This window comes from Zeus faber (assembly GCF_960531495.2).
Source record: "Zeus faber genome assembly, chromosome: 8".
Lineage (NCBI taxonomy): Eukaryota > Metazoa > Chordata > Actinopteri > Zeiformes > Zeidae > Zeus > Zeus faber.
The window spans coordinates 4,826,706-4,889,205 of record NC_137195.1 but is presented as its reverse complement, the minus strand read 5'-3'; the positions used below and the strand labels follow the sequence as shown (position 1 = coordinate 4,889,205).

General features: G+C 46.6%; 5 protein-coding genes across 7 annotated transcripts in view; 3 read left to right on the top strand and 2 right to left on the bottom strand.

Annotated features, from left to right (window-relative positions):
- Nucleotides 1-4,021, bottom strand: part of foxo6a (forkhead box O6 a) — a gene marked incomplete at both ends in the record, with an annotated part of 39,700 nt that extends 35,679 nt beyond the window's left edge. The window contains one exon of the mRNA XM_080004991.1: nucleotides 3,569-4,021. Coding sequence (XP_079861117.1) covers nucleotides 3,569-4,021 — 453 coding nt within the window. The remainder of the gene's footprint in view (nucleotides 1-3,568) is intronic.
- A 7,983-nt stretch (nucleotides 4,022-12,004) lies between these two features.
- med18 (mediator of RNA polymerase II transcription, subunit 18 homolog (yeast)) lies at nucleotides 12,005-14,475 on the bottom strand. 2 transcript variants are annotated; one of them, XM_080005021.1, is made up of 4 exons: nucleotides 14,455-14,475; nucleotides 14,228-14,272; nucleotides 12,827-12,924; nucleotides 12,005-12,732 (listed from the first exon to the last, which is right to left on the bottom strand). In XM_080005021.1, the coding sequence occupies exons 3-4, from the start codon at nucleotides 12,901-12,903 to the stop codon at nucleotides 12,180-12,182; spliced, it is 630 nt and encodes a 209-aa protein (XP_079861147.1). In that variant the 5' UTR covers nucleotides 12,904-12,924; nucleotides 14,228-14,272; nucleotides 14,455-14,475; the 3' UTR covers nucleotides 12,005-12,179. The 2 variants fall into 2 exon arrangements, with proteins under 2 accessions (XP_079861147.1, XP_079861146.1); XM_080005020.1 differs by having other exon boundaries at nucleotides 12,005-12,736; nucleotides 12,831-12,924.
- A 775-nt stretch (nucleotides 14,476-15,250) lies between these two features.
- LOC307234179 (uncharacterized protein) lies at nucleotides 15,251-18,801 on the top strand (the record flags this gene model as incomplete). The annotated part of the gene is made up of 4 exons (XM_080005783.1): nucleotides 15,251-15,427; nucleotides 16,470-16,629; nucleotides 16,726-16,841; nucleotides 17,185-18,801. The coding sequence occupies 4 exons, from the start codon at nucleotides 15,251-15,253 to the stop codon at nucleotides 17,965-17,967; spliced, it is 1,236 nt and encodes a 411-aa protein (XP_079861909.1). The 3' UTR covers nucleotides 17,968-18,801.
- A 5,010-nt stretch (nucleotides 18,802-23,811) lies between these two features.
- On the top strand, nucleotides 23,812-52,807 carry usf2l (upstream transcription factor 2, c-fos interacting-like). 2 transcript variants are annotated; one of them, XM_080006041.1, is made up of 10 exons: nucleotides 23,812-23,941; nucleotides 24,249-24,316; nucleotides 25,401-25,487; nucleotides 26,968-27,081; nucleotides 27,757-27,910; nucleotides 29,179-29,266; nucleotides 44,050-44,108; nucleotides 46,251-46,345; nucleotides 49,919-50,047; nucleotides 51,595-52,807. In XM_080006041.1, exons 5-10 carry the CDS (start codon nucleotides 27,808-27,810, stop codon nucleotides 51,691-51,693), a joined length of 573 nt encoding a protein of 190 aa, XP_079862167.1. In that variant the 5' UTR covers nucleotides 23,812-23,941; nucleotides 24,249-24,316; nucleotides 25,401-25,487; nucleotides 26,968-27,081; nucleotides 27,757-27,807; the 3' UTR covers nucleotides 51,694-52,807. The 2 variants fall into 2 exon arrangements, with proteins under 2 accessions (XP_079862167.1, XP_079862168.1); XM_080006042.1 differs by lacking the exon at nucleotides 23,812-23,941 and having other exon boundaries at nucleotides 24,293-24,323.
- Nucleotides 52,808-59,645: 6,838 nt separating this feature from the next.
- hamp (hepcidin antimicrobial peptide) lies at nucleotides 59,646-61,358 on the top strand. Its single transcript, XM_080006172.1, has 3 exons — nucleotides 59,646-60,272; nucleotides 60,376-60,447; nucleotides 60,951-61,358. The coding sequence occupies exons 1-3, from the start codon at nucleotides 60,186-60,188 to the stop codon at nucleotides 61,056-61,058; spliced, it is 267 nt and encodes an 88-aa protein (XP_079862298.1). The 5' UTR covers nucleotides 59,646-60,185; the 3' UTR covers nucleotides 61,059-61,358.
- The last annotated feature ends 1,142 nt before the right edge of the window (nucleotides 61,359-62,500 follow it).

Sequence of the window (62,500 nt, the reverse complement as noted above, 5' to 3'; positions counted from 1 at the left end):
CACTTTGTTGTATTCATTTTCACCACCCGCTTCCTGATAATATTGTTTAAAGGAACAGGGATTTTTAAGTTTCTCCCTTTTCCAAGTAGGTTTTATTCCTGCAGCAGTCCTGTCTTTCCTCCGTACCGAACGAGCTTCCTCAGAGTTGGTGACGGGGGGACAAATCCACGATCTGCGGTCAGCGCAAAAACTCACTCAGCATTTCCGGGAACGCTAACGGCAGTCCGACTTTGCAGACTCCAGAAGTTATTTTTCTTATATGCGATTCAGTTTTATCGCTGGAAAAAAAAACTTTTTTCAGAGATTAACTACATTTCTCTCACTTTTGAAAAAAAAAACAAAAAAAGAAATAAAAAGGTATTTGTGTTGAGAGACATGCAAGGTTATTTAAAAGAAACTAGCACATAACCATTTTCAGCAAGTCCTAAAAATATATTTTCGGCCTTTTAAATGAAGTCAAGGGTGTCAGTAACGTGTTCATTTTCTCACCATTCCCCAGGTCACCCATTTGGTTGTAACACGGGTGAAAACGCTGCAGGCCCGGCAATGAAAATTGCACCAGCAAACAGTGGATTCGGCAATAAAACCAAACTATTTTTTTTTTTAATAACTCCTCGGATTTGCAAAGTCAGACCGCTGCGGTGTCACGTCGCTTTGCAGGAAACGTTGGGAGGGAGGTTTTCCGCTGAACTCCCCCCCATTACCTGCACTGGATTTGTCCCCCATGACTTTGCATTGAACTCCTGGTGGGGGGATGCAGCGTCTAGTTTGGAGAAAAGGCGGAAACCGACCCCCCCGTTCCGCGCGGGGCGCAGGAAGATACGCTCGAAGGATCCAAACCATTCCTCTCGGGGACACGTCTTTTTCCCCTCGTCCTTTCGCCGATTCGCTGCGTTGTTGAAACGGGCTCGGATCGAGCGCCGCGCCGCGCCGTCGCCCAGTTCCAAAAATAAAACACAAAGCATGAACTCGGAGGGAACACAGCGCGTCGCGTCACGTTACGTCGGTGTATCTGCGCGTTTTGGTTTTTTTTTTTCCACGCTGTGGGAACATTTTAGGAAGCGCACGAGCGCCGGACCCGACGCCCTGAACGCCGCCTGCGAGGCGTCGGCCTCCTGCTCCCCCGGTGGCAAGAAGAGAGACGGGGGCAGCTTTGCCGTGGAAAAAACAAAACAAAAAACAAAACTCCCGTTGCGTGGTAATATTGATTGAGATGAAATTGCAGCAGATGACGTGAGCAACGTTCTGTTCACCTGACGAATTAAGAGCGGGGGGGGGGGGGGCTTTGGAAAATGTGATTGTGAAATTGTGTGTGTGACGGCACATCTGTCTTCCACGCATATCAGGAGAGAGATAAATCTGCCCATAATTCAAGCCTTCAAAACATGCACTGCCTGGCTATCCATTTTTTCCAACAGATAATATTGCAATGCCTTCTTCTAAATGTCTGTCTGTCTGTAAAAAAAAAAAAAAAAAAAGCAGCCTCTGAGTTGAACCAAACGGGGTTTTGAGGATCCCCCTTCCGCGGACGTCGCCGAAATTCTCGCCGGGTTTTAAATCGGAGGACTTTCGTCACAAGGAGGGCTTGTTCCGAGCGGCCCTTGGTATGCGCACCCGCGCCGACGCCTCTCCCCGGGCCCCGTGGCGTCGACATGGCTGCGCATGTGACTCCTAAGTGTATGTTTACGTTTCGGCTGTGTCTCCGACCTGAAAACCGGGTCAACTGCGCTGCTCCCTCGCTGTAAGCGTCTCACCTAATCCCCGGTCGCTACCTGGAAGGGGCCCCGCGTCACCGCCCGTGGCCGTAAATATCCCGGGACCTGAGACTTCCACTGTCAGAACTCCCGAATTTGCAGTCGTGTAAATAGCAGCCGGGGAGATTAGCTCTGAAGATAATTTGCGCCGGGGGCTAAAGTTAGGTCTGGCGTTACAGCCCCAGGTGCTACGGGTGCGAGCCCGGGGGATCCTGGGCGCCGGGGTCGACCCGCAGACGCACCTCGGCCAGGGCCGGTTTAAAGGTAGCCGGCTTACGCGGCTAATCAGGGGGCCGGCCGCGATTAAGGCTGACGGCTTGTTGTTTGGCGTGGACCGGACCTTGTGACGGAGCCCGAAGCCGACAACATAAACAACAACAACAACAACAACAACAACAAGGACAACGACATGGCATGTCGGGAAAGAACCAGACTGTTGCATAAACGGACACAAGCGGCGTTGTAGGCCCCGGGAGGGAATGCCCTTCCCGTACGTTCTCGTGCCACGTGAGGTTGCGGTTTGGTGATTACGAAACGCTTTGTGACGATGGTGAGATTGGTGACGGTCGGCTCCCGTGCGCTGGAGTCCGGGTGGAGTTATGTCATATTGTAGTCGGGCCATTCTGCTATGACCTCCATATTTAAACAATAATGTAGGTAAAATCTTGAAGAGCAGATTTCACTGCCGCCCGTGTTTATTTACAGGGGTTGGACATTTGATGAGAAATTTGGCCCATTTTAAATGCTATTTTCCGCTGTTCAGGAATTACGAATGCCCGTCTCTTGCGGGACTGACTTCCAGGAGCGGTTTCCAAACACCAAAACACTGGCCGTCCGGAACAGGACCCAGGGGCAAGCGGCCATTCCGGTTCCAGAGCCAACATTGTCTGACTCCTCCGCGAGCGTCTCCTCTCTGAGAGGTTATCTGGAGGAGCAGCGCCGCTCCCCCTCCAGAGATGCTTATAATGAGGAGGAATGAGACGAGGGGAGGAGAGCCTGATAACCTGGGCAGGTGTCCAGGAATCGCTCCGGGCCGCCAGCCAGCCAGCCGGCCTGGTGGTGCTGCTGTTGGACCGTGGTCAGCGGAGAAAAGCCCTTCTGAATATTTACATTGTGGACCGCTGACCTGTGACCGGCTACAAGTGTCCCTCTGCGGGTCCAGAGGACCTCTTGTGTGGGGGAGATAACTGGAACACAATCTGCATTGACAAGCCCGTTTGCATGAAAAGGGACTCAACGCCTTTCTGATTATGTGCAGCAACAGAGCAGATACGGACCGGCCGTGGGGACCACCGTCTCACTGTCTTCAAGACCACCGCCTTCACGGTTTTCACTGTCTTTAGAGCCACTGTGCAACCGCCTTTACTGTCTCCAGAACCACGGTCTTCATGTCTTTGCACATAAGGGGAGTGCTCGTCTGTGTAAACTGCCGTTTTAGGACCTCACTGTCTTACTGCCTTTACACACAAGGGGGGTGCTTGCCTATTGTAAGCCTGCATCCCTCCACGGTGCACGGCGCACGGCGCACTACGAGTGAGGCCGTATCACGCACACGCCGATCGCCACACTTCACGTCCACCCACCCACATAATCTACAGAGGCGATGGACCGAGACCGGGTGACGCTTGGCGCCGTCTATCCATGCGCGTCCACCACAGACAGGATTCCTGGTGTGCACACGGGGGGGGGGGGGGGGGGGGGCACACGGGGTTAAAGTCTGGAGGAGAGATGAGTCCGACCTCAGTCTGACCATAAGACACTATGAGGGTGACGGCGACCACCGTGCGCGGTGGTCCGTGCGCCTGCGCCCTTACCTTCCAGCCGGCCGAGCTGTTGCTGTCCCCTTTATCCTTGAAGTAGGGGACGTAGCGCACCATCCAGTCGTAGATCTGGGACAGGGTCAGCCTCTTGTCCGGGGTGCTCTCTATGGCCCGGGTGATAAGATCCGCGTACGACTGGTTCCCCCACGCGTTCCTCCGGGAGGACTTGGCTTTGCGCAGCCCGGTGGCGTCCAGCGGCGCGCCGGCCAGGCAGGGGTGCGCCGCGCCGGGACACGGCGCCGGGGCGCCGGCCGGGCGCGTCAGCTCGCCCCGGCACGCCGGGATGTCCTCCGGCTCCAGCTTGATGCTGACCACACCGTGCGCACCGGGGAAATCCTCCGGACACGGCGCCGGCCAGGTGCACGAACGAGGCCGGCTCTGCGGCTCGAAATCCGAATCGATATCAACCTGATGAGCCTCCAGTTCCTCGTCCTCCATGTTCAGCATGTGCCCTCGGCCGCAGGTGGAAGAATTCGATTGATTAAGAGGAAAGAAAACAATAGATCTGTGTCCGTATCGATATATCTCCACGGTTCCGGAGGTGTGTGGAATCTCAGTCCCGGAGGGGAGGGGAGGGAGGGGGGTCTGCTTCACAGCCAGGCGTGGAGAGAGAGGAGCAGCAGCAGAAGCAGCAGCAGCGGCTCTTCCATCTCTCGGACCCCAAAGTCAAACGGTCCGTCGGCGAATTCGGCCGCTGATCGATCCGATCAGTCCGATCGACCCGATCGATCCGATCGCATCACCTGGAAGCGGCCGCGCCACGCAGCCCGGCGTCCGTCATGGAGGCTACTCGCTCCGGCGGCAGCAACAGATGACGGCTCAGACAGGAGGCATCTTATGGTGGTGATTATTATGACGATTATGATTATTGTTATGATTAGTAGTAGTAGTAGTAGTAGTAGTAGTAGTAGTAGTAGTAGTAGTAAGAGCAGCAGGAACCGTCCGGTGCGTAGTCACCGTGTAATATTAAATCTCCAGTCTCTTGCAGAGTCCGTGCGCGGTGCCCCACGAGGACGCGCGGCGCGTGCGACGAATCGACGAGAATCACGGCGAAAACACAAACAAATCCCGTGAGACGTGAAGTCAAAGTGAGACGCGTGGGACCCTGGACACGCTCCCGCGAAGCGCCCGGCGGCCACGTCCGTTACGACTGAGTTTTAACACCACGCACTCTCACTCCGGCAGCACATGTCCTCCCTCTCTCTCAGATCACACACACTCCTCTCTCTCTCCCTCCCTCCCTCCCTCTCTCTCTTTACCCACCTCCCTCTCTCCCCTCCCTCTCTCTCTCTCTCTCTCTCTCTCCCCTCCCTCTCTCTCTCTCTCTCTCCCCACTCTCCCCTCTCCCCCTCCTCTCTCTCTCCCCACACTCTCACACCTCCTCTCTCTTTCCCTCTCCCTCTCTCTCTCTCCCCCTCCCCTCTCCCCCTCCTCTCTCTCTCCCCACACTCTCACACCTCCTCTCTCTCGCCCTCTCCCTCTCTCTCGCTCGCCCTCCCTCTACCTCTCTCTTTACCGACCTCTCTCTCTCCCCCCCACCTATCTCTCTCTCTCCCCTGTCTCCCCACACTCTCCCCCCTCCTCTCTCTCTCCCTCCCCCTTCCCTCCTTTCTTTCTCTCTCTCTCTCTCTCTCTCTCTCTCTCTCTCTCTCTCTCTCTCTCTCTCTCCCCCCCTCTCCCCCTCCGCGGTGAACCCCCCCACCCCACGACGCGCCTGTAGGTGCGGTGGAGCGGCTGGAAAGCGGCTGGAAAGCGGCTGGAAAGCGATCAGCAGACGATCAACACCGCACCGACACGATCACGGCGCATTAAACACCCGCGGGGCGGACGGGGGAGGGGCCGGTGCGCGACCCACCTCCAGGTGATGACCCGTCCGTGGGTCAGAGGAGAGATCCGGAACCGGTGACGGGAAGCAAAGGGCGTGGGGTGATGGGAACCAGTGGGTCCAGTCCTTAAAAAAACAGGCAGACACGTCCCTCCGCCTGTTTTTAGCACCGTCCAGTCATCCCCGGGGAAGGGGCCGGTGCTGCTCGGGGTCAAGTGCCGCTCCAGGAGCTCAGGTGCCCAGGTGGACCACACCGGATCACCCCCGGTGTCACGGTGTGGGCACGGTCTCCCCACGCCGCGCCACAGGGGGGGGGGGGGACTGTGACGCGGTGCGTGCTTCCCCACGTTGCGCCACTGACCCGGGGATTCCACGGGCGGTGCTGCAAGAACACCACCCGGAGAAAAATCTCTGCCATGACAGAACATCACACACACTATTTTAACCTTAACAACAAACATTCATATGCTGTGGTGGAATGTCTATCTGTCTGTCTGTCTATCTATCTATCCATCTATCTATCTATCCATCTATCTATCCATCTATCTATCCGTCTGTCTATCTATCTATCTATCTATCCATCTGTCTATCCATCTATCTATCTATCTATCCATCTGTCTATCCATCTATCTATCTGTCTATCCATCTATCTATCCGTCTGTCTATCTATCTATCTATCCATCTGTCTATCCATCTATCTATCTGTCTATCCATCTATCTATCCGTCTGTCTATCTATCTATCTATCCATCTATCCATCTGTCTATCCATCTATCTATCTGTCTATCCATCTATCTATCCATCTGTCTATCCGTCTATCCGTCTATCCGTCTATCCATCTATCTATCTATCTATCTATCTGTCTGTCTGTCTATCTGTCTGTCTGTCTGTCTGTCTATCTATCTATCTATCTGTCTATCTGTCTGTCTGTCTGTCTATCTATCTATCTGTCTATCTATCTATCTGTCTGTCTGTCTATCTTTCTGTCCGTCTGTCTATCTATCTATCTGTCTGTCTATCTATCATTCTGTCTGTCTATCTGTCTGTCTATCTTTCTATCTGTCCATCTGTCTGTTTGTCTATCTATCGATCTGTCTATCCATCTATCTATCATTCTGTCTGTCTATCTATCTGTCGGTCTATCTGTCTGTCTATCTGTCTATCTATCTATCTATCTATGTCTATCTATCTATCTATCTGTCTGTCTGTCTGTCTATCTATCTGTCTATCTATCTATCTATCTGTCTGTCTGTCTATCTATCTGTCTATCTGTCTATCTATCTATCTATCTATCTATCTATCATTCTGTTTGTCTATCTATCTGTCTATCTATCTGTCTGTCTGTCTATCTATCTGTCTATCTATCATTCTGTTTGTCTATCTATCTGTCTATCTATCTGTCTGTCTGTCTGTCTGTCTGTATGAAACCTTCTCTGGGACCGTGGGACTGAATGCTGACAATCTTGTTTTATCGACAGACAGACAGGCAGGCAGGCAGGCAGACAGACAAATCATGCACTTAAATATAAGTTGAGGCTGTGACTGAACAGTGCAGACTGATAGCTAGTTTGGGATCATTAGAACATAGTGATTGATTTAATAGAACATAATGATTGATTTATTATCCGCGTTCTCCACTGCAGTCATCCAACATGCCGCTGTGTGTCACCAGCAGAAGAACCAGGGCAATAAGCATCTTAAAAATCTGACATTTCTATTGGAGATATTTGCATAGAGACCCGACTCCCTCCCGACCCGGTGAGGATTTTAGCAGCTTGTATTCAGACGCCGGTGTGGTTTTAAGTACCGCCTCAGAGTGACTGTGTACTTTTTCCAGTTTTAATAACACACCCTCATATCTTTTGAGTGACACAGACGTGGCTCATAACCAGACACACACTCACCAAAACAACCTCCCGTGCGTCTGATTGGGGCCTGCGGCCGGCCCCGCCCACCTCACACGGCGCACGCAAACACTGCAAACTTAAGAAGTTGCGCAACCAACCGCCGGCCGCCCTCACACAAGAGCCACGCTCAATGACGTCGGGAAATACGGTGTGAAAAATAGCGTGTGTCGCTGAAACGCAGGGCTGTGAGTCAGGGTGCGTTCGCGATTGACTCACTCCCACGACGTGTGTAATCACCGCTCAAAATGCCGTGTGGCCGCACGGTCACTTGGTTCTGGCAAACGTTGACCTCTGCTTTTCTCAAAAAAGCCGCTGGAAAACAAATCCCATGGGCTGAGCGCGGATTTTGAGGCAGGCTTTTTGCCCCACTTTCGGGGCCGGGGAGATAAGGGGCAGCGTCCAAACGCACAGAGCAAAATTCCGCCACGCGACCCACCCGTCCTGACCATCGAAACCTGTTTGTCTCCTAAATAAAACATCCCAGCAGCTTCTTGGACTTTAATGGGGCGATGCTTTCTGAGTGCCGGATCTGGCAAAATCTGACATTACATAATGTGTCTGGTGCACACACACACACACACACACACACACCGAGGCAGAGGACAGCTGAGGCCATGCAGTCGCTCAGCGAGGCCTTACCTTTGGAGCAAACGGAGATGGAGTGTGATGGAGGGAAAGATATGTGTGCGTGTGTGTGTGCGTGCGCGCTGGAAGCCCCGCAGGCTTCTCGGCCGTCCCCATACCAGACATTCCAGGGGCAGAGCGCCAGGCTTCAGGCTCCGTGCGGCTGATCCCGGAACAGCTTGCTCTGCACAGCAGCGGTGGCTCCAGCCCGCCACGAGCGAGGTGGGCCACCGCAGCAACAGGGCCGGGCTTTGTGCCTGTCAATTTGCACCCCTGGAGGAGAGCACGGAGGAATCTCATTCAAATCTCAAAGGAATGCCGCATTTTCCGCCCAGTTGTGCGCGGACGGGACGAGGCAACCGCCCCGACTTCCCCCTGCAATCTTGCAGCGTTACGCAACCCAGCCCTGCACCCTCTGCTCCCTGGTGGAGCAGAGGGTGTGGGGAGCCTCAAGCACGCCCGCGGGAGCTACGTCCCGTCCTGGGGAGACGCCTCCTTGCCACATCTCCTCCCCTCCGGCCTCCAGCCCACACTCCTTTAACAAGCATATGGTCTCCCAATGACACAGGAAGGAGAGGGCACAATTCCAAGAGTTGGGAATGTGTAGGCGAGGCCGGATTTCGCCTCCCCATGGCACCGGCCCAATTTAGGCCGACTTAAAGACTTCCTGCCCGGGGCAAGATGCGGCTTATTGTGGCACGGAACTTGGCGCCGGCCCCGCCAAGTATGAACATGACGTTCAGAGGCTGGAGACACGGTTGTCGCCAAGAGCTTTAATTAAGACGCTGCTGTGAGGTGGTTCAGGTGACGGCCTTTCCAAAACCTCCACCGCGCGGACAACAGGTTGAACATTATCGTCGTCTGCCATTAATTTTTTATTTTTTTCCCCCTGAGGCCATCGCAGGCACCTCCGGAACACGGCTGTGCGTGCAGAAACCTCATTGTGGTCAGATTAATGAACCACATATCATTATATTTCATGCTATTTTTCTATAGTTATAAGAACAGAGGCAGAAAAAAAATAAAAAATATAATAAAAATGAATAGTAGTAGCAGAAACAGCAGCAGAAGGGCAATTATCAACACCAGTTATACAGAGAGCAGTCATACGCTCCAAGGTAAGAGCATTTCAGGATAAACTGAGTGACAAAAGGAGGCAAATTAGGGTGGTGCTGCTCCAACAGAGCAACAAACAGATCGGCCTGGTGTTTGATTTGCTCCTGAGTGAAAGAGAATCGTTGGAGAGTAAAAACACATCCGCTGCCATCAAACTGTTGACCAGCTCCATCACATGTGGATTAAATCAATTACGACATTCCGGTGAAGCCACCTCCCCAGCGTGTGTCTGTCCACGTACAGGTCCCTGCCTTCCAACCATCTGGCATCCAGGGCCTGCATCTTTTTTTTTTTTTTTTTAGGTTCCGTGTCAAAAGAATTTCTCTCGAATTGTAAACATTCCGGACGCCCGTCGCTCAATGCCAACAGGGAAAAAGCATTTTGCAGATTGTCTTTCAACGGCATCCATTTAATAACACCGTTTCCAAGCGCTGGGCGAGCCGACGAGGCCAACGTTTCGACGAGGAACGGCAGAGCTTCATGGAGCCTCCTCCTCCTCCTCCTCCTCCTCCTCCTCCTCCCAGACGGCTGCATTCACAGACGTATCAGCTTCTTGGGGGTGGGGGTGGGGGGGCGCTCTAGATTTCCTGTTCTTGAAAGGGGAACGGAGAGCGTCAGAACATCGCCTGCGCTCCCAGCAAACTCTCTCGCTCGGGCGCAGAACCCCGTCGCAACAGCGGAGCGGAGCAGGCTCGGTGCCAGGACCCTGATTAGCCCGGAGAGTCCTGCGCTCTCCCGCCTGCGCAGAGAGGGGGGCGCGGTGGGAGCGCCGAGCAGAACCTTCAACTGTGCTGAAGACCGGCTCTAAGTGGAAGGCCGCCAGCAGACTGGAGTGGATCCATGCTGGACGCATTAAGCCTTCAGCGGGGAGACATCTGCCTTTTTTACAACGCAGTTCAGCTCTCGGCGGAACCGTCAGGGCTTCGGTGCCAAACTGCCAGAAGACTCCTGCTCCGACCGTTGGAACTGAACGAGCGCCGGTTCCACGTCTTCACCGGCGACGCGGCGTCCCAAGAGTCACATTCACATCCATTACTGTTAGCTTGGCCTCATTAGAACATAATCATTGACTTACATTACACTTTCTCCATTACAGACATTAGAGACCACGCTGCTTAAAAAAAAAAAAAAAAAAAAAAAAGCTGAACATCACATGACTTTTCCGTAATATATTGAATATGGATCACCATTTATCAATAGTTTTGGATTGAATCGGACACCGTATTTCAAACTAATATAAGACTGATACGGGCGTCGGCCTTATATTTTATATCAGTCAGTTTTGCTTCATCCTGGGAAGTACATTTTACATCTGTCTCTGTTCTATCTTGTTGTTTCTTTTGTTGTTCTTAAAGATTGTGTCAGGAAAATACAACAATGCATAGTTTGATTCTGGGATTTTCCCTAACAGCAATGCTAGCAAATAACTCCCAATGCATCAGAGGACGGAGAAGGTGTCTGCTGGTATCAGAGTTTAATCTTTTTCGGGCAAATTCTCTCAAAATGTAAGACAAATCATGCCAGTCTTATTCAATAGAGTATTGTTGATAAAGGTACTACATATTTGGTACAACGCAGAGAGGGTAGGTTATGAACTAGATGATCCCCAAGTAATTCGAAACCGGAATAAATCGAATCTTTACTTATTTCCGCAGAACTTTAGACCGACTTTTAAGGCCTAATATTTGCTCAAATTCAATTCAAGACATGTTTAGGACTTTCAAAGGACCTGCAGACGCCCTGCGGAGTGGGCAGATCGTGGTGCTGCAGGGCGGGAGCCACACCTTCACCTCAATGGTGACGAGCCCTGATGTGCAGGTAGATCTATATGCGGCGACAGCCAGCCGCCCCCCGCCCCGCCCGGCCTTGAGATGTGCAGGTGGTCACTCCACACCGCTATCCCTGCAAATGCACCTCGGACCACAGCGGTATTATTAGAAGCACTCACAACTTACTGCCTTGCATAATTAGAACAACTCGCAGGATGTGCATTACAGGAGGACGTTCAATACCCAACCCAGACTGGATGCTGTTAGGAAGCGGCTGAGGATGAGGATGGAAACCGTAGAGCACGGAGAGGGTTTAGTGCTAAAATGTGCGCGCGCCTCAGCTCAGCCTGCTGTGAAAAGGAAACTAATGGGTTAATGGTGGGAAAAAAATAAATAAAGAGAGGGGGTGTAAGAGTGAGGAGGGGAAAAAAAAAATCAATGCTTTTGTGCGGAGAAGAAAGGAAGCTTTCACAGGTCTGCGTATCATTAAGCAATTGAGAAAGCTAATTAGAGCGGGAGGAAAAGATGTGCAGATCTCTTGGCTAATTATTTCCATGGCAACCACAGCACACTGTGGATGATCCGAGGCTGCAGCCCAAGCGGCTCTGACAGCCGGGTTTACGGACGGAGCCAGGGCGCCCCCTGGTGGAGAGCATCGGGCCTGGCAAATAGAACTTTCAAACGAGAACAGATATTTTAAAGAAGTTTGGAAAACGCTTTCAAATTAAGCGGGGAAAAAAAAAAGGAAATCATTTTATAAAATTACCTGTATTAAATTTGTCAAACATCAGCCATTAGCTGAAACTGTGGTGTCTGGTTCATTAAGATCAGTGAGAGCTGCTACCACGCCAGTTGTCTTTTACACTATGTTGTCTGGAATTCAAACCGTTTCAGGCAAATGACTGATTCTAGCGCCTAGTGTTGGTAATAATCGGCTAACCACACCCCAGTTTTACATTTGGAGGGAGATCAGGGGGGTACAGCAGGAAGCGAAATGGCACCGGTTCATTTAATAATTTGTTCTGGCAAAAAAATAAAAAAATAGGTAACTTTTTTTTTAATTATTATTATTATTTCCAAGCACTTGGTTTGGTGGAAATTGATGCACGGCTGTGAGGTTTTAAAGTACAAAAAAAAAAAAAAAAAAAAAAAAAAGCAGCACTGACATTTAAAAAAATTCTAACAAGTGCCTTTAAAGTCATAACTCAGCTGTTCTAACTTTCCTCTTAGAATGTATTAGAATCAGTCTGATGAACAAAAAAATTATAAAAATATAATCCACAGTCTGATCTGTCCATAAGATCCAGGAAAGGCTCTGTACTACGCTGTCTCCTCATGTCCCCGCTTCCTGCGTCTACAGCGTCTCTAATGTCTCTGTTTGCTGGGGTCTATCTTCTCCAGGTGGACCAGAGGCTTCAGCTGCTCTGCGAAGCTCCTCATGTCCTCGGACACGGTGTCCTGGCCGGCGGGCGCCAGCACGCTCAGCTCCACCAGGTAGGACAGTGAGAGGCGCTCCGTGTTCTCCGTGTTGCCCGGCACCAGGATGCGCGACAGCTTGCTGACCACCACCTTCATGGCCCCCTTGCGGAAGATGTGCCCGTTGGCCACGAACTCGTGGTCCATGCGGAAGCCCATCTCGTTCAGGAACTCCGGCAGGCTGTGCGACGCCGCCACGTCCACGCAGTTCCGCACCAGCGCGTGGCGGCTTTTGTCGCCGACCTCGGGCTGGCCCAGGTAGCGCAGGTGCCACGGCGCCGTGAGGTGGGACAGCGAGCGTCGCGCCCGCAGGATGAAAGGGTTTCCCTGCTGGCCCTTCAGGAGGTAGACCAGCTCGTGGTCCATGAAGGTTTCTGGGTCCATGTTGTCGCAGAGACCTCGGAGCCGGTGCAGCAGGCTCTCGAGGGCCTGGTCCAACACGCTGCCTGGACGGACAGGGAACGGGGAGACTCAAACAATGTATCCACTCAACACGCTCAAACCCCACACAGACAATTAATCAGACCTTTTCACACTCACCTTGCAGGAGATACTCCATCATGTTTAATGTTCCCCCGGTGACGGGCATGACGGTGACGGGAGGCGCCTCCATCTCCCCTCAGGACCGAACACACTGCAGAGAGAAGTGCACTGAATTTACCAGCTTAATACAAATCAGTGGTGGAAAGTAACCGCGTATAAGTACTTTGTTACCGTAATTAAGCGCATTTAAATAATCAGAAGTGGGCCAAAGACAAACAACATCAGGGACTGGATAAATCAAACTGCTCATCATTGTTTCATTAGGTCCATATCCTTGTGAATTACTAAGACACCAATACAATTTTATTGTAAATTATAATCAGGATCTGCAAGAGCAAAGGTACAGTACCACTTTATATCTGTTATATCAGGGCAGTGGATATAAAAGGCCAGGGGCATTTCGATATAATTTTAATATTTTAAGTGCATTCAAGAAAAAAGTGACTTATATACGGGAATGTCAATGTGGTACTTTCATCTTTACTGGTCATTTTATATCTGCTTATTTGCACTTCAACTTCAGTAAAAGGCCTGAGAACGTCTTCCACCACCAATACAAACCGAACTGCTGAAGCATCAGCAGCAGCCCACAGACAGACAGACAAACAGACAGACAGACAGATAGATAGACAGATAAAAGCATAAAAGGATAGATAGCAGGAAAAATAGGATGGATATATAGAAGCATAGATAGACAGACAGAAAGGTAGACAGACAGGTAGAAGGATGATAGATACAAGGATAGATAGATAGATACAAGGATAGATAGATAGATAGATAGATAGATAGATAGATAGATACAAGGATAGATAGATAGATAGATAGATAGATAGATAGACAGATAGACAGATAGATAGATAGATAGATACAAGGATAGATAGATAGATAGATAGATAGATAGATAGATAGATAGATAGATAGATACAAGGATAGATAGATAGATAGATAGATAGATACAAGGATAGATAGATAGATAGATAGATAGATAGATAGATAGATAGATACAAGGATAGATAGATAGATAGATAGATAGATACAAGGATAGATAGATAGATAGATAGATAGATACAAGGATAGATAGATAGATAGATAGATAGATAGATAGATACAAGGATAGATAGATAGATAGACAGGTATAAGTGTAGATATATAGAAGGGTAGAAGGATAGATACGTATATAGAAGGGTAGATAGCTAGATAGATGGATAAAAGCATAAAAGGATAGATGGCAGGATAAATAGGATAGATATATAGAAGCGTAGAAGGATAGCTAGATAGATAGATAGATAGATAGATAGATAGATAGATAGATAGATAGATAGATAGATAGATAGATAGAAGGGAGATGGGGAGATAGAAGGGTAGATAGACAGATAGACAGAATAAAGTGTTACCTTAGTGGTGAAATGTGGAAGAATATCGTTGTTGCGGGAATCCAGCTGTAAAATAACTCAGGATGAGCGAAATATTCAGCGAACCATTGAACCGTGATTTGAACAAAATGTTTTCAGTCTATCGACCGCCATACACAGTGAGTTAAGTCGTCCATCCTCACACACATCGAACACTGAAATTACACTTTTAATCACTTTTCATTCGAACATTTGACCGTTGTACAAACCGGAAGAGGAGCCGCTCGTCGTCGTCGTCGTCCTGAGCTTCTTTGCTTTTGGACGGACCCCAGAGCTGCCCACAGCACCGCCTGCCGCCTGCACGGGTGTACGGTCATGGACGGGATGGTTCATGGAGGAACGATATTTTAAATTTAGGGAAATGTAGCGTTACGGCCACGTGTGTGGGTTTTATTAAAAATACCTCCCTGAATGTTATTTGTTTTGGTTACAATTGTCAGTTCAAGGAGAAGGATGAATGAATCTTCTTCTTTTTCTTTCGGCGGCGCCCGTTAGTGGTCGCCACGTCGGATCATCTGCCTCCGTAAAGGATGAACGAACAACCCAACCAAATGAAGGAATAAAGAAATGCATACATACAATTTTAAATTTACTGCTTGTATTTTCAGGACAAATGAAAAAAAAACAAAAAAAACAACAGCAGATAAAAGCCTAAAACGATGACAAATAATATATAAATGCATAAATTCATAGTTTTTAACCAATAACTTATATTTCAAATTTAAACTAATGTATTATATAAATAAATCACTTTTGGTGGTGTAGGTGGGGGTTAAACCGCATTCGGTTTCGCGGCAGTGTGTAAATAAATCTAAACAAATCATAGCAAATCATTGATAAAACATGAATTATTGAATGCAGAAATTCTCAAATCCACCAGTTTTTACCAGTTTTGGTAATAAGTTAAATAAATAAATACAGTTTGGCGGACACCCGACCACTTCCGGCCGTAGTTTCACAACATCCGGTATCGCTGCGGCGTGTCGAAACAAAACAAAAACAATCATGGACGACGAGCAGCTTATTGCCGCCGCGCTGCTCAACAGCGTCGCCTGCTTCGCCGCTGCCGTGCACGTCAGGAACAAGAGGAGGAAGAAGCGCCGCGTCTGGGTGAAGCCATGGTTCCAGAGAAGGGGACTTGCGGGGAAATCAGGGATATCCTGGCTCCCGAAAGCAGGAGAGGTGGGCCGGGCATCGGAACTCTATGAAGCTTGGTATCATCAGCGTATATTGGCAGATCTTGTAATTTGTGTGAAGTTAACTGTTGGGTTTATTGTATAGTTTCCATCTATTCCAGATATCGCATTTTTCTTTTTCATATTTTTATTGTATTCCCTCATTATTTTGTCTTATTGTGAGCTGCTGAGACGTTGAAATTTTCCCTCGGAGATGAATAAAGTATCTATCTAAAAGGTAAAGGTGCCAACGGACTACACAACTTTCGAACAATACCTAATATTCCTTCATTTCAACATGCAGCACATGCACTCCATTTACACTTCTATATCACTTTTTTTTTGTTTTTTGAACTACGCTGCTGGGGTCTTCATTTAAAATAAAAAGATATTGATAATAATTTACCTAACCCTAACCCTAACCCACTCCTCCTCCAAATTTACGGAAGGCCACATGGGAAAATACCCAAGTATCTTGGTGGATGTAATGTCTTGTGTATGAAAAGTACTATACAAATAAACTTGCTTTGCCTTGGTATCCCGGTTCCTGAGCATATTAAGATTAAACTGGACAAGCTTTAACTTTAGCTCATCTTTATTGTCACACACGCACCACAACTCGTGCATTATGTGCAGCTCCGGCCGACACCCACTCACGCATGCAGATGGAGGCCGTGAAATGTATTTTCCGCATTTTTCCCATTGAGGCTTGTCCTTCCTCTGGGGGGCAGGCCAGGAGCAGTGGGCACCTTACAGTACAGCGCCCAGGGACCAACTCCAATGTCCATCGCTGGTCAGACGATTTTTCTTGTGCATGTTTTTAGTGGGGGTTATTGCGGTGTTATATGGAGGAAACCCCATGTGAGCACGGGGAGAACATGCAAACTCCATTGTAAATAAATATCGGAATTTAGCTTTGTTGTGTAGGACCCTTGATCCAGTTCGCACAGACCGTACTTGAGGACTGAATCAGCGTTGTTTCACATTCAGTATTTCATTTTGAAATTAGTACAGGTATTTTGACATAATATTTATTCCTTGTTTGATAGGCAGAGGCAGAACGTGAATTCCTTGGTTTCCTGACATCAGCACAGTTTGAAATGTTGCTGGAGAGAGTCAGACCATCGATCACAAGAAAGGACACCAAAATGCGACTGGCTGTCTCTGCCAGGGAGAGGCTGTCTGTGACCCTGCGGTACCTCACCACAGGTTGGTATCGTTTGCATCGTAAACATTTTCCCTTTGGTGTTGAGGTGTATGGATTTAGATCCCCTCCAACAGCTAATGACGTCAACTCTCTTTCAGGGGAAACTTTTGGCGCAGTGGGTTTACAGTACCGCATCGCCTGCGCCACCGTCTCACAGATTGTGCTGGAGACGTGTGAAGCTTTGTACCGAGTCTTGAAGGCAGAGCTTGTGGAGGTGAGCCTCGTGGTCTTGCCTGTGATGTAAAACTGTATTATGGATGCCTACTCTGCCATTGTCTGAGATAATATTTTGTCTCTGTCAATAATAATGTTTTTGTTGGTATAACTCAGACACACTCTGTGCATCTAAATGAGACACATCTGTTCAAGTTATCAGGCTTGAATGACTGCCTACATCACAACTCTTTTCTTTAAGTGGTGTTTATTATTGATCATAAGTATAAAAAACGTTCAATGCTTTAAAGGTGATGAGGAGGGTTCTAAATTGGATCCTGTCTTTGATTGGTTTCCAAAGACAGGATTAATGACCAAACTCTCTGTAATGTTCTTAAATTCAGACGCCCACGACAGCTGCAGAGTGGCGCTCTGTTGCTGAGGAGTTCCAGCTGAGGTGGCAGTTCCCTCACTGTGTGGGAGCGCTGGGTGGAAAACTCCTCCACTGCTCTGCAAAAGCGCAGAGCTCCATGCTGATGATGGCCATAGCAGACGCCAAGTACAAATTTCTGTACGTTAATGTAAGTTCTGAGGAAACAGACTTGGATGCGGGCGTCTTCTGGAAGTCTGAGGTCAAAGCTGCCCTGGATGGAGGTCGTTTGAACCTTCCACTACCGGGGCCCCTCCCAAACACAGGCACGGAGGCCCCCTACGTGTTTGTGGGTGACACGGCGTATCCGCTTCGCACGGACCTCATGACGCCCTACCCGTCCAGGGAAATTGAACATCACGAGGGGATCTTCAATTACCGCCTGTACCGTGCTCACAGAGTGGTGGAGAACGCCTTCGGCATCCTGGCTACACGGTGGAGAATCTTCCAGACCTCCGTGTCTCTGCAGCCCAGCAAATTGGCTAAGATCGCCCTGGCAGCCGTCTGCCTCCACAACTTTTTGTGTGAGCAGCGCTCTGAAGCTTACATCAACCGTGACCTGGTGGATAGGGAGGAGGGCGCTGAGCATTGCCTGGTGGAGGGAACATGGCGGGCGGATGGCCTCGGTGTGTTCCGCCCTGTTCCAAGAAAAGAGGAAGCCAAGAATTCCACTGCAAAGGCTGTGCAGCAGAGGGATGCCCTGACGGAGTATTTCAACTCCCCTGCGGGCATGTTACCGTGGCACGAACCGACCTGAAAGTTAGTCTGGAAAAATAAGAGGCATTTATTGGACAAGTGCATTGTACATATACTTATGATTTGCCTTCTTATATCAAAATGCACAAAGGAAACCCATCTGAAAAATCACGTGGTGACCCCTTACCTAATTGACCATAATGAAAGCATCGAGAAACAATAATATATCATGACTGTGTTATTGTTGTAAAATATTTGAGTTTATAGGCTTGTGTTGAGCATATGAGGCCTGTATTAGAAAACATTAATCACTTTACAGTATGTGACATTCCAACAAAGGGAATCTGCTGTAATGCATTTTTAGTGAAACATTTATTTGAAAAATCCACATATCTCCCTGTTTGTGAATGTCGTGGTCAGTCAGTCAGTCAGTCAGTCAACTTAACTTATCTTTTCTTCAGATCTGCGCATGCGTCATCTAACCCTGGTCTAAAACTGCGGTTGATCTTGTTCTGCAGCAGCTCGGTGCCTCTTGCCACATTCCATGAACCTCGTAAATCTGTAATTCAGAGTTTCCATCGCTTCTCTTTGGGAAAACATGGACGCCAGCAGCAGCATGTGTTTTTTTGACAAACTTGTGAATCCTGTGAGAATCTAGCATCAGTTAGATGTGTTTGATAAAAACAAATAAATAAATAAAACACATGAAAGGCAACTGTGTTCGCTGTTAAGGGTGTGTGCCGCCGTGCCTCTGTGTGTTTCAGGTCCGAGTTCAATGGAACGCAGCATCTGACTCACATGGACAGCAGTGAGAGCCACGGGAGACAAACGCAGTGTCTTGCGCAAACACACACGAGATTTGTATTTGTGTGTTTTTCCACATGACTTTGCCAAAAGTGAATAAAAATAACTAATGGAGTTTCATAATGAACAAAGGTTTGCTGTTGTAGTGTGTCTGGTCATTTATTTTGTTCTGATAAAAGAAAAAAGGACATGTAACTGCAGATGAATTATTAATTATTAGTATTATTATTATTATTATTATTTTTTTTTAACCCGTGCTGTCAGCAGGCTTGGCATACAACACAGGGTATTTCTACGCCATTGCATCCAGGACAAAGTTTATCTGAACGTGGGGTCCAACTTCTCAACCTGCAATGCAGCTCTTCATTCATTCAATAACTCTTTATTCATTCAATAACTCTTTATTCATTCAATAACTCTTTATTCATTCTTTCATCATCAACAACTGCTGCAACAACTCTGTCCTGTTGACGACCTGTGGGATGAGAAGAGCACAGCTTTTTGTCACACACAATTTCCACCAATCCTCCTCTTTGGAGAAACATCCTACCGTGTTTTGGTCTTTAAACAACGAATCATTATTACTATTCCAAGGAGGGGCGGGAGTCACCACGGGTGAGACAAATAACAATATGTACCTGACAAAACATAGACATAAACATCAGACGACAACTTGTGTTTGACAAAACATGATTAATTAAGTTGACGAAAATTGGAACAGCAATTACGGCACATGGCCTCTTCCTGTGATAGCTATGACATTAAAGCAGAGAAAGGGAGAAGGATGAAATCAGGAGGGTGTTCGGGGTGTGTTTGAGGCAGATTCTGGTTGTGTGTGTGTGTGTGTGTGTGTGGGATGTGTCCACCGGTGAGTGCACGGGACTTGTCCCAATTAGCTCTGGTGTACGTGGTCAACTGTAGTGCCTCCAAGGCCTCGCAGCCACCCACGAGTCCCACAGCCAACAGACAATAGAACCCAACCCAACAGAGAAGCCAGGAGCTGGAGGATGAAGTGACCCTGCACCCATGAGGCGCACACATACAGCCCACCCCCACGTGGTGGCATGGGACGCGCCTGCAAGCGCAGAACCCGGGCCGCGGGCGCCGGGCACGGACCAAAGCCAGGACGGTCCGCGAGATGCCCCACCTGGCCACAAGCTCCCAGCACTCACCCACGTAGCCGAGTGCGCGTGGCACGGGGCACCCCAAAACTGCAGATTCATTCTGCTGGTGGAGTCAAATTAGTGTCGCGTCCCGGGATGTTGCAACGGGGGAATAACCATTAGTTCAGTTTTTGCTGTGTTTTATGGTGGTTCGTTGCTTATTTGTTAAGTTATTTATCCATCTTTGACTGTTTGATTGATTGTTATAGTTACGCATATTAGTTTTATTAGGTAGATTAGTCTTCTTTTGTTGCTGTACCATTACCGTGACAGCTAGTTCCAGAAGAGACTTTGCATTTTCCTCTCGTAAAATAGATTGCTGCTGCCGCAGAGCTCCCAAAGCAGTTTTATTTTATTTGTTTATTATACTTTATAAATCCCTCTGGTGGAAGTGTAGCGTTTGGATTTGACCCATCCTATGCCTAGGAGCAGTGGGCAGCTGGAGTGCAGCGCAGCGCCCGGGGACCAACTCCAGCTCTTTCCCCAGGGCCTTGGTCAGGGGCACCGGGGGTATTAACAGAATGTCTTTTGACAGTGGGAGGAAACCGGCACACCACGCAAACTCCCCAGAGAAAGGACCTGGGACGGCCCGGGATTAGAAGGCAGGACCTTCTTGCTGCGAGGAAACAGTGCTAACCACCGTGCCGCCGCGCTATTTCCAGCTACAGCTAATTTTTTGTCCGCAAGTTCCAGAGGGCGGACAGCGCATAATCCTGTGTTCAGACTACATTATTTTTGCCCCTGGATCCGGCTGTCCCAGACAAATCAGGGAGAAGATTCTTTGTGTCGGCATTGCCGTCATTGTATAGTTGGGAAGGGTCCACAGTGACTGGCCACAAGATGTCAGTCTGCTTTATATTCTCATAGCACGGTAAAACATTGTATAATGGACTTTGAACATCAGATAAATAATAAAGGGAATTGATAGTAGATATTGATGCAGTAGGTCTCAGGATGTGCCTCTTGCCGTTTGACAAATGGGGACACTTGAATAATTTGTACTGTTAAGATTGAGAAAAGCCTGATGGTCAAACTGTTGCTGCAATTGCAAAGGCATGATTAATGCTGCGTTGGAAAAAAGAAAAGAAAAAAAAAGATTCTATTAAGAGGAAATTTACTAAAGGCCTGATTTCTTTCTTTTGAGATAAATTGACTGGTTCGGAGTTGTGTCTTTGCATTATTATAGTTTTTGAAAAATATGGCTGGCTAGCAACAGCTTCATTTTACAGATTTCTGAAATCGAATTATTAGGAATTAATATAAAATTAGTAACTTTTTAAAGAGAACATCAGACCTTGTGCTCTACACTCTGAAACAACCAATTTTAATTTGTGATTCCTAACTGTGGAATAGGAATTTCTAAAAAATACATTCCTATAACCTCTACATTCTCTGTCATCTTTCTTTTCTGGTTTTCACAAACCTGATGAAGTAAAATGCTTTTCTCATCCCGCTGGGAGGACATCTGCTTGACGGAAGTATTTCATCCTCTGTATTTTGTTTGTTTTCTGTTCATAAAGCAAAGAAAGGGGGGAAACTATTCCTTCAGTTCAAAAACAAGAGGTGAAGGTGTTTCAAACAACAAGCCTTTGACCTTAAAGGAACTCATAGAATCCCAAGGAAATGAGGAGCAAGCACAGTCAAAAGACACCGACGCAAAACCCTGCAAATTGAAAGGCAAAAGGACGTAAAAAGAAAAGGTTGGAAGTGGGATTTAGGGAGGACGGGAAAGGATTTAAGGATTTATCTAGCATTTCATCAAAGGAGAATGATCCTGCAGACACCCTCAATACCTTTTATAGTGGATTTGACAAATACTCCTTCAGAACACGGGTGATTCTATTGTTCACTGAAGATAACTGTGACATATTGCTAAGAGTGCAGGGTGTTGGGAAGGTGCTGAAAAGAAAGTATATAAGGCTGAAAAAGATTAAGGCTGCTGGTCCTTTCAACCTGAGTGAAGTTCCCCAGTGTGGGATTAATATAGTTTATCTCATCTGATCTTATCTAAACCCACCCGCTCCCATTAGACTCAGCTGAGCCTTTAATAAGAGAAAGAAAGAATAGAAAAGAACCAGAAAACAAAATCTGTCTATCTGCTCAGTGACTTTATGGTGGTTTGTAATCTATCTATCTATCTATCTATCTATCTATCTATCTATCTATCTATCTATCTATCTATCTATCTATTTTTTTTAACCTGTGCTGTCATCACGCTGGACATACAACACAAACAGTATTTGTTCCATTGCATCTAGGACAGAGTTCAACTTCTCAACCTGCAATGCAACTCTTTATTCATTCATTAACTCTTTATTCATTCTTTCATTATCAACAACTGCTGCAACAACTCTGTCCTGTGGGCGACCGGTGGGATGAGAAGAGCACACAACCACCACCAACCCCCCTCTTTGGAGAAACATCTGGCCATGTTTTCGTCTTTAAACAACTAATCATCATTGCCATTCCAAGAGAGAGAATCACCACGTGTGAGACAAATAAACAGAAACAAACAACAACATGTACCAGGAAAAACATAAACATGGAAACAAACAACAACATGTACCTGGAAAAACATAAACATAGAACATCAGACGACAAGATGTATAGACAAAACAGTTATTTAAGTCCAGGAAAACTGGTACATTGATTGGGGACGTGGCCTCTTCCTGTCATAGTTATGGCAGAAAATGAGGGAGAAAAGTAGAAGGATGTAACCAGGTGGGTGTTGGGGTTAGAAGTTTTAGAAGCAGGTGCTGGTGGTGTGTGTGTGCCTGTGATGAGTCCAACTGTATGTGTGTGTGTGTGTGTGTGGTTCTGGTGTATACGGTCAGTATTATATCGTAGCGCCTCCGAGCAGCGGAAAAGGCCCCAAAGCCACCCCTGAGTCCCACGGCCGTGTAGACACCCCACGGTCGCAGGAAAGCCCAGAGCAGCCTGCCCTGCAGCCACAGAAGACCACCCAGCCCCCAGGGAAGCTGGGGGAGCCCGCGGAGTAACACCCACGCACGGCCCCGAGGAGCATAAAGTGGTCCCAGAGAGTGAGAGGGGACCCTACAGCCCTGAAGCCCACACATATAACCCAGCCCCATGTGGAGGCACAAGACACACCCGCACCGACAGGTCCCGCCACCTCCCGCACCCCAAGCCACACCTACGACAGCGAGCAGCCTCCAAGGGGCCCCGGAAAGCACCCGGAGGATGCAGCAAGCCAGAAACCACCCAGCACCAGGGGCACGCCGCCAGGGCCCCAACCCTGCCAGCAGGGGGCCCATCTGGTCGCCCCCCGGCCAACCACACCCCCACACCAACCTGTCAGCCCCCACCCCATATCTATCTATCTATCTGTCTGTCTGTCTGTCTGTCCATCCGTCTTGTCTGTCTTGTCTGTCTGTCTTGTATGTCTGTCTGTCTTTTTCTGTCCGTCCGTCTTGTCTGTCTATCTATCTATCTATCTATCTATCTATCTATCTATCTATCTAACTATCTATCTATCTATCTATCTATCTATCTGTCTATCTGTCTGTCTGTCTGTCTGTCTGTCTGTCTATCTGATGTTTAGTCCTTTTAGCTGAGCGTCACTTTTGCGCATGCGTCCTCTAACCCTGGTCTAAAACTGCGGTTGATCTTGTTCTGCAGCAGCTCGGGGCCCCCTGCCGCATTCCGCGGACCTCGGAAATCTGTATTTTAGAGTTCCCATCGTCTATCTACAGGAAAACATGGACGCCAGCAGCAGCATGCGTTTGGCATCTAGAACCAGTTCATACGTGGTGAAATAAAACATCACGAGGGGCAACTGCGCTCGCCGTTGGCGGTGTGAGCCGCCGCGCAGCTGCGTGTGTCAGTTCCGAGCGCGACGGAACGCAGCGTCCCTGTCTCACGTGGGCCGCAGTGTTTGTCCACGTGACCGGGCGGACTTCCTCCTCTCTCCGGTTGAACAACAGACCCGAGCGACCGCCCGCGACCGCCCGCGTCCGCCCTCTGTTCCGCCCGCCGTGCGGGAAGAGCGCCTTTCTGTCCCCACCCCGGGGGGCCCCCGACGCTGGGACGCACTGTGTTCGCCGACAGGTAAAGCGACTGAACCGGTCCGGCCCTGAACTAGCACGCGTGCCAAGCGCACGCTAGCTAGCACGCTAGCTGCCGCCCCCCCCCCGCCCCGTGCCGCGACGTGTAATTTCCTTCGTGGTTTGGGAAACTGTCTTTCATTTTGCCAACTATCTGCCCGGAGGCTCTCTTGTTGGTAGTCAGGGGACTGTGGTGAAGGGTTTTTATGTGTTAAATGGTGTTTTGCACAGCCCCGCCACTTGGGTCGAAACGACGTCTACAACAGAGTCACATCGTTTAACCCTTGGTGCAACTTTTCTTTTTTCAACAGTCAGTGAAAGAACCAAATCTGAATTCCGGCCGAAAGTCGAGAAGAGGAACTTGAACACACCAGCGAAGGTAAATGGTAATTTAACCATTTTTGCGCATATGGCAGTGAGTTTCATAGTTGGTGTTTTTACTATATTTATTATATTTATTATATTTTTTGTAAATCATTTGCTTACAATCATCATAATAACATAATTTTCGAAACCAAATAACTAAGTGGTTCACAAAGAACATAAACAAAAAATAAAAATGCATGTAGATGAATTAAATAAACAAGCAGAAAAGTACAGCAGTAAGTCATAACATTAAATAGCATTAAATAGAACATAACATATTATAGAAAATATACGCAATAAAAAAGATCATTATAAGATAAAATGATCATTACAACAACCAAGTGTGATGTTGTGTGAGACAACAACCAGTAACTAACACAACCGAGATTAATTGATGCAAATTGAATAAATAAGCCAGGATTGTACATTATGAGGTTCTCACACAATTTAGGAAATAATAGTGTCCCAATTGGTAATTTGTATACAAAGGTAAAACAGTGGGTGGCGCTATGCACCAGCATTTGTTTTCAGATCCTCTTCCAATAATCACGCAATGCATACTGGGTAAAATATCTCTGAAGTGACACATTTGTTCCCCTTTGCGGTCCACTTTGAAGCGGACTTTGTCGCCCCCTCCAGTTTGGAAGCCCACTTTGACATGGCTCAACCCCACTGAACTGCCCTTCGAACACAGGGACAATGGGAATGAACCCGCTGCCCCCCATGCGCCTGGTTCAGTACGCCAAGTTAGGATGTGTTCATTAAATAGTGTGTGAAAAGAACCAGGATGATGTAATACAGCCAGTTAAATATCCTAGAATGCAAACACTGCACAGCGAGCGTATCCCACGACGCATTGCGAGGGCAAGACGTCGGTTAAAGTTTCCTTGCATTGTTGTCATCAACCCCCAACGTGCTGTAAGGTAGAAGGCTGGACAGCAGTATGTAGTCCACAATTTGGGGTGCAGTGTCAGTTTTAAGCCCAGACACTGGTTCAAGCAAGGCGCCCGTCTGATTTGTTTTAATGGTTTTCTTTCTTCTTTTGGTAAACGTCCATTTTACCTCACTTGGTTTGATTCCACCTTCTTGTGACACAGAGCGGCGTTTCGATCGGCAGCGTTCATCAGTCCTCGGCGCTTGGAGGCGATAACATCCAGTATCAGTTCCGCACCGAGGGAGGGCAGGTATGTGCAGCTGTACAACGGAATAATTTGAACCACTCTGCTGCCAAGTGGTTTGCTCTATCGTCTGTTATGGTCCATTTCAGAAAGAAGTTAAGTGTCCCTGCAATTAGGAATTTATCTTGGGTATCGATAAAGATCTTCTATCCAACACCATCACACGGAATTTATGTCGAATTCGTTGCACACTAAATTTAGTCTAGACAGGATTGGCTAAGAGACTGCTCAGCTTTGAATACTTATTTCTCATTTCTTGTCTCTATACTCTCGACTTGATTCCCAAACAGGCTTCTGATTTGATTGTTAAGTCTGCTGGGAATGTCTACACATGAACATGGTGGTGTTCGTCTTTTGTCTTTTTTTCTTATCCAAATTCATTCTTCAGTGACAAATGTCCATGTTTTTGGACCCAGCAGGAAGGTGTCAGCGTGACGCACCTCCTACTTAATATTACATTTTTTATAGAAGTTACAGCAGTGCCAAACCTCACTGACAATAAAACATCTCAGTACATTTGTTGACATAATAGGCTAATGATTAATACCATAGTAACAAAGCTCGTTCAAAGTGATTAATGATGGTATAAAAAATGTGCTCCTCTAACTGTGAAGATCATTTGGCTGGGGGAGATCCTCCTTTCTTTTTCCCAACATAATGAGATATTTGTTATTTTTTTTTTTTTGTTTTACTGCGAGTACCGATTTCCTACTCTGGATCAATAAGGTACCATCTTATCTTTTTTTTTTTTTTTTCCTTTATCTTGTCTGCAATTGGATAGGCCGGTGTGTTAATACGACGGCCCAACTTCACAGATTCCTCATAAGACCATTGTAGACAAGTTGGAGTTATAAGGTTCTTTTGGGTGACGCACACTCGAGTGAATTAATCGGATTCCAGAGATGTGCGTGTCTTATTTGGCGTAAACAGCGCTGGTGCGACTGGTCATGTGATTCCAATGTTGTCCAGGATTGGCATGCGGCTGGTGTCACATGTCAGTCATGAGGTGAGTCACATGATTCGGGGCTACAAATACTGATTCTTTGGAACAAACAAGAGGGTTTTCTGGGGCCTGTTCCTTTTTTCCATTTTTTAAAATTTTATTTTTTGGTTAAATTGGGCATATTCTGAAGCGTTTGCATATGTCCAAGCATGGCGAGGTCAATGGACCTCTTAAACCGGGGCCGAAACCACCACATCTGCAAGTGAGGTAAAGTAGCGCTGCGCGATATCTATCAATGTATCCATTGTGTGAAATGGGATTTTGGTTTTCGTAATATAGTGATAGTTAAGTGATGTCTCAAAGGCTGTATGACAGTATAGTGGAGCAATTTTTCTTTTACTTAATAGGGGTATTTGTCAAGAAATTGCAATTGCCTTTTTGTCAATATCTCTCAGCCCGAAGATTACGTCTGGATTGCGTCCACATCTTCCTGCCATAAAGGTTTCTGGAGAACACGCAATGACCACCCCTCTCTCTCCACAGGTGGCCTACCGCGTTGTCCAGGTAACGGACCAGCCGTCGGAAGGGAGGGATAACTTGGGAGCATTGAGCGTGGCCCCCACTGCAAGTTTCGCGGGCGCTCAGGCAGGGGCTCAGGTACCAGACACGCCCTCGTTACGCTTAAAATCAAACTGTATCTTTCATATGTGTCAGTTGGCACGGTGGCGCAGTGCATTGCACTGCTGCCTCACAGCAACAAGGTCCTGGGTTTGATTCCCGCCTGGGGCGCTGTTGGCACCGTGCTCCGGTGGGTTATCTCCCAAACAGGAGCCTTTCTGTGTGGAGTTTGCATGTTCTCCCCGTGCTCACATGGGGTTTCCTCCACCTCACGTCAGTAAGGACCCCCCCCCAAAAAAAAAAAAAAAAACATGCACTCATCATTGTCTGACCAGCGATGGACATTTATCACCTGGTCCCCGGGCGCGTCCACGTACGCTGCCCACTGCTCCTGGCTGTGCCCCCGGAGGAAGGACAAGCCAGGATGGGTCAAAAGCAGAGGAGCCATTTCACCGGTGTGGTGTGTTGTGTGATAAATAAAGACTGTTTCTTCTTCTTCTTCTTTCTTCTTACTGCAGATTAATGTTTAAAAAAAAAAAAAGGTTCTTAGATCTTCTGATACCTCGGCATGCCTGGTTTTCTATCGGAACGACGGCGGAAAAAGCGCCGACAGTTGGGATGGTTCAGCGCAAGAGGAGGAAGTCTGTGCATCTGTAAAAATGCACTTGGCACCTTGGTGATTATGGTGGTTCTTACTCTGCTGTGTCCTCGCAGGCTGTGATCCACAACACCCTCAGTATTTAGGGAAGCCCAGCAAGGTGGTCTATGGGAGCCGAGACGCGCTTCGCCTACTTCCCCGCCACAGCAGTGAGCGATGGGGCGGTGTCGGTTCAGACCATCGCTGAGCCCACGTTCACCCAGGCAGGAGGTGAGTAGAGGGGAGCGCTGTGAAGGAGTGTTCCAGCACTTTCTGGTGGATGTGACGCGGGGGAGAAAACACTTCACAGATACAGCGTAGTGTTCGGGCATTTTTCATCCAACGCTGCTCAGAGGCCCATTGTTCACTTTGAACGAAATAGAATCTGAGCAAATCACACTTCCTACAAGCATATCATCATCTTATATAATATAAAATTTGTTTTATTTGATTACTTTTGAACAATTACTGTATTGCCCGCAGACTTGAGTGTCAGGTGCATTGGTTTTGAATTGAATTATAGTCAATTTACAATCACAAGTTTTCTGCTCAAATTCTGCCTCCCCTAATTTGAATATTCATTCTGACTTAAATAATTTACTTACGATTGTATTTTTCTAATCGTGCCGACAGTCATTGATTGATTTCATTGTTTTGATGTTAATAAGCAATTTCTTTGCTTAGTGTTGAAGTTAAACTGTGCTCCATAAACATCTTGTGTTCCACAATATAGAAAGTAGCTGTACTGTATGTTAATGATTGAGGCTGGAATTGCACTAAAGATTTTCCTGCTCACTGAATGTGATTAATAGCCTGTGAATTCTGCACAACATCAGAAAGCTGTTTAGTAATTTGTCTGAATCAGTTTTCCCTCCAAGGGGACAAATGCTGCCTCTTCTTGTGTTTTCAAATTACCAGCCTGAAACCACGGCGGAACCCGAAGGTTTCATGTCGTTCCAGTTTCAGCTGTTTCATATCGTTCCACAGAGTCTGCTAAACATGTTAACAGTTATTTCCTCAAAGACAAATTGCCATCGTCTGTTTCTGAAGTCTCTCTTTCGTGAGGCGGTCTAATTTTATTCTATTCTAAATATATTATATTGTTTCAATTCATTAATTTATTAGAAAATTGTAGTACTACTTTACTAATACTTTGTTTGGAAGCTATGCAACCATTTTCCGCTTAAATCCCGCCATAGTCACAAATAAATGTAAGTATTTAATTTCTCTATTAGACAGAATTAGTTCTGTGAAATATTTCATATGGTCAGATCTGATGGTTAACTGGGAAATTGGTAGCAATTCTCCTCATGTATAACTCTAAAGTCAAATTATTAGCCTGTCTATGGAAATTGACTTGAATGGTGAGATTCTGCCCTGGCACGCAACCCTTATGGGAACCATGGTAACCTTTTTGTTGAAACATTTTCTTTTTCTGAATTTCCTCTTGCTCTCCTGCTCTGAACCTCTGTTTCGCTCCATCTCCCGTTCCTCATCAGGTCAGTTTTACGTCATGATGACCGCTCCAGACGTCCTTCAGACAGGATCTCAGCAAACCATCGCTCCGCGCACAGAAACCTGCACAGCGTGAGTACCAGCCTGTGTTTATCCCCCCCATACAGCACAAACCAACCATTTGAATGAGGCCCTCTGGTCATTTTTGTTTCCAAGCAGCAAGCCATCAATTGTGATATTGACTTTTTTTTGTGTGAAAATTATTAATTTTCTGCTCAAAAGTTGGGGAAATGTATCCATAATTGTTCGCTGCTGGAAAAAGATTCCACCAGCCCAAAGTCGATTGTAATTTATTACTACAACATGGATTGTTTGTTTAGCTATCTAATTTGACCCGCACTCTGGGCTTTCAACCTTATGTTTTCAGTTCAGCTGTTTTATCTGTCGTGCTGCATTTTTTTCAAATGTTTATTTCTTTTTACTGATAAAAGTAAAAAAGTGTGACCATGGTGGTGTTATGAAGGTTAAGTTTGCTACTTTTCAACCCGGGCCTTGTTAAAGTGTTGGTTACCATCCTTGGGGTGGCCATTGCACAACTATCCTGAAGGCTTTACTATTGAGAAACCTACCGCTCTGCTGCAGCTTCTCACTGTGGTAAAGTACTTAAAAAAAACAACAAAAAAAACCCCAATAATTAAGAAACCCGCCAACTCAACTATTATTTTTTCAGTTAACCATAGCCTTCATGGAATATAGTGACCAATTGAAAGAGGTTTAATTATGTCATTACCATCACCAGTCTGGCAATGGCAGACGTAGTTACGGAGCAATTTACGGATGGTTTCACTGTCGTACTTATTAATGGACGTGATTCGATCAAGATTGATTGTTAATTAAGTGCACTTGCCGACTCGGCCCAGGCTGTGGTGTTGCACGTGGAGTCTTGACTTCTCTGACAAGCCATCACGCTTGTCTCAGGGATCTCTGCACGTCTCCTTCAACCAGTAATATTCTGTTTTATGTCCAATCACAAGTTGACAATAATGACCATGTACGTTCATGAAATCCCCGCGGCTGTTTGTCAAATGCTTGTAATAATGGCAGACGACAAGTTAACGAAGCAGCCAAGGAGAAGAGGTAAATCCAGTCATTATTTTTACTGCGTGTCACAAGCCTAGCCGAGGATAAATATGTGTGGAGCAGAATTGGGATCTTAAGACCCAGGTCCTGTATATTCTTTCCATTGTTTTTCAGGGTAAAATGGAGTGACTTTGCCAACACATGACATGTTCTGTAATTTAATCAGCGCTGAGCCAAAAGCACATTGCTGCTATTTTTACCCCAAACCTAAACATTTAGAGGCGTTCTTAAGAGTTGGTATATTGAGGTTTGTCTTCATCGATGGCATATTTTCTATATATGTAACACACATGCACTGACCGGATGTGGAGGGGAAAACATTAAGGGGATCAAACCTGCAGCGGTTCAAATCCAGGACGGGAACCACTTGAAGCCGTATTTCAAGCTCTGCTTCTTTAAACAGAACGCCTGCTTCATTCAACTTTTTAGCTTTTCTCAGGTACACTGCTGCCTGTTCCCAATTCTCCCAGTGCGAAAAGTTAAATTAGCTTAACAACGACGCAAGCGTTCAAACTTGCCAGCACTAACAACAACTGCTTAATGTTTAAGAACTTGTCAGTTTGAATATATGGGTAAAGATTGAGGTTGTTCACAGCCTGTCCAAGTAGGATTTTAGCAGAAAAGCTCCTCTGGTCTTGTATCTGCAGTTTGCTTTGTTGTGGGTCGGCGGTACTGAGTTCAGGCACTTTGCTCCTAGTTTTTAGCAAATCGGCCGTTTCTTATTTCCTTCTTGATGGTGCTTGATGTTTCAGTACGCTGTACAGTCTGGAACAAGCTTTTCTGATGGGAAGATGAGCGTCGCTGCCTGTTAGAAGCACAACGCTTTCTTCCCACCCGCCATTGTACCTATTTCCAGTATGTTTGTTACTATTTGTTTACTCTTTTATGAACTATTTATAAGTTATTTCTGACATAACCCCAAGGCCTTCCTTTCAAGTGACATTATGATTGGTGTATGTGTTAGTAATATGAATAAAGCCCCCCCCCGTGAGGACAGCATCCTTTTTACCCCAAACTCTGCACCAAGTGGAGCAATCAAAGGGACGCAGAATTGGCAAACAGCCGCTCATCCCCTTCCCTCCTCTCCCAAACCACAATCCCCTGCTGATTTCCCCCGGGTCCCGATGCGTTGACACGCAGATGTAGCATTTCGTCGTTGTTGACCCAGTCCTATTGTTCTTAAATGTGCTCGTGGCAAAGTTGTTCCAGTAGGATTTTAAAATTGGGTCATAGTTGTTCATCTGGAAAGGGATTGCTCCCTCTGCACCATTTTAGTGTCAGTTTCAAAGTCAGCCCTGTCCCTATTTGTTTCACTCTAGGTCTGGTGGGGTTATTTATTCGTTTTTGTTTTTATCCTGCATCCTTTCATAGTTTAGAATGTACAGCCAACACAAAAGTATCTAGAGATCTAAAATATGAGAGACCACAATCCATAACGTTTTTATCTCTTTACCAGAATATGTGACCAAACAAGTAATGACCTGGGAGTATTTCAGTTTTTTTAAATTTGATTTCTTTTCCATTGGCAGCTGGGTAAAAAAAGAGGCAGATCTATGCCATAGCTTTTTGATAAGCCTCTTAAATGTCTGCTTCCTTTTTTGAATTTGTAAACATGACATTTTAGTGAAAATATTAACTATCTCTGCAGTCATGGCCACATTTTCCACAGTTGATGTTGCATGACCCTGTGTATTATTTAAACATATTTACATTTCAGCTGCAATTCTACAAAATCTTCAAATTGATATAATCACAGTGTGCAACGTATGACAAACTGCTTAGGACAAAACGTCACAAACAGCACATGTCTCTTGGGAAAGCGATGCAAAACATTAGGAATCTTCACATTTGAATCTTTGTTCGAGTACAAAATAAAGTATTGATTCTTCAAAGAGATGAACCTCCACTGTGAGGTCACCTGTCAAACCTCCTCCTGCATAAGACTACTGTTAGCTCTAAAGGTGTATTTAGCCATCATCATTATGGCTCTCTAATGATCCTTGTCGGTATGCACCAGTGTGACTGCCAAGCCGAGACATTGTGCCTCACCAAACCCAGATGGTTCTGCACCATGCGGGGAGCCGTTACTGACTCAGTGTCCAATCTGTCAAATGCCATTAAGGCCCAGAGACTCTGCTTTTTTAATTTTTTACTTTTTTTAAATGTTTTAATGGCAAAAAATTGTTTGAGTGGGTCATGGATGAAATGGCAAATTGTAACTTGTTAAGCAAGGGGAACAAAATATTTCTCAAGGCCTGGGCATTTTCTTATTGAAATAGCCTACCATCTTTTTTTAATATAGGAAAAATGTGTTTAGGTCTGTGTTCGCGAAGAGCCTTTTTAGGAGCGCCAGTGTCTTTTTTTTTTTTTTTTTTTTTTTTTTTTTTTTTTTTAAGTTTTAATGTATTTTTCACTCGTTACCAATTAGGACAGAGCGTATGCAGCTGCCATAAGCAGTGCCGCACCCAGCATCTATTTCCAGAGCACTCAGAGAACATCTAGGCTCTGCTGTTGTCGTTTTGTTTCTCCAGCCAACCAATCAAAGTTTAGATGGGGCAGGACATAGCAGATCAACCGCAGAACATGAATCTAAAGCTGCTTTCACACATGCACTCAATGACAATGTCCGGATAATCTCCGGACGTGATTATCTGGATATTGTCCGGAGTTGCCCTTTCACACATGTAGCACAACCTGGGATTGTCCATGTCAGACGAGTTTACACTATCTAGAAATAATCTGTTTGGTTTAGATGAAGGGCGCAGATCCAGATGGTAGCAGAGAGAAGAGATGATGATGATGGGGATGAGTTGCATGCTTCAGAATTCTGCTCGCTCTGTGATGGCAGCATTATCTGAAGGTGTCTTCCAGTTAGGGCAGGGGAAGTCTTGTGCGCTGTGTTTATGACTATTGAGCACTGGTAGAAGGAAACAAGCAGCTTCACAGACCGGTAGTTTTCCCAAGTGTCCTTAGAAAGTAGAGCCGCTGTTGAGCCTTTTTGGCTCGAGCAGCGGAGTTGATTTTCCATGTGAGGTCCTCTGTGATCTGGGTTCCTAGAAACTTGAAGCTGAAGAAACCTTTCCACTTCTTCTCCTTTGGTTTTTAAAGGAGAGAGGTCCTCACAGTGTCTCCTAAGAAGAGTTTCATTTTTTATTTATTTTTTTGATGCTCAGTGATTATTTTCTGTACACCATCCTGCCAGTTTGCAGACTTCATCTCTGCAGGCTCATTCCTGTCTGAGATCAGTCCCACGACTCATGTGTCATCTTTAAATTTCATGATAGTGTTTTAAGGGTGAGTGGGAATGCAGTTGTATATATAAATGCAATAGAGGAGGGACTCAGCATGCAGCTTTGTGGTGCGCTGGTGCTGAGGGTCGAGCTTGGGGAGTGGTGGGGAACGAGTCTGACTATCTGTGGGCGGTTGGATAGGAAGTCGTTGATCCAGATGCACAGCGAGTTACTGAGACCCAGGTCAAGTTTAGTGACCAATAGGGTTGGGCCGGTGTAAAAACTTTCAAACCGGTTTGATATAAAGCCAAAAACTGGGCGGTTATACCTCACTAGGTATCGCGATTTACTCAGCAGCCGCTCCCAAGTGGGTGGCGGTAATGCACCTATACACTGAAGCCCTTTCCCCCTTTCGCTGAAAGCCTTAAAACCCTTGCTAATGTTCCGTATTGGCGTCATGTGGGAACAGGAGCCGGTGTCAATGTTCCGTAAAAGTCGTTCCGTAAATTTCCCCAATGTCATAGTAGTATAATTTACGGGAAATTGCCGGTACGGCTGTGAATGGAAGTATGTGGGAATGGAAGCATCAGATTTCCATAAAGTAGGGGTGGAGCCGAATTCAAATAAAACACAAACAGTGGGTTTTATACAAATATTTATTTAATTATATAATCACAAATATTTCAAAAGCTATTTGTTTTCCGAAAGGAAAAAAAAGAACAGAGCCAGGAACAAAACCAAACCGATTCAGATTGTAGGTCCGTTGACGACAGATTGTCCAAACAATCGCATCTACACTGGACATAACGTACTAACCCTAAGCCATTACATAATGTATCCGTACAGACTACATACAGAACTTCTCCATAAAGGAGGCCAATGTGGGAATGACTACCCACTGCCTTTTCTGGGTATTATTTGTCCAGGATTCCATGTGGGAAAGGGGCTACATAATGACTAATGCCGGTTCAGTTGGGTTGCATAAAATCAAACCGGTTTAGGCTTGTAGACCGGCAAAACCATAAATCGACCCAACTCTAGTGACCAAGCTGCAGCACTGTTGAATGCAGAGCTGTAGTCTATGAAAAGCATCCTCACATAGGTCCCCTTCAGTTTAAGGTGGGTCAGTGCAGTGTGGAGAGCTGTGGTGATGGCATCCTCCGTGGATCTATTTTTTCTGTAGGCGTACTTGTCTCTGAGCTCCCCAAAACATGTTTGTAATGCTTTTTGGAAAATACCACTCAGATTATGCAGTCGAGTAGGCAACCAATCCACCCTGTCTGAAAACCGGCTGTTTCAGTATGAGGAGCCATCCTCCCTGGGTCCCCAAATCTGTGACCCAATGGGGTTTAAGCACAGGTTCCGGGTTCTGTGAGCCAGCGGCATTTGAGCATGGCTTCTGGGCTCCCTTGTATTTACTCTGTAATTTCACCGTATCAGTCAACCAGAATCTGTTTCTGAACACATTTGAGGCAGTGAAAAAAATAATTCCAGTTTCTGAATCTTCACTCATATTAGATCAACAATGTCTCATTTTGTTTGTTTGTTCCCGCTTTCATCACGGTGTCCGGATCAGTGCAAAGCTTGGACCACCAAACGTGTTGCATCCCTATTGGTGAAGTGGTCCTCAATGTTTTTCTTGTATGCGGCCTTAGCACATTTGATGCCTTTCTTCAGCTTGTCTGGCAACGCGGTACTGCTGCTTTGCGGTACTTCAAAAGGATGAGGACCTCCTTTGTCATCCATGGTTTCCTGTTCTGGAAAACACGGATGCGTTTGTTGATAGGGCTATTTTCTACACATGTTCTGATGTAGAAGATCACTGTTGAGGTGTATTCCTCTACATCTTGATCAGAGATCAGGTCCCAGTTTGATACAATAACCGGATAAAACAGATAGACGCTTACAAAAATGCACAGGGATAACAATTCAATGAGGAATTATAAATAAGCGGAATCATAAATATATTTTTATGTGTAAATCGCCCACGTCTGGACACGGCTGTGAATATGGCTCCCCGTGCGCCCTGATTGCCATGCCATGCGTTCCTCCAAATGAAACAACTAAAATGGTACTCTTATTGGTTTTTTGTTTTTTTTTCATTTTTAACTTGGGAAAAACTAAAACAAATTTAGAGCAGAATTAACAGTGCATTATTTTCTCCGCATTACGCATGGAGAGGGGGCGATCGGGGTGCAATTCGCGCTCACTGTGCCATTGTCACTCACAGCAGGGTCTCCTCGTGCATGTGTGCGAGCCAGGCAGAGGAAGCTGGCCACGCCCCCCTCGTGCGTATCCCCATATCTCCGGTGATGGAAAGGGTGGTGCGAGAGCAGAGGGATGTCTCTTCTGATAATAGCGAAAATGCTTCAAATATCACAAACAAATATCTTGATCTTATTGCAAGTGAGAAACAGGTTATTTTGCCGAAATAAAAACTAATCTATTTTCTGAATTTCTCTGATACCGTTAACAGTCCCGGTAACATCGGAGCTTATTGATACTATAGTCTTTAATAATAAAGCCCCGGGGCCCGTTTAATACTAGGTCGGTAACAAACCCTAGCCACAAGTGATCGCTCGTGCCTGGTTCCTCCGTGCCTCCTTTAATGCCAGACACACCAGATCAGTTGACCAATGCTTGTCGATGATGTCAGTGTTTGTGCACCAGTTGTTGTTTACATAAATACACAGGCCACCTCCGCAGCTCTTACCACAGCCCTTGTTTCTGTCGCTACGGTGGGTTGTGGGGCCTGCTAACTCGATAGCTGCGTCCGGGACTTTTCGGATTTAGCCAAGTTTCGATGATAACTGTCGCGGAGCTATCGAGAGTGGGTGTCAGTGATGATAAACGTAGTCTCAGCTCATCCATTTTGTTGGAAAGCGACCTGGCATTGAAGAGGCTGGGTAGTGGTGGTCTGTGAGGGGCCCTCCACAGCCTTGCTAGGATACTGGATCCACAGTCTCGCTACTGTCTCCGTACTCTCCGCCGTCTTCGATGCCTGCCACTCGGTATGGTAATCCATGGAGGCCCCGATGCTATTGCTTTCTCCGCAGATATCTCACTGGAGTGCTGGAAGGCACTCGCTGTGAAGAATTGGTGCGTTGTGTTTGTAGAAGTTCTTCCCGACAGTAGAAGAAGTTCGATACACCAGGTTGAATTTCAGGAAAAGGAGGAGTAAAAACAGCAACAAAACATGTTTAGTTTCAGGGAGCACTGTGTCTATGTGCGCCGCCATCTTTGACAAAAAAATAGTTGAGTATTCTTTCACAGTGACAAAGTCAATGCAGGGTTTAGGATTGTGTATGCTGGCTATACAAAAATGGAAATCCATTTCTTAATTGTGACCTTTTGTGACATTACAGTCTGACATTTTCTCCGTCTGCCAGTATCTGATAATATCTAAATAGACCGTGAACGGTGGCAATAGTACAGTGGCTATTGAAAGATTTCATGCTATTTAAAAATGGTGTGAAATCGCAGTTAATCACAGCCGGTAATATATTTCATCCCTTACTCTCTCCTACACATAGTCGCCCACAGTGTATCAAAAAACCCTGCAAGCTCTAGGAATTGAGTCAAAATTCAAATCTATAAAATCTAGGTTGTGTCAGGCTACACACCCTCTTGAATAAGTACCGGACAAATGGTTTAGAAGTACCTCTCGTAGAAGTTCAGCTATGAGACTGTTTGAATGTCTCTGCCATCTGTGAGCGGTGCAGCATTGGCTGTGAATGTTCGTGTCAGTCCTCAGATCTCATTCAGGGCTCTGATTGAATTGGCTCAAGGACATTCAAGGTGTTTTATTAGTCCCATCCTCGTGTGTGTGTGTGTGTGCGTGTGTGCGTGTGTGTGATGGTGTGTGATGGTGTGTTTCAATGCCTTGCCTTGGCACAGTGCCTCTGAGATCAGATGCATGCTGGGATATCTATGTTTGTCCAGTTAGCCAAGTCAACATCCAGATGTCAACATCTGGATGTTGACATCTGGATGATCCGGTCTTGATCCGGTCTTTTCTCCAGAAAAGACCGGATCAATTTCTCTTTGTGTTTTGTGATCAAATTTGTCCTTTCTTTAACTATCCACGCCACGCCAACAAATTGACCATGGAAAGGTCTTGGTGTCCACTCGGGATGCCCCAGTGAGGATTTTTTCCCCACCAGTTAATAAACTCATGACAACACTGTTACCGGTAACACCGGTCATTTTACAACGGGTGGGGGTGGAAGAGTGTCCACGTTATGCACGCAGCTGCGTTTTTTTGTCTTGGTGTCAAATTAAAAAGTTTCATGAAACGGAGTGAAATAAAATACATCTAAAATAAAAACAATGTTCTCAATGTGTTATTGAGATGGACGGGGACAAGCAGTGGACTGAGATCGCAACTGCAAATTAGGCATGGAGAGGGAGACGGGTGACGATCTAGACCTGATCTAAGGTCTTCTATAGCCTTCTTCATAACATAACAAACATGCTTAGTATTTTACAAATAAGATTTTTTTTTTTTTGTTTGAATGTGGGTGCTGATACGCGAAAATTAACTAAATGGGTTTTATTTCTGTAAAAAAAAAAAAAGACTGAGGGCGGGAGGCAAGTTATGCAACAAACACCGTGAAGAGGGCGAAAGATGCCAAAACGTTCAGCTGTAGTTATTTTCTTTCTCTTACACGTCTTGATGATAATTTATGATTCTTTAGGATTCTCCTTCCGATAATCCGCAGATCACTGATTCGATCCCCAGCTCCTCCCGCTCCCATTTCAAAGTGTCCTTGAGCAAGACATTGAATCCCTAACCCCTGATGAGTCAAATGGGCACCTTGCATGGCTTCCTCTGGCAACGGCCCCCAAATATCCTCCCGGGATTGATAAAGTGTGATATATGTGAATTAAAGGTATTTTGTTTTGCGATTTGCCCCTTCTCTTGTTATTGACGACCTTATCTCTGTTCTTCTTCTTCTTTCGTATATCATCAGATGGCCAACTCAGTGTCATATAGCCACGCCCTCGTCTCCAGTCCTAGGTCAAAAAGGCCAGCTTCTGAGGGTGGGCTGTATAGGGGGCAGCTGGTGATTATGTGCTCGGCAGTCTGTTCAGGTTCGCCACACTCGCATGACGCACTGTCGGATAGGCCCCAATTCTTTAGAGAGGACTTGAAGCGTCCGACGCCAGTACGCAGGCGGTTCAGCGAGGTCCATAGGTGGCGTGGCATGTCTTCTCCTTTTACACCTCCTCCTGGGTCCCGGATGTATTGTTGGATGCGGGAGGGCGCAGCTGACTCCCACGATTGTCTCCAGGATGCTGCCAGCCAGGCGTCCTTGGACAAGTCGTCAGGGATCGACTGTAGCATCTCTTGTGCTGCCTTGTTGTAGGGATGGCGAGACTTGAGCCTGCATGGTGGTGCCGGTGTTGTTGTGGCTTTGTGCAGGATGTGCCAGTCGTTCTTCTGGGCTTTCCTTGCCAGGGCGAGGGTAGCTGCTTCCCGTGGAAGACTGGGTGGGGCGATACCAGCTAGGACTTGCAGGTAGGACACAGGGGTGGGTTTCAGACAACCAGTTACTATCCGGAGGGCGCTGTTGATGACAGTATCCACCTTGTTCGCATGTGGACTTCTGCTCCAGGCAGGGGCACAGTATTCCGCTACGGGTAGGACCAGGGCTTGCGTGGATATGCGTAGGGTCTGGGGGGAAGCTCCCCAAGTCCAGCCTGCAAGGCGGCGGTGAGCGAGACCCTCTCTGTTCTGATAGATGTTTAATTCCTGCTTGTTGTTACTTGTTGTTCACTGTCTTTACTTTCCTGTGTACTGGCTCTATCTGGCGGAGAAGCCCAAGGAGACGGCAGGCACGATAATCACAATAACTTTAATTAGACACAAGTGGAGGCTAATTAGCTTGGTGTGTCATTAAGAGGGAGCCTTGGTTAGACTTGAACTAATTGAAAATTATATAAGGGGTGTGTGTAAGCTATATACCTAGTAAGCATAGATTTTTATCTGAGAACGTTACCCAGATTTCTTATATTTCATTGATATTATGCAATGGAGATAGTTCTTATTGAATGTGTTTTTATTTGAGGCTGTTAAGCAATAAAGCATAAGAGAAGTGTATGTACAGTGTGTAAACTTTATCAAGACTGTGTGGAGTCGATACTAAAATGTCGATAAAGTCAATTCACAAATGAATATGCATGTGTTTGGTGACAGTCATTTTAAATTTTAATGAACAATTATTGAGAACCAAAGGGCACTCCTTCCTTTTTTCTCAATCACAAATTATTATGTTCAATATTACATCTATTTGCCCTAAACGATCACATTACCATCACTATACTGCCGCAGTCTGTATCTGACATCAGCTGGATAACAGAATCTTGTAAAAGGTGTTCTCTTATCAGCAAGATTAAAGCATGTTTGATATGCAGTCTGGCTTGCTCATTATGTACCTGTGCGCGGCTCGTGCACGTCGCGCTGGGCGGTCGGATAAGTCCCCCCCCCCCCCATCACGTCTCCCGAACTTAATTAACAGAATACCTGAGGGAAGACACAGAGACAAGAGACAGTTGTGTCATTAGCGGTGTGACCAGACTACAATAGACAGCATCTGCTTTCCACCAGCAGCTTCATCTTACAGCATAATGCAAACCTCCAGGGCCACACCTGGGGGGGCAGCCAGCTAGAATAAGGAGCCTGGTTGTCCAGACAGAACAAGCCCAGCTCCAGGCCCTGGAGGGGGGTTATCACATCATATGCTGTCTCATATGGATGTAAATGAACATGGCTGGTGAACAGCTCCATGCAGCCTGCAGCATGCTGTTGCATTAAGGCAGGGCCGACCCAAATCTTTATGGGGCCCCAAGCAGAATTTCATTTGCGGGCCTCCCTGGTCTATAAATCTGAATAATTACTTTTGAAAACTGCACTTTTGCACAGATGTGCAAAAGGTTGAGAACATTTTGAAAGATTCCAAATTAACTACAGCACTTTTATTCAGACATTTAGGGCCAATGGCAATTCCCCCCCTTGGCCCTACCCCTCCGTTTTTGTACGCTCCCGTGTAGGGTAGAGTGTCCCGTTTCTTTTGGTGGTCAAGGAGTAGTGGGCATGTAGCCCCCCTAATGGCCCTGGAAACAGTGTTTTCAGATGCAGACTTCAAATGTAGTAGAAGACAATTCCCAGAATGCTTTGTGAACCAAGGCAATGTAAACGGAAGAGGGCTACTGGTGCGAGGAAGGAGCTTTGCAAATATTCATGAATGTTTTTTTGTTTTTTTAATCTATTGGAATATCTTTGTATCTTATCGTTATAACACGCATTTCAAAAAAATCGCTATCCACAATGTCAATAGAGCTTTGAGTAAACAACGATTTCTGTGTGACAGTACAGTTCAATACAATACAGTTTAGTATCAATGTTCCGTGTATGAAGCTCGAGAAATGATCCAGCAGCAAATCAAACGGAGCGCGACGATTACAGCCCGTGGAACTGGTGACACCACACCGGGCGCCGGCATTGTGGAAAGGTCTGTCCGGAATGGAATGCCTCCAGCCTCTTCGCTGATGTGTGACGTATGTGCCATCAGCGGCTACTAAGGACGTAATGAGTGGTGTCCCATTTCCTAGGTAAAGATTGGAACTTCCCCTTCCCCTTTGTGGCTCCATTCTGGCCACCAACCAGGGCCACTACCCAGTCAAGGGGCACAGCGAAACGTTGGGTAGAGCCAAGGGGGGAATTGAGATTGGCCCCAAAGCTAGGTTTATACTTGCCCCAAGCGCGAGGGAGCACTTGACGCAAATTACGTCACCAGGTGTTGCCATTGTGTGTGGGGGACCTGTGATAGGTTGCGCACCTCCAGGATTTTTTAAAACTTGGTGCAAGGGCCTCAAGGGGTGGAAATGCATTGGAAGCGATGGGAGACCAGTGTTTTGCTGTTTAATTTCTGATATGTTGGACAACATCGGTTCAGATGTTGGAGGAACAACGCGGCGGTGACGAGCGCACACAGACACGCCTGTTACCGGGGATGGGGGGCTAGTCCCGGGGCAGCCGCCGCCTCTTCCGGGGAGCAGAGACACAGACAGGCTTTTTATCCTACTAATGCCTAATTAAACGATTGTTTTAACCTGACCTCCGCGCCACGGCCGGTGAGGCCCGGTTGTCCACATTTCCAAAAAAACAAGTGGCATCCATGGACGCTTTAGCAGCATCTGAAACCATTAGATTTAAGGTATCTGCTCCACAAGGCACATAAAAAGCATGTGGATTTTTTGCTAACAGCCTAGCCTGCTCAACTTTATTTTTGCCATTCATGTTTGCAACTTTGTCATAAGATTGGCCCCTACAGTCTTGGAAAGGGATGTTCAATTCTTCAAGTCTGTTAAGAATTAGTGTGCACAGGCCTAGACAAGAAGTGTCTCGGGTGGTTTGCCAAGACTTGGTATTCTTGGTGACTAACATCTGGGGTGCAATCCAATATTATCGGATAATATTTAGAATCTTTGATTTCTGCCACCATTTTGTCCAGTGTCCACTGACACAGCTTATCAACGAATTTTGGATTGTTTTCCCCAAATATGTGACATGCTGTGCTCCGATGTTGATTAGTCTCATGTGGTCTCTCAAAACAGGATCAAATTTAGCTATCAGTTCCACTTCTTTTAGAAAGTTCCCATTGTTGTCCTGATGTAATGTATCAACAGATCCTCTCCGTGCCAGATTCCCTTCTGCCAAAGACTGAAGGATAACACTCATTAAGTGTGTGAGAACATCTCTAGTGATTCTTTTCTGCCTCCAAGAGGGCCATTTCTGTCTCATCAATAGTTTTCCCCTTTGAAAGACGGAATGCAAAATCCTTCCATTTCACCATGTTTTTGCAGTCGTTATGGCTATTTTCATGTTGTTTCAGTAGTGCACCTATATTGACCCAATCCCACTGTCCCTATGTTACCAGTGTTGTGGACTTTCTGGAGAACAGTTTGCAGCAGAAGCAGTACACTGAATCATTTATTTTTGAATAAGTGAGGTGGGGTGTTCCCATTACACACGGTTGTGCACAGCTCTTTTTTTGGTTTCATTCACTTGAAATAAATTCATACTTTATGCTGGATCGCGGAGAGCAGACCACTTTGTCACTACAACTAGTACGTTTCTGGTGGGCGTTCACGTAACATGCATGCAGAAAGGATCTCCAGTTCACCACGTGAACAGTGATGGACACCAAGAAACCGCAAGTGTGGAAATATATGCGTAGAATAATTAAAAGAAAACGGAGGGGATATGTCCCCCTCAATATTTAGAACACATGCATTTGTCCCCCCCACCAATAAAAACATTAAAGGAGAGGAAAACCTTTTTTTTTTTTTTTTTCACATAAATAAAGACATTTCAGTTGATGCGGAAAAGACAACTAACAGAAATTGGTGCATAAAAATTCACCACAATGCAGGAAACTAAGTGTTTGACGCTGAGAATTTCCTGGGGCGAGACCCCCAGACCCCTGCTTAATGTGTTGTCCCCTCGCAATGTTCAAACGAATCTACATCACTGCATGCAAACATCCTTTATCTTGCTGTTTTTTTCTCATCTTCTGTTTACTTCTTATTTATTTTCTCTGCTCCAGAAGGATATGTCCTTTTTTGTGACATTACTTTTTTGCTGCCTTTTCCGTCGACACAGAGGGCTTTGTAACCTTACACGTTGCATCAGTGCAACGTCACGTGATGTCAGCTCTGACAGATGCAGCAGGAATTGATTAAACCATTAGTATTAACATAATATTGCGTTTTTTCTATGATTACCATTGTCATAATATACAGGGAAAAAAAAATTCAAGCACTCTTGGGGGCATTCATGTGGAGTCAGTCGTTAGTACCTACCAAACGTGGTCCAAGGAAGGACAACCGGTGACCTGGCAACAGGGTCAAGTCAAGCCAGCGGAGGCAGTGTGATGTTCTGGACAATGTTCTTCTGGGAAACCTTGGGTCATTTGACACGGACCACCAACCTAGACGCTGTTGCAGACCAAGTACACCCCTTCATGGCAACGGTATTACCTCATGGCAGTGGCCTCTTTCAGCATGAAAATGCACCCTGCCACACTGCAAAAATGCTCGGGATTGGTTTGGGGAACATGACAAAGAGTTCAAGGTGTTGACAAATTCAGAGCATATGTGGGATGTGCTGGAACAACAAGCCCGATCCATGGGGGCCTCACCTCGCAACTTACAGGACATAAAGGATCTGCTGCTAACGTCTTGGTGCCAGATATCACAGGACACCCTCAGAGATCTTGTGGGGAGCTACGCAATATTAGGCAGGTGGTTTTAATGTTATGGCTTATCGGGTATATTAAATGCAGGAAACAGTCAGCGGGCCATGTGATGGTGGCTGGAGGACCCTAATAGGCCCCAGAGCCAGAGGTTCCTTGGCCCTGCATTAGAGGGATGTGATAACTGTGGGAGTCTGTTTAAGCATATCCTTGAATATCTCGTATTGGGCGTGTAGTTTCTCTGAAGGTGAGAGTGGTGAAATAACGTTTCTCTCCCTCCGTGCAGGAAGATGGATGGGCCTCGAATACCCAGAGACGAGAAGAGGAGGGCGCAGCATAACGAAGGTGGGTGGAGACCCCTGATTGTGGCTTTGTAATATCGTCTCTAAGTAGAGGTTGCGTCGTTGCAGGAAAATAATCTCTCTCTCTCTGATTGGACCACCTGGAAAGAGTGATTAAATGTTCCTCAGCCCACCACTTGAGGCTGCTGTTGAGCTGTTGGAGTCCTCATCTCGCCAGCCTCTGGAAACACTGAGGAAAGGGCAGTCCAGTGAGCAGGAGGAGTCTGTACAGGAATGTTAAGGTTAAAAAGAAATGAATTTGGATATTAATTTAAATATCAAATTACACCCTGCTATCTGTTTCCTTATAATAATGGAGATATGAAGGCCTTTCTTGGCTCTACAACACGGTTAAAATGCACTCAGACAAGCTTGTTATCTGAGCTGACTGACACCCGAAGTGAGGTTTTGAACAAATGTTAGAAATATCAGATTTTATTTTAACCTGTGCTGTCATCACGCTGGACATACAACACAGAGTATTTGTTCCATTGCATCTAAGACAGAGTTAGTCTGCAAGTGGAGCTCAACTTCTCAACCTGCAATGCAACTCTTTATTGATTCTTTAATCATCTCATCAAGAACTGCTGCAATGACCCTGTCCTGTGGACGACCCGTGGGACGACCAGAGCACAGTTTTTTGTTCTACAGAACCACCACCAATGCCCCTTTTTGGAGAATCACCTTACCATGTTTTGGTCTTTAAAACAACAAATCATCATTACTTCTCCAAGCGGGGGAGAATGTTTAGAAACAAACATGTACATGGAAAAACATAAACATATAAACATCAGACGACAACATGTATGGACAAAACAGTCCAGGAAAAAAGGAACAGCAATTCGGCACGTGGCTTCTTCCTGTGATAGCTATGGCAGTCAAGACGGGAGAAAAGGAGAAGGATGTTATCGTGTGTGTGTGTGTGTGTGTGTGTGTGTGTGTGTGTGCGTGTGCGTGTGCGTGCGTGCGTGCGCGCACACAGATCTGGTGTATGAGCTCAGACTTATTTCGTAGCTCGTAGGCTCTGCGGCCACCCCTGAGTCCATACAGCCGTATAGACACTCCACGACAGCAGGAAAGCTTTGAGCGCCCTGCCCTGCAGCCACAGAAGACAGACGGGGGTGCAACACCCACGCACGGCCCAGAGGACCATAATCCGGTTCCAGAGAGTGGGAGGAGACCCTGCACCCTTGAAGCCCACACATATAACCCACCCCCACGTGCAGGTACAGGACGCACCCGTAAGCGCAGCACCCGGGCCATGGGCGCAAGGCACAGACCCGAGGCGTGGAGCTGGGTCCCATGCACCATACCGACACCCCCCCCACCACCTGTCCCCATGTCTACTAACATCCCCCGCCAAGGCTTGGCCTGCCATACCACAACCAGCTAGATGCCCCGCCTGGCCACAAGCCCCGAGTGCCCACACACATAGCCGAGTGCGCATGACACCCTGATGTCACTCCGCAGCCAAATATATGGCCCCTCCACCACCACCTGCACCCGCCGCAGAGAAGCCACTCAGCAGGAGCAAGGCAGACAGCTGCCTCCCGCACCGCATCCCAAGCACACGACGGCGAGCAGCCTCCAAGGTGATCTGCCCTGCTGCCATGTCGCAGCAGGACAGTGACCCCCCCCCCCTGCCCCGCAGACCCTGGTCTGGTGGTGTGATGTTTTGAGTAAGATTTGTGTGGGTGTGTATGTGTTCTAAGCTAGTAGTGTGGTATTAAAATTGCAGGACAGACATGAAGCACGCAAGGGCAGTAGCCTGCAAGATCACAGCCGCCCACCACGTCCCTACCCACATAGCTCGCACTCAACCCTAGGCCTATTGTGTGATTAATGTGCAGAGTTTTAGTTCTGGCACTAGGAGAGATAGGCAAAGAACAACCAGATCAACGCAGGGGTGCATTAGGCCGGGCAGCGGCCACCCGGACCCGACCATTAAAACTCTGAAATATTTTTATTTATAATATATTTATTAATTCAGAAAAGGTGTCTTTAAGATGTGTTTTTTTGTTTTTTTTGTTTTTATTTAGCTTGTAAAAGGAATTTGCTGGTCATGGGTACATGCTCTGCTTAACAAATATAACAATACCAGTTTGAAGCAGAGGTTGATGGTATCATGTCACCTGTTTCCCTACAGTAGAGAGGCGGCGAAGGGACAAGATCAACAACTGGATCGTCACGCTGTCCAAGATCATCCCAGACTGCAGCATGGAGAGCACCAAGACCGCAGCGGTGAGACCGTCTCCCCCCTCCACCTTCTGTTAGCCAACCTTTCAACCAGGACTTTCTGTCTTGGCAAATTTACCATTGCCCCTACGACTCCCCAGTGACTCTAAAAAAGATGTAGAGAATATTAATGACAAAACAAAACCGAGAGTCTAAATCTGCTCAGATTCAACGTAAAGCTATCCAGAACTTTGTGTTTTATAGATTATGAAAGACTAGACAGGCACGTCCTTTCAAGGTCTGATGCTTAAGGGTGCAGCCAGTGTCAAGTAAGCAATAAAATTCTCAAGCAACACAGCAAGAATTTAAGGGAATTTGTAATTCAAGAATATATATATATATATATATATATATATATATATATATATATATATATATATATATATATATATATATATTCTTGAATTATATATGGTGACAGTAGGTGGAATTTTTATTTGTGTATCTCTCTATCTCGCTGTCTATATCGCTCTATCAGAGGTGCGCACCGTCGCTTAGGTCCCATGTGTCATGACGCGACCCCCGCAATGATGTCACTAGCTTTTATTTTATCAATTAATTTACAATTGTTGAAGTTGAACAACGATCCATTTATACAATTCCTTTAAATCTGGGTGTCACAAATCCGATTTGAAATCGAAAATCGATCGAAATGAGCGTCGTATTTTGAACTTGGAAAACACAAGCAGGTTTTGCAATTCTGCCAGTATTTTTGAGGGTAATATTGTCCGACATTTTGAGTTTATATCCGGGATCGGAGAAATAATGCTATAATGCAATGATGACACCGACAAAAGGCAGTGCGGCAGACCCAATTGGCCAGCGTCACCACGGGCCGGTTGGGGGTTGGACAGGCAGAGGGTGATGTGATTGGTGACATCACAGGCGGATTCATCATAGCGACGCTGCCCCATGTTTGTTTCCCAAAAGTTGAGCCACTTTTAATTCTGCCACAGTCTAGTGGAGTCAGATTGTTCTTATCAAAGGACAAGAGTAAGGAGAGAAAGAAGGCTATAGACCTTAGCGTAACACAAGACGATGGCAGAAGATTTGGTGTCAAAGGCAAAAGCGTTAAATGTCCGGTGTTAACAGTAACACCGGTGTTCTCCATGGCAGGGGACATCGTGACAACATAATGAGCAGCTCTCGCCAGAGGCTTCGGCGATCGGACAATTTTTGGGGTGATTTTTGTCCTTTTATTTTGCTAATTTAATGAGCATTTTAAAGGGAATTTCAAAACGAAGAAAATAGCAACTGGCATTCTGGGTCGCCGCTTTAACAACCCCTGATGCTTTTCTCCCTGTCTGAAGAAATCCTCAAAAATAAAAATAAATAAATCACCATTAACCCCGATTCCAGGTCATTCTGAAGCTGGCTTTCTCTCCTCCTTTGGTTCGGTTCAGATATTGGAGGACCAACTCAGACACACCTGTTACCGGGGGGTGGGGGACCATCCTGGGGGAGCCGCCTCCTCCGGGGAGCAGAAACCCAGACTGAGACAGGCTTTCTCCAGGATATTTACACAATTTGATCCTTTTATTTATTTTTATTTTGCTATCCTTTTAAAACGCCTAATAAAGCGATTGTTATATGCCTAGGGGGTGGTAGCTCAGGCGGTAGAGCTGGTGGTCTAGTAATCTAAAGGTTGCTGGTTGGATCCCAGGCGCCTCCTGCTAGCATGTTGTAGTGTCCTTGAGCAAGACACTTAACCCCTAATTGCTCCTGATGGCTGCGTCTGTCGGTGTTTGAACAATTGTAAGTCGCTTTGGATAAAAGCGTCTGATCAATGAAATGTAATGTAAGTTATAACCAAACCTCCACGCTGCAGCCGGTGAGACCCGGTGCTTTGTCCTGGGCTGCCTTTGCAAAGACAGCTAACTATTTATTTTACGTTCTTCGGTTTGCTGGCTGCATCCGGTTTAAAAAACAAAATAATCCCATATAGGATTGCAGAGCGAGACACGGGTGCATAAAGAGGCGCATCGGGGATTTCTTTAGAAATCAAGACTCTATAGTAGGGCCATGTCGATAACCGCATTACTGTACTGCACGGTCACGTGACGTCACCGCGGGGGTGAGCTCAGTACCGTCGTGTGTGTGGGTGTGGGTGTGGGTGGGTGTGTGTGTGTGTGTGTGTGGGTGTGAACTTCCTGGAGAGTGACAGGCGGAGCAGCAGCGCATGCAACTCATTCACCTGCGTGCACAAAGAGGATGTGTGTGTACCTAGCACACAAATAAAATAAATATGGCTATGAAATAGATTCTGAAATAAATAAACCAGGCAATAAATATGTAAATAAATGTAAATATAGAAATCAGTCAATATACGCCTGATGGCCCGCCTCCGCCCGACAGACCAGGCGCTTCGGTCCGGGCGGTACATTTTAACATCCTTAATGGGGACTCATAATAAATAAAGACTGTAATTTTTTTTTTTTCCACGTGACAGCATCTGACATCTGTGCTTGTTCCAACAATCTTACTGCTTCCAGTCACAACACAGCCGTCCCCCTGGAAATGTTGCTAGGTCTTGAGGAAATTGCACACATGACCCCATGCAGGAACATTTCCAGAACATTGCTGGGAAAGCAGCATGTGTGAAAGGGGCTCAAGTTGCGGGGTGTAGCCCCCATTGATCGGGCTTGTTGTTCCGGCTCATCCCACAGATGCTCCATCTGATTGAGATCTGAGAAATTTGGAGGCCAAGTCAAGACCTCGAACTCTTTGTCATGTTCCTTAATCCATTCGTTCACAATTTTTGCAGTGTGGCAGGGCGCATTTTACTGCTGAAAGAGGCCACTGCACATCAGGAAATAAACGTTGCTATAAAGGGATGTACTATGGTCTGCAACAATGTTTAGGTAGCTTCTACGTGTCAAAGTAACATCCACATGAATGCCAGGGCCCAATGCTTCCCAGCAGAACATTGTCCAGAACATCACACTGCCTCCGCCGGCTTGCCTTCTTCTCATAGTGCTTCCTGGTGCCATCTCTTCCTTAGAATGCACACGCAGCCACCCATCCACATGATGTAGAAGAAAAGGTGATTCATCAGACCAGGCCACCTTCTTCCATTGCTCCATGGTCCAGTTGAGACGCTCACGTGTCGATTGTAGGTGCTTTGGGTGGTGGTCAGGGGTCAGCATGGACACTGTGAGCTCCCATACGCAGCAAGCTGCCATGCACTGTGTTCTACACCTTTTTATCATGGCACCATTCACTTTTTCACCACTTTGTGCTACAGTAGTTCTTCTGTGGGATCGAACCAGACGAGCTAGACTTCACTCCCCACGTGCATCAATGAGCCTTGGGCCTTCCTTGGAGCACTTTTGTTATTTAGTAACCACTGCATAGCAGGAACAGCCAACAAGACCTGTGGTTGTGGAGATGCTCTGACCCAGTCGTCCAGCATCACAATGTGCTCCTTGTCTTGTCTCCTTGACTTCATGCGTCAGTGGTTTTAATATTGTGGCTGATATATGAAGATATTTACAAAGAAAATTTAGATATTTCTATAAAAAGTGCCATACTTATTTGCAAGCCCCCTATTGTCTCTGACTGTGTTTATGACTGTTCCAGAGTAAAGGAGGCATCCTGTCCAAGGCCTGCGACTACATCCATGAGCTGCGACAGACCAATCAGCGGCTGCAGGGTGCTCTGAAGGACCTGGAGAGCTTCCAGGTGGACAATGACATCTGCAGACAGGAGGTAAGCAGCTGGGGGCCACGGGGAAACTTCCTAGAAACCCGTGGGGGAAGGGGGGAACCCAAGAAATTTAAGTTAATTGTTTTTTACATGATAAATAACTAAATCTCCTTTCACACTACAGCAGCATAATGGTTATGGATAATAATGGTTTGGAGCGCCACCAGTGGATTTAATAGGAAGTGTGCACTTATAGCGCGCTATGCCCGTACACTGCGGAAACACGGCGGACGTCTACCGTGTTACCGCAGTTCACATGCGCGTATTGAACCGTAGGGGGCATACTGAATGGTTCGATAACATACCGTTGCGTCCCTAGTCTAAGCCCACTCTGTTCATATCGGGAGGGAAATTTATTCTCGCTGTGTCTTCAGAATTTTACAGTCCAAGACATTACAAGTGTGTCAAAAACCTGAGCTGTCAGTGAGGAACATCACAGCAGACACATTGAGTAGATTTTGGTTTCAAGTTCAAGAGATTATTTGTCACATACATATAGATACGGTCATACATATATCCAGTGAGATGTCTGTAGACGGTTTCAGCCTTGAATTGTAACTCTTGTCTGCAGTCGGGTTCAGATCGTTGGTTTGTGGCGGGTGTGGTCCGGTTGTGTTTTGGTTTGGTGGGATGTCTTCACTGGTACCAGTTTACAAAATGTCCCAAGTGTGTTGTCATGCAACACAACAGCCACATAACAACAAGGGAAGGGGAAGTTGTGCTTCTTCTTAGTCTGCATTAGTTTATTTTGGGACGATTGCAAAGCCCTGCAGCCCCCCGTGTGGCTGGGTTGGTCCGCTCGACCCCCGGTACTTTGCCGCAGCACAGCTTGGCTCAGTTGGTAGTTGGCAGGAAGCGAAACAAAGCAGGTTCACGTGTCACACCTTAAACGCCGTGAAATGGCTTTGAAAAGTCCGGGCCTGGGTATTATTCATGGAGATACCAGCTTTTAAATCATACTTTTTCACAGCACAAAAAGTCGAAATGGGGTACCTAAAAATGTCCAACATAAATAAAAACACAAAAAGAGAGCAAAGGGACTGTCATGCAAGCAAAAAAAAAAAAGTATTTATTACAGTCTTCAAACACAGGCCATACTCTTGGCTTTCAAACACAAATGGACCGGATGTGCGGGTTGCTTCACTGAGTGTCTAGTTCAAGGCTGTAATACTTTTTTTTTTTTTTTGTAATTCACAGCGGTTTTCCCCCTCACTTTTCTTTTTACATTTTTTTGAAAGGTCGCAGTAAAAGGTCAAATAATGCTTTGAAATAAAAACATCTCTGTCCGTCTAGCTTTAACAAAAGATGAAGCTGCACGACACATTTGCTCTCACGGTAATAACCCGTCGCATATATAGACACGATTTTGCTGCTGAAATTTGGTATCAAAAGCCTAACGCAACGTTTTTGATACTCTGCAGTCACACACACATACTCTGCCACACAAGTATTGAGTTTCCTTCCCCAGCGCCGGGAGAAGGATCTGCAGGGGGGTTGTCCGAGCGCCTGGCGGCCCTCTCCCTAACGTGTCCGTCTCCGTTCACCTCCAGATCGAGGCGCTGAAGAGCGAGAACGCTCTGCTGCGAGGGCAGCTGCAGCACGGCGGCATCGAGGCGGTCGCAGAGACGACGACCACGCCGCTGCCGTGAGGAGAGGGCGGAGAAGAGGAGGAGGAGGAGGAGGGTGGACGGAGCTCCGAAGCAACAGACTTGTGAATACCATCCCTTTGTTCATAGACAGAGATGTTCTTTACCCAATTTGGCGGCGCCGGGCTGTTCCCCTCCCCCCGCCTTCCTCTTTCCTAGTCTCCTCTTCCCCCGTTGCTGAGCCTTTCTTCCTCTTTTATTCCTCTCGACTTGTGTGTTTTAACTTATAGCAGCGCCGGCTGACAGGATGTGATGGAGACCGGCTCGTAGAGAAAACATGTTTTTGTACCGTGCACAGCTCCACGACTGTTCAGACAAAGGAGCGCCGCGCATCTCGTTCCGCTCGTTTCCAGTGCAGATTGTTATGTTTTTGTAAAGCTGCTTTTAGACGTCACATTAATGGCAATAATCAGCAACTCAGCGACTCCGCTATGGCCTTTTGCCGCAATAATTACCTTTCACTGTGTGTAATGAGTTTGACTTTAGAGAGTGTGTGTGTGTGTGTGTGTGTGTGTGTGTGTGTGTGTGTGTGTGTGTGTGTGTGTGTGTGTGTGTGTGTGTCTACTGATGATAAGATAAGACTTTATTGATTTTGGGGGGAATTTCAGGTGTTTCAGCAGAAGAAGCTGATAGAACAGTGGTCTACAGTCAAAAAAGACAGATGAGATAAAGATTATCTCAGTATATGTAGTAATCATACGCAATGGTGGTACTGCTAAATATGCTGGTATAGTAAATAGTGTATAGCCATATTGCTTAAATATGTATCTATAGTCTGGTGAGACGGCTGTATATTGGTGAAAATAATGTGACATTATAATAATAATAACAGCAATCCTCATAAGGATAATAGCGCTAATGGTAGTAGTAAAAATGGTAGTACCACTAATTATAATATATAATTGAACTGAAGGGGTGAGCAAAAGGGAATGTCCAATGAGAAGAGCCACATGGTGGAGGAGATCCGCTGCTCCTCCGACGGAGCGAGTTCTGAGCGACAAAACCACAATGATTTCCAACTTGGGGCGGTTTGGAGTGTGAGAATAAATCCCGCGTGTCTCATGTTGAGCTGTTTGCTCTATTTTTGGGCACCGCAGTACTTCAAATACAGCTCAACTCACGGGGGCTGGGGGGGGGGGGGGGGAGGGCGGGCGGGGAGGGAGGGAGGGGGAGAGATAGAGAGCTAACCCCCCAGTTGGGCAAACAATAAAGAAGCAGTAATTGGTTGTTAGAAACTGCAAAAGCAAATATTAACAATGTTGATGATGTTGAGTGTAAATAAACATGAAGTGTTTTTTCTTCTGCTTGGGGCGATGTGGGTGAAATTGGGAGAGAGATATGGAGTTATTAGAACACTGGCGTGTTTTCCCCTGAATCCACAGCTGAGCATGGAGCCGGGGGCCGGCGGCTGGAGCACCGGGGCCCCCGGATTCCACACCCAGTCACGTGGAAGTTCTGCTGCTCACAGCCGAGCTGTCAGGGAACCTAAACCAAAGAGGAACGATGGGTTGTTTGTGTTGCATTTTCTTTTTGTTGTCGTTGTTTTTGAGACTTTTGTCTGCGTGCGAACACTCTGAGACTTGGTGCTCTGCCCTTGAAATGTTTGGCTATGTTGCTGTTTTCTCCCGTTTTGTTTTGTACTAACTTGTTAAAGGAAACTCAAAAGCCTCTCTTGGGTTTGCTCTGTTGCTGCCCCAGTGGCTCTCGGGTCAGATTTTAAGAAACCCCCCCTTTTTTTTTTTTTTTTCTTTTTTTTTTACCTAAATAAAACCTCACTGGTGAATAATATTGATGACCTGTGTTGTCTTGGTCGCTGGCGCTGTGGGCAACGGTCGGTGCTTTGGTTTAAGTACGTTACTCCGCTGCATTTCAAAGCTGATATCAAACAATTTTTTTTTTTTTTTTTTTTTTTTTTTTTTTTTTACTGCTCTGCATTCAACTTGCACCTGCAAGTTTTAATTAGTTTTAATTTTTAATTTTCAAATGGGTTTTTCATCAAAGTGTATTTAAATGTTACGTCTTTATAAGAAGAGTACATTAGATAAACTAATACTGGAGCATCAACACTTAAATCTTTCATCATCATCTTCAAACATTAAGGGTGGAATGTGTCTTCACAGTATTAAACACTATTTACTACCTACTTTCACCATGGTACCTACACCTCAGGGTATTTATACTTCCAGGATGTGAGCACTTTTATCCCACTTCTGTGTGAAATAAACTAAAAGGCCACTGAGGACACTTTGAAGTTTTATACCTCATCTGCATATATCTCAATATCTGAAATTGATATCTGATATATGCATCTGGAAACCGAAACCATATTTCAAAATGGGGGGGGGGGGGGGGGGGGAACCCTGATATACATTTTAGAACCGTCCTCCGCTCCATGAGAAACTTCTTTTTGCCATCATTATTTTGGACTGTAGACGTGTGAAAGACTAACCAGTTATACTGAATGATCTCCAAGCACTCCCCAGTGTCTGGCTGTCACTGAGCGGGACACGGGGTGAGACACGGGGTGCTTCTGTATCATTTTCCTTCCTTCCTGGTGGACCGGGCGTCTGTGCCCAGCGCGACCTTCAGCACGAGGCTTCTGTCCTCCACACAAACACACTGATTGATTTTCTGGCTTGTTGGAGCTGCGTTGACCGACACACTCGTATATTATAAGAGCAGTAGGTGCGTACTAACACACGGAGCCGGAGCTCTGTCACACGCTGGCCCGGAGGACGGAGGGCTGAAAACACAGACTTTAGCAGATATGGATAGATGGATGGATAGGTGCTTTGTTCTTGCTTTGTGCTTTGGAGGGACGTTGTAGTGTTCGAGCAGCACACCCCCGAACAAAGTCAATAAAAATTAAAATTAAGGAACAAAAAAAAAACAACTTTTTGAAATCTGAAAAGAAAATGTCAGTATGTGATCAACAAAATGATAAACCAGTAAACCTCTGTTTCATCAATTTGAAGTGTGTGTGTATATATGTATACTCTGTTAATACTGTCTGATTATAAGCAGAGTGGATAAAAACATTGAAATATATGCAGTGGTGCAAGAAGATGTCACAGTTTGAAACAGTAATATGTAAAAAAAAAAAAAAAAAAAAAAGACGAGCTTCAGATAAAAATAATAAGTCTTAAATTTTAGTTCAAGTCAGAGCAAAATGTAATTTTTCCAAAATTGCTCAATGTATTGAAATGTGTGTGAAAAGCTCTATGAATATTATTTTAGGTATGAATACTATAAAAACAACACATTAAGATGGGGCCCTAAATAGAACGAAGCGTAGCCATTTGATCTGAAAAACAGAGCGGCCATGACAGTTTCCCCTCCATGGCGTCAGTCATATCTTCAGTAAAAATGTCTACGCGCGCGTCATTGTCTGCCAGCACTTGTTAGGCTGCCACCCCCTTTACATTTCGAGTCACTCTTGCTTTGCCTCACCCGTCTCACCCCACCCCGCACGCTCCATCACCCTGTCCTTCAGTCTGTCAGACAGACGCCAGTCAGACAGACAGCCAGGCGCCTGTTTGTCCCCGCTTCTGTTTGAAGAATCTGATCTCTGATCCTCCCCGCTCCTCTGATTGGGACACACTCTGTGTCTGTCGGCGTCTGTCGCTGCTCTGCCGCCTGCTTACACCTGAACCCAAACACCCAAACCGCAGAACTGCACTGATTTCATCTCAAAGAGACACCGGAGCGGCGGGTGGAGCTCGGCTGCTTAAAAAATAGAACACAAAAAAAAAAAAGAAACCCTCCCGAAAGCTTTAACTCAAAATTGAATTAATTGAAGTTTCACCTCCTGAAAGGTCTCTGTGCCCACGGCAATTTATTGCCACTGCAGAGTAAACCTTTTTTGGGGCTGATTGTTTGAAATGGCTTTATAGCAGCGTTTATTTATTTTTTCCCATTATACTGTTAATAACGGATCTCTCGTCTCCGGTTTCCGTATGTGGAGAATGAGGGAGACACCCCTCTGGGACGTGTTACTGTGAATTGGAAACCCAGTTGTTTAATTACCGCTCCGTAGTACAAATCTGCCTCTGCCGCCGTGAGGCATACTGCAGGTGCTCCACCCAAACCCATCGCGCTGCACCGTCTCTGCTCGGAGACGCCGCGTTCTCTCGTCGCCCTGCCAGGGATTGCCCATCGACTCCACCTCATTCCCGGTTACGACGTCCTGCAGGTTGTTATTTGTCCGGCGCGCCGGAGCGGAGCGGCCGCCCCGGCTCTCATCTTCCTCCGGAGCCACAGTAATCAGGACACGTCGCCATCATGTCTCACTCACGACGACACACACAAAGGTTTAGACGCCGCTGCCGTCGAACACCGGAGGGCGGGAATGTGCCCCGAATACCTGATGAGGATCCCCTCATTCCAATCCCTTCAGTGTCTGCAGAGCCGCAGAGACAATAATTGGCCTGAATTCTTTTTGTTGTTGTTGCCATTGGTAACAAAGGACAAACTTTGATCCGGCATTTACACCTGCGCTCAAACTTTTTAACGAACGGAACCGCACATCGCCTCCAATAAAGGAAAAAACAGAAAAACAAAGTGGGTGGGAAGGCGCGACAGTTCATCCGCAGGCGGCGTGACGGACGCGGGAGTTTTCTGCGTCGTGCACAATTGTTTGCGTCCAAAATCTCGGTGCAATCTGAATGTTTGAAAATTGGGTGGACTTCTGTGAAAGAATTATTATTATTATTTATTTTTTTCTGCCCCCCAGCTCCCGTGTTGGTCGTGCAGCAGCATGTAGGAACAGTGAAATGCGATGCAGCCGCAATTTTAACCCAAAATCAGTCAATAGGACTGAGATTAAAAGAAAATTGGTGGGATGAAGGAATAAATGAAGGCAGTGGCACGGAGGCAGGAGGCCGGTGTCCTGCAGGTATAAGTATGAATACTTCAGTTCCCACTGGGGACCGAAGGGGCTCCTGTTACATGAGCAGCTTTAAATATTGAAGCCCATCGGTCACCGGTGGAACTAATTACAACCAGCAGGGGCTCCACGCTTCAACACCCGACTTTATGCTGTTTCCACCGAATGAACTTCCTGAATGTTGTACAAAATATTAGTATTTCACAGACGTTCTGCAGGACCCGGGGATTTCCCACTCCCCCAAAAGAAAGGAGCCGAAATGCCCTCCTTTTCCGGGAAACTGGGGGAATTCCGGACAGATTTCTGAATGCTGCCTAGAAAAGCAGCATCCTGAGCTCCACGGCCCCGCAGTTTGACAGACGCTGCTGCGAGGGGAGGGAGGTGGACTGGCGCCTGGGGAGGGGAGTCTCGTTTCCCCCCCACTGGTGCCTCACTGTGTTTGACCACGAGATCCACGCCGATAACAGGGAGACAGGCTGACTGACAGACAGACAGGTCAAATAGGAGCAAACACACATCCATTTAATACCCAGTCCTCACGTCTATCTATCTACTGTAGAAGGCTAAGGTTTGGGCCCCCCAGGTCCAAGCGCACGTTACGGCGAATATCCAAGTGAAGGGACCCTAACCTTTTTAAAAATAAAAAATATATACTGTGTGTGTGTGTGTGTGTGTGTGTATATATATATATATATATATATATATATATATATATATATATTAAAAAAAAGTCAGACATGACACCTTTCTTCACAATGTAAATATAATTGTGAAATAATGAAAAATGAAAAAGCCCGGTGCAAAAGTTTGGTAACCCTGTGGGCTTGGTAACGTCAACAGCTTGCCAACGCTTCCCGTAGACTATCCATTCGTTCTTTTGGGATTTTTCCGCCCATTCCTCCTCGCAGAAGGAAGACTTCCTGTTTGAAAAAAGTGTTTGGCCTCCTTGGGCAAACATCAACAAAGCAGTTTTTGGTTGTTCAAGCTGAAAAAGCTCATTGATAACAGGAGCGTTGGTTCGTTCTGTTCCCCTCCTGGTTTGACCGGGGCGGCCGCTCCGTAACCCCCGTCCGTCTTTCCTGGGGGTTCTCCGTGGTTGGTCTTTGGGGTTCGATTCGGGCCGTGGTGTTGCTGGAGTGCTTGCTTGTGTTCCCGTGCCCCGAGCCGCCTCACCACCCCAGGGCGTCACGTATCCACCCCCTGTGGCTTTAGCAGTCGGCAAGGTTTTCTAATCTTCAAACGCTTCGCCCATCTTTTCGCCCACACAGGCCTTCTTTTTTTGTTGTTGTCAGCCCGACGTCCTTGGATGCTTCTGTGGCTGAGGCACGTTGTGTTGTGTCCTCTCATCACCTGGACCCGCGTCCGCCTCCGTTTTTCTTCTCCTGCAGCTCTTTCCCCGACGTGTGTGGGTTCTTGTGAACGTTTCTCAGCAGGTTTCAGGGCCGACTCATCTAGGAGCTGTCCGGGCCTCACGGGGTGGGACCTTGGCCCAGCTTCAGCGCTTCCGTTCGTCCTCCGTCCAGTGGAAATGGGCTGATTTAGAGGAGACGCCTGACGCTTTAGAAGGGATGGAGTGACCCCGGAATAAATTGCAAAACTCTGAAATGACATTCGCCCAACGCACAAGCCCCGAAAAGTGAATCACAAATCGCCTGTCTGGACGCTGTGGAAATGATCTCGCCTGCTCTCTATCTTTTATCTATAGATCTTTGCCTGCATCCGTCCCTCTCCCTGGCGCTCTCGCTTGGTCATAACCGAGTCATCGATCGCTAAACAGAACGACGTGGGCGCTCTGGGCCAAACTTTAACACTGCGCGCGCACGCACACGCGCACACACGCCTCGCCCCATCCGCAATATGGGCTGAATCTACTGGACATCAAGTCATTTGCGACTCTGTTTGTTGACTCGCTGGTCACCCAAAGCAAACAGGAGGTGCCCCCGAGAAGGTTATCAGTAAATGAGACGGACTGACGTAAAGGTCCCTCGCTGCTCCTCTGCCCTTGACTACAGCTCAGGCAATTTAGAAAAGACTTTGATGCAAGGAGGATGTGATTTTTATCTGTGATTTATGTTTTATTTTATTTTCTTTCTTTCTTTATTTATTTTTTTACAGATATGAGGTCAAACCCAGTTAGCAGAAGCAATGTTCCTTCCGTCATTGATTTCTGGAGTAAATCATTTTTCGGGTATTGTTTTTGCCTTGTACCAACGGCACTCATGAAATAATATAATAATATATAATACTCATGAAACTATAATAATAATAATAACAATGATATATAAAGTTGTTAATTATTCGCGTCTATTATTTATTTTCAAATCGTATTGCCGTTTGGGAGAATACTGTTAGAAGTCACTTCCACGTCCTTTTTGGAACAGAACATCCACCTTTTAAACACGCTCGGTAAAAAGCGAGCGACCGTCCTGCAGGTCATGGTATTTACTGTTGGTGCTACAGCCGGAGGGCTGGGAGGCGCACTTCATCTCTCAGAACAGCGGCACACCGGGCGGAGCGGGAGCACCGGGCGGAGCGGGAGCACCGGGCGGAGCGGGAGCACCGGGCGGAGCGGGAGCACCGGGCGGAGCCGACCTCCCCGCGGGCCAGAACTAATCACGCGCATCAGATGATGTTCACGTTCCACAAATACATATTTAAACACCCGGGCTCTCCAACAGCCCTGCGGCCCTTAGAGGGATCTAATTTGGCTCAACCAACGTTCCCCTGCATCGTGTGAAAGGAAGGAGGCGGCGGGCGGGGACGGGGGTCTAATAATTCCATTTGAGAGGTTGTAATTACACTTTTCACAACCAGCGACGGACATTCCAAAGGGTCTCCGTCCTCCCTGGAGGGTTGCTCAGTGAACTGAAAAGAGAGCGGGATCTTCATTGTCTGTCTGTCTGTCTGGTCTTGTCTAATACCGCAACTAATCATTTCTGCGTCAATTATTCAAGATTTTAAATTCCGGAATTAAATCGCACACAAACAGGGGTGGAGGCGCCTGCAGGCGTCAGGAGCAGGGTGTCGTGGTAACCCTCCCCCGTCTCTGCTGTGACGACTGAAATGAAAAGCTTGTGATACATTGTACAAACAACATTAAAAACAACCGGTTTCCAGTGAATATTGACAGTAATAGTTGCTGCACCCGAGTGCATTTTTCAAGTATCTGCATATGAACTTTTGTCAATGTGGTATTTTGACTTTTCCCAGAGTGATCCTGTTCTTTTTACTGAAGTAGGAGCTCTGAGTCCTCCTTCCTCCCTTCACTGTACTTGTCAACATTAGAGTGAAAAAGAAGAAAGTGGAAAAAAAACCCAAAACAAAGCAAAAGGTCACAACTTCCCCGGCTGGAGTTAGGTAACAGTTGCCAGGAATGGGCCGGTCCCCTCTGGGCGATGAGGCAACCAGGGCAGAGTGTGTTTAAATACCAGCTCACCTCCAGAGGAGAGCCCAGAGATCCTTCCCCCGCCGCTCCACCCGCTCGCGCCCCCTTCCGTCGCCGGGTCAGGGCTCGCTCGCCCATGAGAGAGAGGAAGCCGACAGAGCCGGGACCTGCGCGGGATCGAACGACTTCAGAGCCCGAGTGACGAGCCACCGAAGCCCAGGCAGAATGAAGGCGCTCAGCATTGCAGTTGCAGTGACACTCGTGCTCGCCATCGTTTGCGTTCTGCCTTGCACGGCGGACCCCGCCCCCGCGGTAAGGACCCCAGCACGCCCCACCCTCGCGCCTCGTCTCACCCTGTTTCCTTTAGGCTGACGTGTGTGTGCGTGTGCGCGTGCGCGTGCGTGTGCGTGTGCAGGCGCTGGAGCCGGCGGAGGGAGAACACACTCCAGGAGAGGAACGTCAGGCGACGTGGACGGAGATGAGGAAGGTGCGTTGCATCCACCGCTACGGTCGCAGAGATGATTCGAAATCCAAATTTCTAATCTCCCTCCTCCATCGGTGTCCCTCCATCTGTCCCTCTCTCTCCCCCTGTCTGTCTCTCCCTCCCTCTTTCTCTCTCTCTCTCTCCGTCTGCCTGTCTCTATCGGTCCGTCTCTCTCTCTGTGCCTCCATCAATCTGTCCGTCTCGTTCCCTGTCTCCTCTCTCTCTATGTCTGTTCCTCCGTCCCTCTGTGTCTGTCTGTCTGTCTGCCTGCATGCCTGCCTGTCTGTCCCTCTCTCTCTCTCTCTCTCCCCCGTCTCTACCTTTCTGTTTCACTCTCTCTCCCTCTCCATCTTTCCATTCCTGTCTCTCTCTCTCTCATTCTGTCCCCCTCCCTGTCTCTCTGTCCCTTTCTCCCCCTCTGCCCCTCTACATGTCTCAGTGTTCATGTGTGTGTACTGTATGTGCACCTCTGACCTCTGACCTCTGACCTTGCGTCTTGGCTGCAGGTGCCGGAGCTGGTGCGACAGAAGCGTCAGAGTCAGATGGGGATGTGTGTGTACTGCTGCGGTTGCTGCCGGAGCCAGAGGGGCTGCGGGGTTTGCTGCCGCTTCTGAACCTCCGGACCCTTCCGCGCAACCCTAATTTATTCTGCTGCGTTTCTGTTTCTTTCACGTCTTAAAAAAAAAAAAAAAAAGGTTAACAAAAAACATGTTTTCAAAGGTTTTTTTTTAAATTGGTTCTGGAGCTCCGGAAACAGGAACTGGAGACTAATTTCAACCCTTTTCTATTTATTTGTGTTTTTTTTTATTTTTTTATCTTTGAACTATTTTCACCCGTCAAAGGTCTTTTTTTTTATAAGCTCAATATTATTTAAATTTGATTTTTCTTTTTCTCTTTTTTGTTTTGTGTGGGCGTCCCCTTCCAGATCTGACACCTGCTTGATCCACAAATGTGTATTCATTGCTGAATAAATGCTGCTGAATTGAAACTTGATGTTGTGTGATAACAAACAAACTCATTCACGAATAAACAATCACTAAACAATCCTTGAATACATTATGGTTTCACAATCCTGGTTAATATTGCCTCTTGATAATACTGCACATAGACTTAATATTATTACAGGCCGCGAGTTCAATTCCTGTACACTTAAAAAATTTACATTTGACTGTTGTTGTTGTGGAATACTCGATTCTGATTGGTCAGTCGCATCAGTCAGCACTCAGTTTTTTCTGAAAAATGTTAATATTGATCGTCGTCACAGGCAACCACTGCCCCACGTTCTCTTTCTAACACCAGCTAGTGGCGCCATCTGGTGGCACCCCGGTGGAACTACAGCGTAAGACTTGAGATGAATGCAGACGCCGATTTTAAAATCCCCAACGTGTCTCATGATTCATGTAAATATGAACTCTATATTCTATGTCAACGTATCCATTTAACTGGTCATTTTCCGGTGTAATAAGCGGCTGTAATGTGCAGTCGGCCGGTCATTGTCGCAGAACATTGTGTGAGTCGCATTCTTTCAAACGGTGCATATTTTCCTCAAAGCAATATAAATATACCTCTCCCTCTCGCTCCGTTTGCTCACTGGCAGCGAGAAAAACACGTTTGAAGCCAGCGCAAGTCACTTCAAGGCAACAAACATCTGAGTGAAATGGAAAACACCTTCAAGTCCAAAGTAGCTCCAGCCAAGAACCCCGTTCGCCTTCTAAAGCAACGCACGCCTCGAGAGACGGCTGCGGAAGGGAGCTTTTCGGTGTGAGCTTGGAGAGGCTCCGGTTCAGGTGTGGCTCTGGCGCGTTTGCTCTCGTAGAAGCTCTGCCGTTCACTGCAGAAGAGTAACATAACAGGCAGCCGTTGCGTTCTATTCGCCGCGCCGCAGGTTTCCCCCCGCCCCCAAAGCTCCATCATTTCCGCTCAAAATCTCTACGCGGGAGTTACTACAAACCGGGACTGCAGCGCTCGCTGTGCAGAACTCTGTGCAGGACTCTGCAGAATGGGGCCCCTGGCGTTGAGATCGATACCTTAAAACTTTCACGTGGCCGTGTCCCCC

Bases quoted from the DNA above. Each gene is read 5' to 3' on its own strand.
- med18 (XM_080005021.1), bottom strand. From the start codon at position 12,903: ATGGAGGCGCCTCCCGTCACCGTCATGCCCGTCACCGGGGGAACATTA. The intron at 12,733-12,826 runs GTGTGAAAAGGT...CCGTCCAGGCAG, and splicing joins GAGTATCTCCTGCAAGGTGA to CGTGTTGGACCAGGCCCTCG.
- usf2l (XM_080006041.1), top strand. From the start codon at position 27,808: ATGGGAGCCGAGACGCGCTTCGCCTACTTCCCCGCCACAGCAGTGAGC. The intron at 27,911-29,178 runs GTGAGTAGAGGG...GTTCCTCATCAG, and splicing joins CACGTTCACCCAGGCAGGAG to GTCAGTTTTACGTCATGATG. The intron at 44,109-46,250 runs GTGGGTGGAGAC...GTTTCCCTACAG, and splicing joins GAGGGCGCAGCATAACGAAG to TAGAGAGGCGGCGAAGGGAC.
- hamp (XM_080006172.1), top strand. From the start codon at position 60,186: ATGAAGGCGCTCAGCATTGCAGTTGCAGTGACACTCGTGCTCGCCATC. The intron at 60,273-60,375 runs GTAAGGACCCCA...GTGCGTGTGCAG, and splicing joins CGGCGGACCCCGCCCCCGCG to GCGCTGGAGCCGGCGGAGGG. The intron at 60,448-60,950 runs GTGCGTTGCATC...TCTTGGCTGCAG, and splicing joins CGTGGACGGAGATGAGGAAG to GTGCCGGAGCTGGTGCGACA.